The sequence below is a fragment of the Gallinula chloropus genome, assembly GCF_964237585.1.
Source record: "Gallinula chloropus genome assembly, chromosome: 8".
Lineage (NCBI taxonomy): Eukaryota > Metazoa > Chordata > Aves > Gruiformes > Rallidae > Gallinula > Gallinula chloropus.
In genome coordinates this window covers 25,403,054-25,475,142 of record NC_140093.1, presented here as the reverse complement: position 1 = coordinate 25,475,142, position 72,089 = coordinate 25,403,054, and the positions used below count along the sequence as shown (strand labels likewise).

Below are 72,089 nucleotides of genomic sequence, written 5' to 3'. Positions count from 1 at the left end.
TTCCAAACACTGCAGTTGAAAGAGGATAGCAAAGTTGATCAATATTTTTCACTCAGATATATGATTTCAATTAAAGTAAAATTAGAGATCAAGGACTAGTTTTGGCACCGTAAAGGGATTGACACAATGAGAAGGGATATTTGCCCCCCTGATTTGGACTTGGAGATTTAAAGACCAAGATGTACCTACTGACTTGTGGTGCCAATACAGAACACAAGACTTACTGAGGACCTGCTCCAAAGCCCCTAGAAGCCAAAGCCCCTTGAGGTTAATGGTGCTGCCTCACCTAAAGCAACCATCAGATCACAGGCAGCACCCGCTGCTTTCAGCTTCTCTGCAACTCAGGGACAATTTCCAGCAAAGCCCATGAGAGTGCTGGGATACAAGAGCTAGTTGAAAGGCAGCAAGCAAGTCATGCAGTCACTCTCCAAGTAGGGAACAGGTAGCAGCCCAGCACAAGCCACATGCTCCCTTGCTAACAAGCCTACTTACAGTATGAAATTTATGAGCTTTACTACGGGCTCTTAACGCTTCTACACCTCAGTTCACTCACTTGTAAAGTGAATCTAATAATACCTGCAAATTACACATGCTGTGAGGGTACAGCAAGGTAATGTATTTGCAGATCACCACCTGAAAAGGTAATAACCCTTGTGTTTGTAAGCACAACGGCATTACCACACGGCTGGGCTGGCATCTGAGCAATTCTCACACAGCTCTAGGTTCAGAGTCATTTTCCATCGCTCCTCCTTATTTTTCATACTGCAGGAACAGATGACATTATTAATACACTTCACGCAAGCAATTGCTAGAGGAAGGTGGCAATTTTCTCACTGTCATCCACAATATACCATGTTACCATCTGGGTACCGAATGGAAATAACACTCTGCCTAGTTATTAACTGTGGAAAAACTCAGGATAATGCTCAGCTCTGCCTTACAATCTTCACTAGTGAAGATACACCAAGTCTGGGAGATGCACACAATAGCCTCCTTTCCAGCTCTGGTGCTCAGTTTGCTTTAATTCAGGTTTTATTTAACCTTCATAACAGATCCTCATATCACCAGACTTGAAGTTTCTCTGGTGCACCCTGCACCCAGCCCGGCAGAAACTCTCCATCCTTATCAACAGCAGCAAATATGGGGATCAGAATGGCCACACAGCTGAGGAACCCTCATGCTCTCAGCTCTAGCAGGGGCAAGCAATTTCCCAGCAGTCACATCCAGGGTATTGCTGTTACCCTCTGAGCACGCACAAAACAAAGGTCTGCAAGGCAAACAGGTTTCTGATCCTGAGAGATGACAAGCAACAGAGAATCTCAACACTATCTGTAATAGGATTTTACCCTAAATTTAGTGTTTACTGTAAGGCATGTGTTGTGGGAGTCCTGAGATTTTGGGATACATGTTTCTTTTCAACTCCTAAACTGAATTTCAGAACACTGTGAGTAACTGAAAACAGAGTGGAAACAGGTAACTCTCATGATAATAATAATAAGAAATTACATTTTAAAAGTCCAAAGTCATCACATCCTCAATTCTCTTTCCTGTAGCTGAGACACAGTACAAAGTTATTTTACCAATATATATTTCTATACAATAAAGTGAAATTCACACTTCATATTACCTTACCTTTTTCTTCTGATGTAGCATGGGTGATGTAGGTATATTTGATTTGAAATGTTTTTTCTTCTTTCCCCCTCCCCCCCCCCCAACAGAATCATTTGTTGGCTGCACTGTCTTTAAAACTAAAATAAATTATAAGCTTTCTTTGCTCTCAGTGCCAGATGCTGGGTTCAGTTTCACTGAACACAACCCACTGCATTCTAGCTGAGATTTAAAACACACAACATTTTGGATGCCATTAAAAAAAAAATCAAAGCACTTTACATTTGATCAGAAGCATTTAGAAGGAATTCACTGACAAATCCAAACACACCTTTCTGTCTCTTCACTGAGCAGATAGTGCTCCCTCTTCCAACTGTGGGAAGGTGGCTTACAAAGGATCATTGACCTTCTCTCCAAACTGATTCTGACTCTAGGCAGCTCAGCATTAGCCCCTTGAATTACATTAGAGAAGGCTTTTAGCAAACAAGTCGTAGGTGAAGGGACATGAATGAGTATTTAGAGAGCTTTGGAAAAATTACTCTGTGCACAGCATGAAGATCTCAATTGTCTTCTTTTGCTCTTTTTAAGATTCCTCATGATTTGAAGAATTCAGCACATGCCTGTAACTGAGAAGCATAAGGAACAAAGGTGAGAAAAACCCTGAGACCCTTTGAGTGCATGTCTTGGACCCTCACCTGGCTACAGATCAGATAATTAAAGGTGTCTGGGAAAAGTTCTGAGGTGCATGCACAGTGTAAGGCTTACAAAGACCTTGAGAAATGTCTGGCTGCCCAGTTACACCTCACTGCAGTTCAAATACAGAAGCATGCTGCCACTCCCTCGTGCCGGGGAGGGTTTTGGTGGGACTCTGCTGCCGCCCTCCCAAGGAGCACTTACCTCCATCACTCATTCAAGCTCACGCCTCCCTCCAGTTCCCCTCTCTGCTTCTCAGTGCTGCTGCCTACAAGGAAGCCCAACACGGTTCCATCATTTTGCTTTGGGCTTTTTTGGAAACAGTGTTTGGAAACCAAGGAGGAGAGGGGAACGGGATGCTGCCTCATGAAATGGAGGGGGCAGGGTTTCTACCTTCAGATGGGAGTACCTACTGGGATATAACAGGGATACGGTATGAATTGTTACAAACACTGCACGTGAGGCCAGGGATGAATACAGTGTTCAAAAGAAAGGAAGGAAGAGAGGGAGGGACACCATCATGACAGTTACCACAGAAGCAATGCTACCTCTTTAGGGCCTCGCGGCAGCGTACCATGGAGAATACAGCCCAGGTGTCACAGCGATCCTCCATCTCTCCCGAGCAGAGAAAACACACACGGAACTAAACTCATTCTCCCCTCCCAGAAACTGGTGTCCAGCAGAGATGGAAGGGCCAGATGCCACTTTCTCAGGGGCACGTGTCTAGTCCAGCTGAAGTGAAAGCATTTGCAAGGCCTTAGAGGAACAAGCCCCCCTTCTCTTCGCTACTCATCTTTCCAATCCTGCACAGTAGAAAGCAGCCCGTGCTGTTTCACAGCCGTGTCAGCGCAGCATCCCAGGTCACCGTGACCTTCCACACACATGGGAAGTTTCACTTTCACACGGATACCAGATGTTGAGCCCTCTCTCCCTCTGGTGTTCAAGGTCCTTGGGATTTTGTACAACACCAGGCCCTCAGTGTGGTGTGCATTTGTGACACCCCCTTCGAGTTTGGGTTGTGAAACCCCCACATTTACTGTAGCTGTTACAGCGAATATCACACTCCATTAATTTCTGCTCTCAACCCCGCTGACCTGAATCTTCACAGGCTTGCAAATGCAGTTTAGATTTCATCACTGCCTTTTCCTACAGCAGTCCCCTCTCCAGCTGAAGTAACTAAGACAGTACTTCAGTTTGATTTATTACATCTTGGCATCTGTTGACCACGCTCACTTTTAGAGCATAAAATACTCAGATCGGCTATTTCTGTTCTGATTCCAGAAGTGTGCTTTGGAAAGCACAACACAAAGCACAAAGTAGCAATCTGAAGTGTAAATACCACCAGCTGGATGAACCTCAGGTGTGCAGGAGAGAGGATGGGCAGCATAGAAAAGAGGGAGCAACAGCAAATGCATCCTCTCTGAAGGGAGGGAACCTGCACCGCGAGGGGCAGGGGAGCACGACGCTGTGATTTCTGAAACCCGAGTCTGAACCCCCGGTCTCAAATGAGGAGTGAACCCATCTGCAGTTTGCCTTGCATTCCTGCAAGGTCTGGGTTTCCCCTTTAGTGCCTGGATACAAGAGTTTTGAGACTGAAATCTAACGAGCTGAGATCTGTCCCTGTATTTCAGGACCAGTCCCTGGGGCTACAGCTGTGGGTGCACAGAGGGTGAGTGCCCTACAGGCATAAGGCAGAGAAGGGGCTGCACACCACACAGGGATGGACCAGCCCTCTCAGAACAGGTCTGATCCCCAGCTGAGAGGGAAAGCTTCCTTTCTGTCAGTTAACACAAGCACTCACAGTACAGCCTTGTCCACACAACGGATGGAGCTCCAACGACGCAATCTTTCATTACCAGGCCCCTGGTTGGTGTAACAGCCCCCCACACCCTCCCATGCCTCCTGCGTGAACAAAATTTAAAAGACAAAAATCTCTCCAGGAGACCTGGAAAAGCCCAAGAAGTCATCCATCAGGAGGAGCCTCCCTGGCATTTCCCTCACCAGCGCAGTGAGCTCACACCCTGTGGGTTAGGTGCACCCCGTGGGTGCTCATGGCATCAAACTGCACAGGCAGAAAGTGTGCAGCCCTCCAGGAACTGCTGCCCTGTTCCCCTGGGGACCACAGCTATGCCATCCCAGGGAAAGCTGTCCCCGTGCTGCATGCTGAACTAAAACAGGAGAGAGAGCACACTTGGACAGTGCAACAAGAAGGCCAGACAGAGGAGTCAAACTTAACTTCCCAAATTAATTTTTAAAAGGCAATACCAAAGAAAAGAAACCCAGTAACACGTAGATGTCTACTTTTAGCAGGAGTGGCTTACTTGCAAATGATAAAAGAAACCAGAGAGGATGTATTTTTCAAGTGCAAGCATTTATATCTCAGCAGGGAGACATCATCCCTTGTTGAACGTGTTTTGTTAAAGCAAAGACAGCCATAGGTTTGATGGGATTATGCTGTTAGAACTTTGGGGAAAACAGTCTCCTCTCTTGGCTGCTTGTAACATGTGAATAATCAGCCCAAAGTAAACAACATGTGGTCTTGTGTGGTCTTTTTGCTCTTCACATGAGGCTGGTATTTCACTCGAATCTAGGATGCGACAGGAAGTGGGGAACTCTGCACAGATGCAGGAGATCCTGCACTTCCCTAACAAGCCCTGGAAATACAGCATGTTTGCAGAAAAAAATATTGCTGTTCCAGATGGGAAATACAAGAAAAAGCCTACAAACACCTAGACACATAGGATGAGTTAATCCTCCTTTGAGTCACATAGGCTAAAGGCTCCTGGTGTAGCCATATTCACAACATTTCCCCACTCCTTCCCGAGCATTCGAACGGTCACGCGTCAGCAGAGTACTAATCAGTTCTTGAACCGAAGCGTTACAGGGGTTCCTGAAAGCAACACCACTGCTGCCTTGTTTGTAAGTGCAGTTCAGGGTGTGTGACAGTTGCTCGCAGAGATCATCACTTAGGGAAGAGCGACAGTGCTCCAGCAGATGAGAGGGCTCAACACAGCGGGGTCTCGGCGCCCTTTGCGGCTGCACTGCCGGTGAGGGTCCCGCAGAGCAATGGCTGGTTAACACACTGCTACCCACTTCCAAATGAATATGGGGAGGTGGGAAGTTCCTGTTGGTTCTCTTACCCATCACTTGCTCACTCGACCCCAGCAGACCCTGCCCACACCCGCTGTGGCAGGAGATGGACACAAACCGCTTACTGAATGAGTTTTCCAACCACCCATTCCTTTTCCCACTTCTCTTCCAGATGATCCACCCATGACTCCATCTCTCCAACTTCCTTCCTATGGTGCCGACCTTCACCCTGCCAAGCCATCCAGTCCAGATCAACCAAAAGCCAGGAGAGGCTTGCTCCCTCCATGCAATGCTGCTGGCTCTGTCTGCCCCAGGGGCTCAGCTCAGTGCATCACACAGGCTACTCCTGTATCAAATCCCTCAACTGCACACTGAAGATGCAAAGCAGTGGCTGTTGTCTGAGAGCTGGAACTCCTGTCATCCTTCCTTATCTACAACTCAGGGTTTACATCCCCCCTGAGGGGAGGGTCCCACCACCTTCTCCATCCAAAACTCGTCTCCCTCTCCTACATTATCTCATTTTCACCACCTATCTCCTTCACAAACCAGGTTGCCAAAGCAGCTCCTTCAGAACCTTCTTAAAACCTACCCACTTGGCTGCAGCAGTTGGGGGGGAGGGAGACAGGAAAGTGGTTTTAAGGAAAGTCTACATAAAAAACAATGAAAAATACCCACGTGACCATGAGTACCACACATCTACGGTACACATCAATGACCCCTGGAGCTTTGCTCTGACGTTTCTGGTTGTAAAACCATCCTTACCATGTCATACCCAAGCACAGCACTGTGATTTTGCTGGAGCATGACTGTCTGTTTAGCAACATACCCTGCATTTTTGCAAGCCCTGAAAGAGCAATCACACCCCATACATTGTGAAGCGCACTCAGCTGGGACAGCTCTGCACAGCTCCAAGTGGTTTCCCAATATCTCCCTCTAAGAAAAAACTGCCAGAATCAGTTCCTTCCTTCTCCCAAAAGATGATCCTCCCCGGGGTTGCAGTTCAGCCCCTTGACCCCAGTCGGCGCAGCGCTGGGGCTGGTGTGAGGCGTGTTCCAGGAATGCTTCCAGCCAGCACACCCTGGGCTTCTCCCTCTCCTCCTTTTCCTAAACCTTCAGCCATGGTTTAGCCAGGACTTTCTTTTAAACAATTGCTCATTCTTGAGCAGATGTGGGTGCATCTATTCTGGAAGGTTCCCTGCCCAAGTCTTCGTTGCTGGGTATATTTTACTTGGATTAGAGCCCAAGCCTAGAAAATATTAATCCAAAATCATTTGTGTTTGTAAATAACAGATTAAAATGAAAAACTGCACACAGATTTAATTGCTGTGGGCATAGTAATCTCAGCATTAGGATTAGCTAGGAGCATAAGTGAGGAAAAAACAAAAAACAAACTCCCCAAAAAACCCCAGTTATCTGGGATTAAGGACTCTTGATGATTAAGCTTTATGATCTGCTGCTGAACAACCAACACATCTAAAATACGTCATTGTTTTTTCCTAAACCCAAGAACTAACAAGATAAAACAAATGCCCATCAATGTTTTGCTCTATTGTAAAGTCTTTTGATAACCAGAGAATAGGCAGCACAAAACCACCATGAAACTGGGTGATGAGCTGGGGCAGGCTGCAGGAGGCTGTGGGTGCAGAACAACCTTATTCCGGTCTTCTGCGTGGTGTGGGAGTGAATAAAACAACATTAATCTCCTCCAGTTATGAGAAGGATAAAAAGCAGCTGCCAAATCATTCAAGACAGGGCACAGATTGGAAACCACTGAGGAAGACACACCATTTTTTCAGTCACTGCTCCTAGCAGTGCTGCAGGGTCAGACCTTTGCTGTTGCTGACCACTGAGCTCAATACGCTCAGTACCGAATCGGGAGACCAGTCAGCAGCAGAGCAGCAGCTCTGAGGGTCAGTGCAGAAGCAGATGGCCATTGGCACTGGTGGGCCTCTGCTCTGCCTCTGCTGCAGCCTGCACTGGCATCCATGGCTCCCTCTGGGCACAGGGCCGGGCTGGTGGACCTTGCCAAATCCCAAAAGTTCCTGGTAGGAAGCTCACAGCCCCTGTGCTCTCTCACAGACTCCCACTAGGCTTGATTTCAAGGGAAAAAACTATCTGCTCTATTCCAGCTGGTCCACAAGTGCAGGATGAGGCCGTGAACTGCTCATTTCCATCAGACACAGCTGACGCAGAGTTCACTTCCCACTGAAGTCACTCGGTTTGTTTTTCTATAAGGTGAATCATATTCTGTCTGCCCTTTGGGCTTAACACCAACCCCCTCTCCTAGATAAGATTCCCACTGACTCGGCTCTGTCAGGTGCCAGCCTCATACCACCGCATCCCATCGACAGCACTGGGGTTTGGTCACCTCTTCACAGTGCCCAAAACTCCATGTTTGTGTCACTACAGGCCTGTCCCCTTTGCAGATGTGGCTGTAGCATGTCTGTGTCCCACTGTGCAGCATCTGCTGACCTCTGGCACAACTCTGCCACCACCTCACTCCATGACGTGACTCACCCGGTCCCTCTCTTCAGCACCCAGGGAACCACAACCAGCCCCAATGCTTCCTACAGTGGGAAGCTCTAGAAGGTCCTGTCTCATCATTGGAAAGCTCACTGGGGGAAGCCTAGGTCATTGCCAAAACACAGAGTTACCCTTGTAGGTTTTTCAGTGTTTTTGTTTCCCCTTCCCCCTCATGACCCGTCTCAGGATCTGGTCAGTCTCAAAAAGGCATCAAAAGATACAGACATCAATTTGGGCATCCAGTGCTCAGACACTTCAAATAAATTGCCCGGCTCCTCTCTATAATTTACCTTCAGAAAGCAGCCAATTTGCTAAATTAAAGATTTTAGAATCCTTATGAGCAAAGTGAGCCTGGGCTTTGCCCCCTATTTATTATCTCTTCCCTTCCTCAACCCTTGTCTCAGAACCAGTCACGATTCATCCAAGAGGGCTCATTATCCCACAGAGAAAACCACGTGCCAGACCAGTGCCCCAGACTGTGCTAGCACCCTTAGAAACAGCAGCTACAGCAGGAGTGAGCTGCCACATCCCCAGCACCAACCTGCTAGGACCTCCCTGTCACCCAGCGTTGCCATGGCTACAGGTGATGCTCAGAAACCAACGCTGCCAGAGATGAGATTGCCATGACACCGAGGCAGGTAGAAGGCTACGCTGGGCAGGTAACTCACTTCAAATACTGGATGCCATAATTTTAATTAGTAAGGGAATATAATGCAGCCACATACAGAAGGCAATGCAGAACTTCAGTAGCATTTCTGCTGAATTTAACTTAGGAGGAATTTTAGTACAGCTTTAAAAGCAAATGGAAAATATGCAAGGTCTCATTAGCAAAGTAATTATATACAAAATATATTGATTTCTATTGTTACAGCAGTAAAGTGGAAACAGCTTGTATGCACTAAATGTAAGGAAAAGCCCAACGAGGATCTCTTATACCTGCACTAGGTACACACCATGGCCTCTCTAAAGACTAGGTATGTAAAGGCTTCCCAGGAATTAGTTCCCATGCAGGGGAAACTGAGCCAGCAGCAAACTCCTCTGTACTGGGATTTTTAATACTGGAAATTTGTCCATGATGGGGGTGTGCAGGACTTGGCTCATGTGATCCACAAGCACCCATAAGCAGGACCCATGATACCAGCCCCACCGCCCGCCCCCTCCGTTTTACTTGGTACCCTGTCAGCACTGAGATCCTCATCTCCTGCTACTGAGAGGTTGCAAAGACACCATACACACTCCCGATTCCCCATCAGCATCAGCTAATAATCTTCTGCTGGCTGGTTTTCAAAGCCCCAGCAGGATTCAAGGCTGCTGCAAGAAAAGAGCAAGGCAAGAGAGAAAAGCTGCCTGTTCTTCAGTCAGAAGAAGTGTAGCCCAGAGCTTCCGCGTGCCTCGGATAACCAGGAAGCCACAAAAATAAACCCCCAGATCTGTTACTTTCTTCAGGATAATCAGCTGAGGATCTGAGCTGTGGTTTCTGAACAACAACTCGCTTGCAGTTCGCAAGAGCAGTGGAACTCAGAGAGCCAGGATGAGCACGGGTTCCGCGTCCCCACCTGCTCCTCTCTCCAGCGCCAGGCAAGCTTCCCCTCCACTTACCTCCACAGCCGGGTCCTTCCAGCTTCCCTGGAAGCCCACAGCAAGCCCCAGAATTTCTCAGCTGCTTTCCCATGTTGTTCAGAACAAAGACAACTCAAGTAGGGGCTCAGGCAGCGGGGAAGTTGATCATCCTGGACAAAGCTTCGGGGAGCCATGTCCCAGCGCCGGGGCTGGGGGAAGCCCTGCTGCAGAGGCCAGCCAGTGCTGCTGCCACGCACAGACAGGGGGGTTGGTGTGGACGGGGTCAGGGGCACTGAAAAATTGCAGTGAGCCTGATCTCACCCTGTTGTTTTGCTCTGTGTTCAGCACAGATACAGCTGTCTTTGACACTACTCTCCTTCGAGGTGCAATCAAAGCCCTTCCAAAGTGCTCCTGCTGCTCCTGCAACAATAAATCTGCCGTGGGGAAGTTGGTCCCATAGATTTCAGAGCCTGAGCAAAAGCTGAACACATTTACTGACCCCTATGTTTATAGGTCTGTGTATTCTACCTTTTGCATCAATGTAACATTCAATACAGAATCACAGAATTGTAGGGGTTGGAAGGGACCTCCAGAGATCATCAAGTCCAACCTCCCTGCCAAAGCACCTCCCTAGGACAGGTTGCACAAGTAGGCATCCTCTCCAGAGAAGGAGGCTCCACAAGTGTTTTCCAGTCAGTAAGGAAGGTTAATGGTGACAGAGAGACATAGCAGGAGGCCAATGATACAGTAAATGTCCCACTGCCCAGCCTCTGCTGTAGCAAGTCCTTGGACTCAGGCAGAGACGTTTGTTTCAGGTCTTACTTCAGCTTAAATTGATATTCACTTTCAAAACAGGGTTTTAAAAAAAATAATCTTACATCTATGAAAGTATGATTGCAGACAAATGAAAGAGCTAGGAGAACCCCAAGCCAATGCATTTTGTTGGGGGGGTTGGCATAGAGACAAACACATTTGAGGAGTGGTGACTTCTGATTTACACCCCTCATTCTGCCTCTGGGCAGGCTGCTTGCTCCATGATCGGGAGGGAGAGCCCGAATGGGTCACTGCCTGGGTGGGAGATGGCCTCCAGCAAGGCCCAGAGTTCCCCCCTACAGACGGAAAGCTACAAAGGATGGATTGAAAACAGCAAAAGACTTGCTACTTCTTTTTGCTGTTGTGAGGATCCTCAAAATATTTTCAAAATAAAGCAGGGCTTGGGAGGGGATTATTTGTAGTACAGGTATTGCATTCTTCCAGATCCAAGACGTGAGGGCACTGGGTCAGAACCACAAGTCTTTGCTCTCACACAAGCCTCTCAAATTGATGGGAAAAGGAACGTCACTGCTGCTGCTCACCACGTCATGCGTTGCATGCGAGTGTCACTGCAACTGAGTCACTGACAGATTACAAACATTGGCTACAATTTACTCATCCTGTAAGTTGGTTTTGTTTTTTTTCTCTAGTGGCTGAGAAGATTAAAACTGAGTCAGGTCTGGCACAGAAATCTGTTCTTCAAGCACTGGAGAATGGGATGAGACTTAGGCCCCTGAGGAGCTCCCTTACTCACCCTGAGAAAGCACATCTACAGCTCTGCGACAGACCAAGGACTGCGGTCCCATCACAGCTGGTGCAGCTTCTCACCAGAGTATCTCTCCACCTCGGCTGGAGCGAGCAGAGAGCTGCTGGCAGCCCCGTGCAGCTGGGTGGAGCGTGTATCACTTCTCCCTGGTCACCTCTCTGCCATGGACCAGCAGCTACAGATAGGGCTGCAGCAGCATAAAGCGTCCCTCCTGCGGGAGCCCCTCACCCAGCTGCTCCCTGCACAGGCCCTCGTACACAGCAACTACCAGGTCTGGCCCGGTGTCGCAGATGGGATAGATCAGAGGGATACACTTTGCTCTGAAGAGAGAGGCAATAATATGTTTATTGATATAAACAAAAGGGTGTGACGGTGTTTGGTAATAAATGCGACAGTAATTAAGATTCGATGGTAAGGTAATCTTGATTAGTTAGTGCATAGAGAACAGGGTCAGATGAATCCATCAGGGAGACCCTCCCCTTGAGTCACGAGGTTCAGAACGAATCCCCTTGCTTTCTAAACTCCTGCTCAGAGAGGAGCCCAGGTGCAGCTGGATTCAGTCTTAGTCCCAGACTTGGTCAACGGTTTATGTCTAAAGGATTCTATGTACAATCAATATTGTATATATAATATCCTTTCTATTTCTTAGCTAAGGTCACAAATGTTAGTGCACTTATTCCCAACTCACTTACCCAGGATCTGTTGTGGATCTGTCACAGCAAGGATTCTCTCAACCTCGAGGAGTCACCTTGAAAGGCGTCCCTTTCAAGGGGAGATCCTGGCGTGCAGCCCGCTGTCGTCTCAGGAGAGCTCAAAGGGCTCTTGGACTGCTCACTATTTATGGAGTAAGATGATTGGCTCATAGTCATATCTACATACCACCCGTATGTGCCAGTGGACACTGACCAGTGTCTGGTGGGCACATTAGCATAGATAACCCTTGGCTGTTGTGTTGTTATCTGTCTTCCTGAACTGTGAGACAGATGCAGAAATCACAATCAGCACCAATGGTTATCAATCAATCCATGTGAACAGGACAAACAGGAAAACATGGAGGCAACGGGGGAAGCATACCGTCACACCCAGGTCGTGTAGGTCAGATCCCACCTCTCCTTGCCCACATCAGGCTCACAGCACTGGGACACCCCACCATCTGCAGAGAGGCACACGTGCCGCAGGTGCAAACCCCCGTTCTCCCTTGGCACGCTCTCCTCGCCTTCACAGTGACTCTGCAAGAGGGTTTTTCTGGAAGCAATGAAGTCATTCCCTGGGTAGTTAGTAGCCTTTCTTGCTCAGACATCTTCTAGAGACCTGGCATCATCAAAAACTTGTCAAGATTTTTTTTTCAATGTTGCTGTACATTTAATACTTGGTGACATTCCTCCACTCCCAAGAGCATGCTTGGTGGGACCCAGGGAAGGTGGCTGGTTTGAAGGTCTTAGGCACTTGGGAGGGTTTTTTACACCTGGGAGTAAGCAGCTCATCAGCCGTGCCCACCTTTCCCACTACAGTTATGATCCACCCTCCAACATGGATTCTCCTGCCCTCTCAAGCATCGTTGATTAAAAACTAACTCCCACACCCAAACTTACACAACCCCACCACTGAGGTGAAAATCAAGACGTAGCTGTGAAGGAAGCTGGAAGAAAGTTACCCCAAAGTAACATTCCAGAATCACTGAAATTACAAGTCACATAGATGTCTATAGCCATCCTTCACACCTCCTGTTGGCCACATTTTCTTATGCTGCAGTTTCAGGGTACAATTGTGCCCCAAGATACTCCTGCAGCTCCCATTTAAGATCATGGGCCAGAAAAATTAGAGATTTTTGCTTTTATTCTAGCAATGGTTCAGTTTATTTTCCTGGGAAATTAAAAAAAAAAAAAATCAAATAAATTATCACAACCTCACAGGGGCTGAGTTATTGATTCCCCCAGTGCTACAGGAGTATCCCCTGCCGAGCAGCTGCAGTGACAAGGGGCTCTGTAATAGTTATTTCCTGATGTCTCCAGCATCCCAAGCAGACTGGGCACCCCATGCCCAGGGCAAGCAGCCTTCATGACTGCAGAGGAGCTGGGCTGCGCCACGCCACAGCTCCCACACCTCTGCAGCCAGGTCCAGATGTAATGCCTGATCCTATCAACAAAAACTCCCAGAGACAGCTTAAAGTATCAGCTCCAGAATAAAACAGGCCAGCAGATGAAGAGAGGGGGTGATGAAGAGAGTTACAGTTTCACTATACTTAAAGAAAAAGGTTCTGTCTACTTTCTTAATCCAGAAAGTCTTTTGCTTCAGGCCTCGTCTCCCTCCTAGTTCCGAAAGATTTATAAATTATGAGTAAGATACCAGATGTGGAGATGCTACAAGCACTTGAGATGTATCAATCTTTAAAGCTATTTGCTTCTCCCTGAAAACTGTGACAAAGGTCTTCGGAGCAAAATCAAAAAACCATAGTAAGAAACAAATAGGGCAAAAGGGATACTAATGGGTTTCTTAAGTGGAGCTGGGATGAAAACCAAGGCTGGACTGTTAAACAGTGGAAGCTGTGTAGAAGTTTCTGAAGCCTCTTCTAAAGGTTACCATACTTCACTGTATAAAGTCATTGTTTACACGTCAGGAGCCCCAGCAGTGCGCAGTGCAGGGGCTCCCGATGTCAGGAGGAAGAGCTCCTTTGCCTTGCTGGGCTTTGGCACAAGCCCTGACCCAGCAGCTGGCCACTCACTCCTGATGGGAAAGCATGCCAATGGCTCTGCTCTCCTCCCCAGAAAGCCAGCCTCACTGCACACAGCCTGGAGTCCATCTGTCGCCAGTGTTCCCCATGACATCGCCATGACGCCGCCGTGACATGGCTCTGCCGGACCCAGAAGGCAAAAGGAATACCACAGAAAACCTGGAGGTACAGCCAGATGCAGGGAGAAGAAGAAGAGCATGGAAGAGAAACAACCTGGCTCTGTAAAACTAAATCTTAATGGAACAAAAACTGGGAGAAGCCGGGGGGTATGGTGCAGTCTCAGCCCAAGGTGGGAGAGGCAACAAGTGGCGTTGGCACACAGTCTCTACGGGCTCTCTGAGGCTGCGCGGCCCTGAATCAGCACAGGAATCTGCAGTCACAACGGGCTAGAAATTTCTAGCACAATAAAGCTGCTCTAAGGACTACTGGAGCTTTCTTGAAAAAGTAAACAAACAAACAGAGGCAGATGGAAATAATTATAATCTGAATGCCTGAGATGGTTGGAGTGCAGTTTCCAATTATCCTGGATCGACCTGGGCCCATCCAAACATGAAAAGCTGCAAAAGGGGAAACCCCCGCTCCTGGCAGGGGCAGGTGGGTGCCTTCAGGTGCCAGGTGGCCTTTGGCCCACAGCTGTACCAGTAGCAAACCCCCCCAGGCACACTGCTGGGGTTCCTGCACGGGTGCTGATCTGACACCCACAGGACTGCAGCAGAGTATTTGGTGCCACAGGTCCAAGTGACACAACCCAGGACCCCGACACCTCGTCTCCCAGTCAGGCTGGGCCCACGGAGCAGGACAGCGCTGGCTGCACAGGGCAGAGCCACACTCAGTGCCATGTCCCCAGGGGAAGTTGTGGGAACCCCCAGTGCCTGGTGACACCTCACAGCTACTCCCTTCCTCCTGCCCACTGGTCGCCCCTGGGCTGGACAGAGACCTTTTCCACCTGCATCAAACGGGGAATTCTGACTTTAAAAGCTGATCAGCTGAGAGTAACAGTTCTTAAAAACGGCCAGGAAACCTCTTTCCATCCACAAGAACACAGACCTACGTTCCCGGTTTCTCACCCAAACCAGGCACTCGTAGGGGGCCCATCGCTGGGGATGATGACACCAGTTCCAGACACCACCCAGGTCATGGACAATTTCACATGGCATTTCCACAAAGCCACAGCTGCTGTCTGGAGGCAACTCTGAAACATGGGGACAGGGCACATGCCTGATGGCTAAGGGCTTGCTGGTAATCTGTACTGGGGGGGGGCTTTTTACTTTGTGACAACTGCCCACCCATGAGCATGACCACAGTCATTCTGCTCCAGGTCCTCATTCCCGTGAGCCAGCCAGTGCCACCAGCCCTGCAGCTCCTCATGCATGGACCTTTGAGGAGCATGATGTCCATGAGCCCTGCAAAGCTTGTCCAGGGCTCAGCATTCCCCATGGACAGCCCCCTCACTTGCTGGCCCCAAGCCACAGACAAGTCACTGCACAAGTCCCTGGGCCAGGGCACACCAGGGACTCAAGGCACACACCCAGCAAGTGGGGTCAGGCTGATTTCTCTGTTGTTCAAAGTGTCTCAGCTTCTTCTTCCCTAAGGAAAATTGACTTGATGTAAAACACATTTCTGCATGCACCTTGGCACACTCTTCCCTTCAAAGAGCTCCGTCGGGGTGGCTAATTTCCAAGACTGGATAACTCCATCTCCTGCTAACTCTCCACTTTAAAAGAAAAACAAAACAACTGCAGCTGATCCAATTATAAATAGTGAAAGGGTTATTTGGGCATATTTTCCATTGTGGAAAACCTAAGGAAGCTCTGAAAGAATGAGGGGGGCAGGGAGGTGTCTGATTTACCACCCTATTCTGGCTACTTACTACAACTTAACAATTTAACATTTTTTGCCTACCTGACATTTTCCAGTTTGTCCACATCCTCACTGGGGAAAAGCCTGTCCTGTTCCAGCAATACAAACAAGCTGCACTCTGTGGCGGCAGGCCCAGAGGCTCAGAGCACAGTGCATTTCCCTCTGTGCCACTTTTGGCCAGAGGAAGGGGGGAACAAACAAAGATCTTTATGGAGAAGCAGCAGTAGCAGCTCAGGAACAGGCCGTAGCAGCGCTGCTCCTCCCCAGGGTATGCAATTCACGGGGGTGGAGGAGCTGCCCGACTGCCCAGCTCCCGTCACAGACAGTGGCAGCACGTCCCATCCTGTGCCACAAGCCCCTCGGGCTTGGGGACAAGCATGGCTGGAGCCAAAAGAGCTTTCCAAGAGCGGGTGAAACACTGATGTCAGTACCGCTCGTCACCCTGCGTAGATGGCTGTACAATGCGCAGCGAGGCAATAAACACGAGCTTGGGGCTTTGAGTACTTGCTGAGCAGTAGCTTCCCCTCACAGCACTCCAGCACGCGGCCTCCTCACCAGCAGCATGCCATGGGGAGCTGGACGGAGGAGAGCTGGGCTGGCATCGCGCCTCAGCACCCAGGCCTGGGACAGGGAAAACTCTGCCAGCCCAGTGCAGGCTCCAGCCCCACTCCATGGCACCCAGGCTGCCTGTTCCTGCCCAGCACCTGTGTCACCGGCAGTGACACACTTACACTGCCCACACTTACACTGCCCTCTACTTGCTGCGCCCCTCCCTATGTATTCTACAGCAAAAAATCGATGAAGAGTGGAGCAGGCAAGCTGGACAGCAGCTGATGTCCCCACTGCCTCTGCCCAGCCAGGGAGGCTGGGACCAGCTTGGCAGCACAGTGGAAAAGGAGACATTGGTTCTGTGCTCTGCCAAGCTGTACAGCAGCAGCGAGAGCAAGGGAAGGCTCTAGGGGAAGAGGAAAACACATACAGGAGAGGGGAAAGCCATAAGCTGGGAAAGCCCTCGAGTCCCCAGGAGCATGGTGCAACATCACCTCTGTATGCTCAGGGGGGAGGCAGCTGGGGTTGTATCTGCACCAAGGATAACGGAGAGGGAAGCAGCATCCTTTCACTGGGAGCACAATGGTTTGGGAACTGAACTATAAGGCACCCTACTGCAATTCCTTGCCTTGTTTAATTTTAACTATGGAATATTCAGACTAATGCAAGAAGAAAGGTTTCAGGGTAACATAAAATTTGATTTCTTTCTTCTAAATGAGGTTTTTCATTTCCAAGCAAGCTGGGGGCTGCCACAGTCCAGCAGCACTGGCTATTCACAGAACTAGATGCTGAAGACAGCGAGCCTTTGCATCCACTGCAGGCACCTACCGAATGGGTCCTTTCCCTCCACCCAAATTAGCTGTGGGCCCCCCTTCTTTCCACAGGGACCTGGAAAGGCAGGGTGGGGTACCCACCTGCACACCGCCCTGAGCGCATCAGCAGTCACAGACTCACTGTCACAGGATTTTACCAGAAAAAAACTGGGGGAAAGGGCACACCAGAACACCGGGACACCCAGGGTTAAACTGTGGCATGTGGCCTTTTCCCTGCCCTTGCTCTTGGCACTGCTGTGTAACCCTGGCATCTGAAATAGAGCATCTCTGTGACCTTACCTGTGTAGAGTACTTCATCGCAGCCAGCCGCAGGTGTGCTCACAACAAATGGATCCTATCAGGAAAACGGCGTTCGCTTTTCCAGTGGCCACCTGGGTCCAGGGCAGCAGTTTGGGATGCCCATCCAGGACCCCACGCAGACAGACACGAGCCTCCTGGCTGTGGGAGAAGAGTTTATTCCAGTGCTGGGCAGGTACAGCTGAGCAGTGGTTTCCACATCAAGTAGGAACAATGCACTGCAATGCTCTGTTTAAGCCAGTATTTAACAAAATTTGGGATGCAAATCTTCCCAGCACTACTTGCTGAAGGTTACAGATGTCTGTTTGCATACCGGAGCTATGACATAGTGAAAACATTTAGGAATACTCTGCATTGGAGCTGCATACACCTCCTGTGCCTGCAGCCCCCCAGCTGGATCCCAGCAGCTGGGTGCCACTGGAGCAGCACACACCCACCAGCATCAGCTGGCCCTGAAGTCTGGCTTCAGTTACCCACAGGCAAAGGCTCTTGTTCCATGTTGAGCCATGTCCCCACTTTCACTGGTGCCTCAGGTGAGAGCAATACACACCCAAACAAGAAATGTCCCAACCCCAGCTCCCCAGCACTTTATACGTACAATTTCATGGAGAATTTTCCGCACCCTTTGCCTTTCCTCTGCTGTCACCTGCAAGTGAGCCTCTTGAGCTGGGAAGGGGGGCAGCAGCCTGCCTGCTGCTGGGGCTAGAGCTGGGCAAGACACCCACCCAGCACAGCCCCTCTCTGTGCCGGGCACAGCCATCCCCACACTGTGTGAGCGGGATGTGGCCAGGAGCAGGTAGAGCTGCTCTTGGTTTAACCTTTATTACCAAATTAAAATCACATATGCACAGAAATATTAGAAGATTTTTAGAAATACCAGTTAAGTATTAAAAATTTGTAATTTTTTTTTTAATAAATCACTTTTTCAACTATTTGAGTACTCCCTACCCCTACTGTCTCCCCATGATGTTTCTGGAGTAGACACCAATAGCAACTTATGACTTCAATATTTTTACTTGTACTTTTATTGTACCTATTATTGCGGATCCTGTGCCTCTCTAATGGCTTCCTTAACAGAATGCTTGCTGAGAACTAAGGCTCCTAAAATGGTTACACGCTTATCCTTTCTGAAATTAGTTGCTGTACTAAATTACCAGCTATAATAGTTCAAAACTAGTTTAATTTGCCTTTAATAAAGGTGTCCCCTAAAGGCAGTTTAGCAGCTGTGGATGGAAAGGGAGGTGGGAACCTACAAACTAAACCAAAACAATTAAAGCATGTCATATTATGCCAAATGGATTTGAAATAAAGTCTTCAATCTTAAGAAAACATTTCTGAAGAAAAGAAAGAAAAACTACTCTAACAGAAAATCAGGAGGAAGCTGGAGGCTTCTCATAGCTGATTAAAGGGACAAAAATAAAGATCAGCTATTCAGTGGGGAAGGTTTTAGGTTTGGCCAGTGCTACACTGCCAGGCTGTAAAGAAACACAAAAACGCAGAGGAGCATCTCCTCAGCTGAGATACCTCCAGGGTGGATGGTCACCACCAAAGCTTGTGAGCTTGTCATCAAACCCTTAAATTTAAGCACTCAAGATCTTAAATCCAATTGCAAGCATCTCACAGCTCTGAGACCTGACCCTCCAAGCCCACAAAGTTGAGGCAAATTTAACACCGAACCCAAGTCCTGGCACCATCAGAGGCTCACACTGTCCCTAAGGTACTGCCAGCGGCAGTCACCTCGAACAGGAGAATGGCAGGTCACACGCAAATGAAGTGGACAAAGCAGGATGGTAACAGTCCTGTAGTGGGACACCACAGTAACGGTTAACCACACTCACCGATGGAGTAACCTGCACTCCTGCATTCACCCTCAAACCATCACATCTAGTCCGAGTATTTGACACAGAGCTTCAAAGACACGACCTGGCTCAACTCCCAGGTGACTTCTCTACTCCTGAGCTGGCAAGCCTTGCACACAGGAGAGATTATTCCCCAGTCCAGACATCCAATCTCACTGCCAACACCATCAACGTACAGGAAACCACATCAGCAGTACCTGGACAGCACAAGGGGCCGAGTAGCCAACCAGAACATTCCTGGCAGCACAGTGGTACCCAGCACGTGGGCACCAACAGAGAAAGCCACCAGCACACTGACCACCCACAATCCAGGGACGGAGCCCTTTGCCAAAGGTCGTCAGGAACACTGGGCAGGGAGCAGGTGTGAGGCCGTACCCACCGCCAAGTCCTTTCCTGGGCAAGGCAGCACTTTGAACTGTCCGACCCCTCCACCTTCCCCAGAGAGCCACTTGAAGTTCACTGGCTGACGACCATGGGTTACTGAGGCTCAGAGACACTGGAATAACTGCACACAGGGCCCCATCTGTGAAATTAATTTTATTTTTGAAACATGATACCAAATTACAAATAAATAATTCATACAATATAACTCAGTTAGGATATACAATGTTCAGGCAGTTCAGAGTAACAATCAAGATCACATCGGAAATGGGTTTACATTAAATAACCAATTACAGTAACATACAACTGGTCATTCAATTCACTTTTCAGCCCGGGCCAAGGTGTACACCACACTGAAGGTTGTTCCCCTCACCAGTAAAGAAATGGCTGTACACCATTTGACACCGAGTCCAAAGCAGTTAACACATCACATTAAGGAAAATTAAAAATGCCACACTGCTTCACCTAAATGGAGTTTTAGTACAGAACAAAGCTCGTGAATCTTAGCAGGATACAGGTTATTGCAGAGGAGTCTTATGTCCTATAGCAACTTCTGCATAAACTTACAAGCCTCACAGGAGGGTTTCAACCCCGTACCCTGCTCCACATCCGAGCTATAAACCCCGTAGGATGTAGGTACGTGTTAGGTTCCCTGTTTCAGCTGCACGCTGGTTTGGGCTGTCACTTCAGCAGTTTTACTGCTGCACTACAGCTTCCCACTGGGGCACACGGTCCTGCTTGTGTGTGAACTGCCGTAGCGGCAGCAGTGGTGAGCCTGAAATGCCTTGTTCTGACATGTGAATTTTTCCGTTTCCTAACCTACTCCAGAAATGCCCTTCTCTGCAAAGAACACTTTGACACCTAAACTGGATTTAGACTAAATTCCTGAATTATTTTTAAATACTTGTAGGAATTAAAAGGAGATTCACAGCATCCCTGGAATTTCTCGGTCAGCCGGTTTTTGTAATGAAGGAAGTTTACAGAATAAGGTAGTTACATCTCCCAGTGATTCAGAGTCCTGGGAATTCTTGTATTTACAAAAGCTTTGTTAAAAATCCCCCCCTTTCTGAGGTGCCTCAGGTGAGGTAGATACCCCTTGCTCCTGGCCTGAACTCAGAAGGACCATTTAAGAGTTACAGCTCTTTCCATTACAAAATTCCCCACCGTGATGGAGACCGCTCCTCCCAGCCGCGCACTTCCCGCTTTGCTCTAAGCTGTCCACAGCCTTTGGGACTCATGGAATGCATTCCACACATCCCAGCAGTACTTTTGTTCTGGTTACACTGGGCACGGGAAGACACACAGAAACAGAAATAAAAGCAAGGGAGAGAGAGCAGTAAATTCCTGGCTGTAGTGCGTCTACGCAGGGTTTCCAACTCCCCTAAAGCTGCCTTTATGAAGAGCACAGGGGCAGCCACCAGGCACCGGAGTCCCAGGAGCAGGGGAGCCCTAGACCTGTGCAGGGGAGGGGGATGTGACGGGACGTGGAAGTACACAGGGTCCAGCAGCATTAAAGCCTGCCTTTTGTTATATAAGGAAGGAAAAATCAGACTCATCACAAATATTTTAAGCCCACACAAAGAGTTTAAAGTTCTTTGTGCCTTCAACACTGAGGCTAAAATTAACAGACTGTCTAATTTTCACGTTCTGTAGAAGAGAGAGATTTCCACAGCGAATCTGAAGTCTAAAGGAGGAGGAACTACATGTATCGACATCCATTTCAAATATAAAAACCTGAACTGTAAAATCAAGTGCCCAGTGAGACTGTACCCCAACCTTGTGACTGGATTAGAAGAAAAATCAAAACGACAATTCCCAAAGCATTTAAAGTTTCATTTGCGCAATTTATCAAAAAAATGGATTTAAACCTTTATACCAACTTCAGATTTCTTCCAAATTAACCAAAAGCAGATTTGTTTTCCTAAATCTGCTGCATGATGCACCAAGTGTTATACACAGTGCTGCAGCAATTAGAACTGCCACTAAAAATAAAAAATCACAAAAAATACTGGAACCACATACGCCCTGTGCTGAGAGTGAGCTGCTATAGAACCTGCTGCTGCCGGAGCACAGACATGTTTCAGTATCAGCAACATCTAATACACCATGTGACACCTCCCTACAGACTTGGAGGTTTCCACACTTGGATTCTTCAGCCATTTTTCCAGCATCACCCTTAGCTCTATTCACCAGAAGGTTGTGAATTGGGACACCTGAAGGCATTGATCTCATGGTTCTGGTTTCTTTTTGTTACTTATATTCCTGTGTGACTGGTTCCCCCCAAATGCACCCAACGGTGGTGGTTTCTCAGCAGCAGCAGCAGGTGAAATCCACCAGCAGTAGGAGGGATGGAATGTAACATACAGTACAGCACAGCACAGCCCTTCCCATCCGCTCACCAAAACCAAAGCACGGGGAACTTACCGGGTAACTTGCCTCCTACAGAGCTGCTTCTATCACCAGTGGAAAGTGTTAGCTTAAATAGCGCTTCAGAATTTTTTAAAATGAGAATGTGTATACCAAACATCTCCCAAAAGTCCCAGGTCAAACGTTAGCAACAGGAACTCCATCCCCTGAACCAAGCTCCGGCCGCTCGGCACAGCTAAATGCTCCCACAGCAGGGCACTAAGCGAGCATCACCACCTTCATTTTCAGCACTACAAGTAAATGATACACGAGAGAATCATCTCAAATTAAAGCAGTTTTAATATTTGCTCCATCACAGTTGGCTGTTTTATGCCTTTTCACATTCCCATGTAACCCTGATTAAAATATTCATTCTAGAAGTACTCTGAAAATAAAATTCACACCTGAAGCAAATCTAAATGCTCTCAGTGAAGATTAAAAGATCCCTCATAGTTCTTCAAACAATATTCACATATTCATGGTAAAACAGAACTCAAGACTCCCTCCCAAAGCGAGAACAGGGCATGACAAGTGACGAACATAAATAATTCTGGCTGACAAATACTTCAAATATCTGGTTTTAAGGAGAGGAAGGAAAAAAAAAACCTTTATGGAGAATTAAAGGGAGATTTTTAATGGCACAAAGGGCAGCTAGGCACTGTGTGAGCTGAGAACATAACTGTCATTATGACTTTAAAAATCCCCCCCGTAAATTTGGGTGGCAGGTAGGGCAGAACTGGGGTCTTGCCAGACCTGCACAAACACCAGGAAGAGCAAACCCAGAGCAATGTCCAAACCTAGGGAGAGGCGACAGCAGTCGTTACAGTCCCTCTGCTTGAAGGGCGCTGTGGAACCCCCAAAGCATTACGGGAAATGAACGCGGAGCGGTCTCATTAGCGCTACACAAAGCAACTACTGCACGGAACGGTCACGAGCTGCTTAAAAAAGGGGTTTCTGTACTTGAGAGATTATTCTCAGGTTTCACTTCTGCTGTGTTAATAGCATCGCTTGTATGAAACGAGCTCTAACACACACCTCCCAGAGCGCCTGCCTTTATGCAGAGCTGTTCCACGACCACCTCTGCCTTTTCAGACAAGTAAAAGTAACCATTAGGCACGCCTTGAAGGTGTATCACACAAGCTGGAACGTCAAACCTCTTCTCCCTCTGATGTACACAGGAAATAGCACAGCAGCAAATAACCTGGTCCTCTGTAACCATCTCGTTACAAGCACGTGCAATGTACATAATGTCACAACATCGATACCTTCTTATCTTTAAATAATTAGGTATAAAAAGGCCCCCAGTATAACCATTTCTTATACAGCCACGTTCTCTCTATATACATCCAAGTTTTAAAGATACAAATAAAACATTATACAGGATTTATAAATGTTTAAAAACTTGAGGCTTCAGAATCATGGTTTCCCAAAAAAAAGACTCGGGAAAATCCACAGACTGACCAGGTAGCAGAGAAAACTGGAAAAAAGGAGACAGACACAAATTTGCTGCCGTAACATTTTACTAAACTTGCCAGTCATCACGGTGATGTCATCAGAGATAACAGTTTAAGCTGCAAATGAGGAACGGTGGTTTTGTGTGTTGATCTCAAGTGTTGAGACAGGCAATTCAAGTATTTCCTATTTGATCCAAGCTCACTGTAGCAAAGTGGTGCAGAAAAAGAGGAATTACTTTACATTTTTTCCATACATTCGATCAATGTCCATTTGATAGTACGCCGTCAGCTCCTTGCGTTTTAGTTTGAACGCATCTGTCACTAGACCAGTCTCGGGGGTCCAAGGATCAGGGCTCAAACGAATTTTTACTGGTATTTCAAACTTCTCCAGATTAGCTGCAAAAACAAACATTTTAAATACAAAATGTAAGTGTAACCATTTTTCTGCAATAAAGCACTAAAGCAGGAACTGTGTTCTCACACAGAGAAGTACACGAGATGAGCGAAGATGTGCTCCTCAAGCCCCCAGGGTTAGCTCTGGAAACCCACACTCAGTTGCTCTTCTGTGCTTCCCACAGAAACACCAACACAAGCCCCAGTTGTTTGGGCGCCTGTGCTGCCCCCTGACTTCAGAAAAGCCTCAGGGCATGGACACAACACCCACAAGATACACACTGCTGTACCAGTGCCATGATACTCATCTAATGGAGATCAAGCCTTAAAATCCATACACCTAAATCCCATACTACTTAAGCTTGAATAAAAGCCCTGTGCAAACCAGAATGCACATGAAAAACACACATGCAGTGACCATTTAAAAAACCTTCTGTGGCCACAAAGTGACAGCTTTATGAGAAAAATATCAGTGCTCAGTAATAGTCAGAAGCAAAAACAAGGCAGAAATTATGATAAAAGAACAAAGAAAACACATCCGTGCCACAGACTGTAATTCCACACCAGAACAGCTCAACAGGCTACAACCAATCGGCATGAAAAAGATACAGCTGAGGGGGAAGTATGACAGACACTGACAAAAATCCCAACTGCCACTGCAAGACTGCCTCTTCCCATAGGAGAGCATGGCAGAACCAACCTGAACGAGCAGAGGGCAGGGTTAAAACAGACAAGACATGTCTTCACAGGGACACAGCTGAGCTGTGCAACTGCTGCAAGACAGTGGAGGTACTGACACAGAATAGCCCTGCAACCTTAAAATCTGACCAGAAGAGTTAATGGCAGAAAAGTCTTCTAGAAATGATGAACAAGAAAGACATTGCTTTCAGGTCAGGAAATTCCTCGGATGGAAGTCAGGGGAAGCCAGGAGAGACCATCACAATGGCCTTCTTTCCCCTATGCATAGATACATACCACTGCAATACCCAACACACACACACTGTGCATCTACAGATGACCAAAAAGATGATACAGCTAAGGCCAAAAAGATACTGCAGGACATCCTGGAGTGTCTGTATAGTTCCCCTATACAGAACTGAACTGAGGCTGTTAATTTTGCTCTGGTTTTATATTCTTTCCTCACCTACTGCCCACAGTGAAGAAGAAAAAACCCAAAAAGGCTCCCTGAACCAAAAGGGCTGACCCAGCTCGTGTTTTGTTGTTGGGTTTTTATGTATGAAAATTTCACTTCACATAGTTCTATGAAATACACATGCTCCACAAAACATTTTTAGGCCCCATGCTTATCTGTCTGACAGGCATTACAGCCCACAAGGTTACTAACATCCACCCAGGTACTCACCTGCCATGGCAGCCTCAGCTAGCACCTTCAGTACCTCTTTTTCCATCTCAGGACTGTTACAGATCTCTTCCCAGGTTCCTTTGAATCCTTTCTTTCGAGCTAGTTCTGCAAGCTCCTTTTGATTTGGCACAACAAATCCAATGACATAAGAATGGAAACTGAGAAGCATAATGTACTTTAGTATGAATTTCGTAAAGTTAACAAGTCTTCAAAAATAACATTTCAAGTTGGGGGGGATGCACTTCATACAGAGATATTGCTCTTAACAGTTGGCTTTTGTTCACCTGATAATCTTTCTGAAATAGCACACAAATTACCCTTGCCTGCTTAAAAGTAATTAGAAAGAGAAGTGACTTACCTTACAGCAACTGGATTGCTTCAAGGTGTGCTGTCCATATGCATATTCCACTGTGCCTCACGCTCAAAGCTTTGGGAAGCAGTACCCATACGATGTCAGAGCGCCCTGCCTCTCCTCATGTTTTGCATCCCGGTATGAAGACTGGTGTGCGGCTTCCCTACCTCAGTTTCCTCTCAACTGCAGAATCCAGTTACTGTAGAGGAGTAGAGGACTGCAGTGAAGAGGGGTTGGAGAGCAGGTTGTGGAATGAGCATATGCACAACACATCTCAAAGATCGCCTGCTTCTGTAAGGGAAGTGACTTCTCTTTCTCTTTCAAGTGACTGTCCATACGCTCACCCGACTGTTGGAAATCACTGTCTGCTCCTGGTACGCCTAGAACATATAAAGCTGTGATCTCAAAGTCTCTGGAAAACACTGGAGCACAATTCACCCTGATAAAAGGTATTCAAGATTTCTGAGATGGTGCAAAGTTTAGGGAAAAAGCAAACAGAACCTCACAGAGCAACTCTGCACATTCTAGCAAAGCGGATCACAGAGTCAGCGAGCTGGAAAGGATCTCAGAAGATCAAGTAATTCACCAAGTACACCTAACAGATGATTGTCTGACCCGTTCTTAAACATCAGACCAACACTAATGCCAAAGCTTCACTACTCTTGGCACTGGTAAGCAGCTCCTGATGGCTATTTCCACCACTTCCTTCTCTGTAGCTTACATCCATTGTATTTTCATACAGCCAACAGTCAGATGTTCCTCTCCCTTCCACAGAAGCCATTTGTTCTTTCACAGACTTCTTTTTTTTCTGCCTTCTCACCTGTCTTAAGTTCCTTAAAGTATTTAAGTAATACCCTTTCCTTATACATCACAGAACTCTGTCCAGACATTCCTCAACTCCTTTCAATAGGACCACCTTTTCTGAAGAGTAGCACATGGAACTCAGACCCTTTAATGCCCAGCAGAGCAAAAAGATCATTGTGCATCCTGTAGGCTACACACTTGATTACACCCTATTATTGTATTTACCTTCCTGTAACAGCGTGGCACTTGTTGACTGCTACCACCTCCTACAGAACCGCTACCAGCTGGTGATTCTTTATGCTGCATTTCTGCAGCTTATTTAGGTGTAAGTTACATTTCTGCTCCTTAAACTGACCAGTTTCTCAAGCAACATCTCCACCCAGCCAAGACTGCTCTGAACTCTAATCCTGTCCTCCTTGGTCCTGTCCCACCTTGACCTACAGATTTTAGATCTTTTCAACTCAGTTTCACCAGACAGATCATTAATGTAAAAAATAGAGAACCTTAACCCCAGTATGGAGATTACATTAGCTTATCCTTTTAGGTCTCCAAGATAACTTTAAAATATTAACTCCAAATACCCTTTTGGCTACTGTACACTGCAATTTTCTCCTCTGTTAGTGGTATGCGTCATAACATCCATCTGACAGCAGTTGCAAAGACTGCATGGCCATCCTTTATGAACACAGGCTCCCCGGCACCATCTGACAGCAAGCGTTGCCTGTGGGCTGACTCAAAACCACTCCCGTTTTTCCTCTTACTAAGAATGTACTTACAGAAATGACTTCAGATCAGCCTCAGCATCACTTACTGCTTGCATCTTCTGCCTTGGCCCCTCTGGCTTCCCCTCCATCCGCACCTGTTCTATACTCTGTACTGAATCCTTGTAACATCGGCCTAGGTCTGTTGTGTAATGTGATGTATTATGTATGAAGGGAGAGACAACACAGGAGGACCAGGGCACTTTCATCCCTGGGCTTGTAGTCTTTTGACATGCTTAAGGTCATATCCAGCAATACCATGAGTGTCTCCAGGGATGAACAGCAAACAGAAGTACTCAGGTGGCTGGGTAAGCCTCACACTTTCAGTTCATCTAAAATTCCTCCTGAGTAGCCACGTATTTCCTCTGGACAAACGGGTTCTTCCAACTATGCTTTTTCCTGAAACAAGTACCTTGGAGCTTACAGCTCCTGGAACACATAGCTTGCCAGTCTGTACCACTAGTTAAATCTTCACTTGTTGCAGGTAAAATGCTAAAGCAGTTCTTCTTGTGAAGTATCCTAAAAAACATCCAACTACGTCTTCTCTCTGGAGCAGCTACCTCCCTCTCCACTACTCCTCCTCCTGCAGATCTTCTGAATTTGCTAGATTCTTCAGTCCTGGGCGTCATAACAACAGCAGGAAGGAAGACAATTTCAGAGCCCGGTCCCCAGGAACTCCCCAGTCATCTCCTTTACACTGCGTGGTTTTCCAAAACATCTCTCCTACATCCTTATTCCCTTGCTGTGCTTGAGATCCTACCCAAGTATGGTCATCAGACAAACAGTAAGCGACATCTGCAGTGCACTACACCTGGGTATCACCATCTCTATTCTCTAAAGCCTGGCCCGTATCAGCTCTCTTTGAGTTCCCTGCTGAGAACTCCCTTGGGGTTTCTGCCACATTTGCTCATTCCTCAGGTAATGAAACTACTCATTTTCCTGACGCGATACTTGAGATTTACTGAATGCATCTTGGATGGGTGAAGCACTGATAAAGCAGCAGGAGTCTCCTCTGAAGGAGCACTAATAACAAATAAAACGTTTGCTGAAAGGAAATGTTATGTCACTGACTATTTTGTCTGAAGTGGTCAATAGCTATAGTTTTTAAAGCAGTGATACTGTGCAAACGCTTTCAGTTCCCTGCAACCATGCTCAGAGGAGCTTTGCACCACAAGATCTAAGGTCAAATCACAGGTTTAGCCCACTTGCAAAAGTCTGTCCCCTCCTTGTCCTTTTGCATGTGGGAGATAGAACAGCTACAAATGAAGGACTCCTCTTGCACACAACACCTCCCAAGGAAAGGCTAAGGACACAGACAGGGTGCAAGAGAGGCCACAGGCAGTGCTAACGCTGTCTCTGAGCTCACACTGAAATGTGCATATGGACAACCATTCTGAGAACACGTACTACAAGGCTACCTGTGACACATTATACATGTGAAATTAATAAGTAGTACAGCAGCAGCAAAACAATCTGGAATATACCTAGACTCTGCTTGTCAATCACCTTTAAAATTCCTATAGGTTTTCCTGTTTTTAATCAATAGACAAGATATAGTCTATGAGAGCCAAGTGCCCATCTGACCAGCGTATTTTGGTCTCCAACGTTACATTTGCATGGCAAGATTAACACAGACTCAACAGTACGATTCCAATAGCAAACTGCAATCCTGGACCAGCAGAAACCACTGACTGCAGGAGCCTCTTTCTCCACAGACCAGAGAGGGGCTCAGAACAGGCAAGCAGCCTCCAGCAGCCAAAGCAAGCAAACACCAGGCTCACCAGACGCGCCAAACCCACAAATACAGCCCATTGCACATCAGCCTATTGATCCAAACATACCAAAACCAAAGGTATAGGATGTCTGCCATTAGTTAAAACCAACAAAAAAATACCACAGAGAACCAGGTGAACAAACCAAAAGTTAACTTTCTATTTATTACCACTGAGCAATTCTCTGGTGTGCTTGTCCTGGCCTCCTTCAAAGTTACCAAGCGGAGGGGTTTTTGGCCATACTAGAGATCAGAGTATTTCTGATTTTTCAGAAGCTCCAAAATGACTTTCCAAACATCAAAATGACAACAGGAAACAAAGACCATCTGAAGTATACTTATACATGTAAGTCTGTATTATGCACAGATAGAAAATTCCAGAAATAGAAACTTAAGACATTGAGCCTTTATATGCCTAATTCAAGTAGTATGTTAGAAAACAAATATGAAGGACATTTATCATAGTTTATTAACTGTGTTTGCATGGTAGTTACAGAGTGTTTTCTCTCAAGCTTCAAGGTTTCTACTGGTGTACTTCAGGGGTTAAAGTATTTTTAATGCACAAACCAGCTTCTGGGTAGGTGGTTGCCACCCCCTCCCCTTCCTCTGAAGTACAACACTAGTCCCTCTGAAGAGCAGACCACAAGTAAACACAGTGAGAACAATATGCCCTACAGCTTCTACAGGTAACAATCTCAAGAGTGTTTGAGTGATATCCATTATGAATGCAGTCAGAGCCCAGCAGCTTTTCTCACTGGGGAAAAGGGAATGAAAGGGACTCATACTTGGCATTTTTAAACAAAATATGAAACAAGTGGGAAAGAAAACTAAGCCCACACATTTCAAACGCTTTAGTTTTGATAAATTTATTCCTTTGTATTATAATTTGTCAATTGGTTAAAAAAAAATCCACAGTTTGAGTGGCAAAACATTCTGCTTACAGCTTCAGCAGGACAGACAAAGAACACAGCAATAACAAAACATCAGCTGCCTCTTACCTGCTTGCATATGCACAAATATTATCTACCAGTGGAAGATTCTTCAGAGCTGCTTCTACTTTGCCAAGAGAAACATACTCCCCTGCCTGGAGCTTTACAAGGTCTTTTTTACGATCTATTGAGGAAAAATGAATTAAACATTAATTACAGAACAGGAGAACTTCAGACACAGATGTGATGCTTTTCTGAACTGTATGTATCAGTGCCAAGAGGAAAGCAGATGCATGTTCGGTGATCATATCAGAAACCATTAATCCCAGGCTCCCAGGCTTTGCACTTCACCAATCTGCCCCTCACTTAAACATCAGCCACATTTTGACTCTGCATTTTCTGCCTTTAGAACAGCACCTCCTGTATGACCACACTGGTGAGAACAGGAGCCAGGCAGGGTTATGCAAAAGCCAGTGTCTGGCTGGGACTACACATTTTGTGCTGTCTGGTCCAGATGATTAAAGCAGGAGATGCAGCATTTGGTGACATTTTGTTATTTATTCCCAGGCTAAACCCAAGCTTAAAAAGCAACTGTCCATCTGTTATATGCAACACAACAATAGGAACCAAAAATTAAGCCCAAATTACTTGAGCTTCTTGTATGTGGCCCGAAGGGGACAGAGATGACTCCAGGGCCTCACCCAGCCAGCTGAGGTGGCAGACAGCAGCACCTCTCCTCTGCTACTCCAAGCTGCTTTGTGCAGGCCAACTAGGTAGTTTTGCAGCTGACCTGTCTGACCACTGCAAGGCAGCTACTATACCACCTGATTTTTTTCTCATAGTAAACTAAATCAGCTTAGATTTCAGGATTAAAGAGCACTCTGAATCACTCTTCAGACAGAGACCTGGTAGTTTACAGGGCATCAACTGTTGTCCCAACAGGCACTGAAGAACTGTAGTCGTATCACAAGCTTGTAACACCTTCACCTTAGCACACTAGATCCCTTATTAGAAATGAATATTCTTCTTATGAAGAATGGAGAATTTAAAAGGTGTTTATTTAACTCCTGAGCACGTATTACTGAGAGTGCCTTTTACTGAATCAAACTCGACACTTAGAAAATGATAAAATTTCAGGCAGCTTTTTGAGCTTGTTTAGCCTACATTTAGCTCTCTGGCTGCTACTCAGTCTCACATAGAGTGGAGTCAGGGTTGTGACTGTTTTAAAAGGAAGCAGCAATTTCAGAAATCAGCTTTTGAAACACACTACCAAGTTTATGTTATGATATTAGAATTTTCTTGGAATAGCTTATAGGGCTTTAGATTGCATTCTAAAATAGGAGGATTTTTTGATAACTACAGTATTTCACAGCCCTGAAAAATGCATATCTATGTTCACCTCAATTTCACAACTCACCGATAATTTTTAGGCATCCATCTTGATGAAACTCCCCAATGTCTCCAGTATGGAGCCACCTCTGCCCATTCTCATCAACACTGAAATCTTTCTTAGTTCGTACTTCATTTTTGTAGTAACCCACGGTCACATTTTGCCCTCCAATGAGAATCTCACCTCTAGGATAGGGTTTATCGGTGTTGTAATATCCACCTACAAGTACATATTTTATTAACAAGCATTAAAATATATTTCAAAGCAAGGATTCCTATTTTTCCATCTTTAATTACAGAAGTAAGGAGTATCACATATTTTCAAGTATTATATTAAAAGCACCTATATACTTTCACATAGGTAAAAGTAGCATTTAAAATTTAAAATGCCAAGAAACAGTACTATAATTTACTACTACTCAAGGTCCAACACAAAAACAGCTGTATAAGTTTACAGACACACTATAATCCAATCACACACAGAAATTCTCACCTTCTTCCCAGTTCAATAACTTGATTTCACAACAGACCAAAGGTGCTCCCACTCTCCCCGTAGTGTAGTCCCAAACTAGAATTTCAAAAAAGCATTTTTCAGAAAAAACCCCAACAAAACAGATTAGATTAACCTTTGCTGACATGCATTTCATTTAGTGAAGATTAACTGCTACTTATTTCTGAACTTTAATTTATAGAACAGAACTTCCAAGAAAACCAATTAATTTATTGAGGTAATGCAGATTAAAATCATCATTCTGCAAGGAGAACAGATGACTGTTTACAGATACCTCCAGTCATATCAACAGTTTTGACAGGGGATCACACTCCAGAAGTGCCACAGGCTTTAAGAATTGTTTGCTGGACTCTCAAATAAATAGTAATATTTCAAAACAGTTTAGGGAATCTGTATTTTGATCCATTTTCAAGGTCTCAGCCCCAAGAATTTCTGCATCTGGGCACCCTCCCAAAAGAGCATCACTGGAGATAACATCATTTGTGCTGCCTTTTTTTCCCCAAGCTACTGAAGAAGCCATTTTCAAAAACCTCTTGGAATAAAACCCACATGACAGCAGTGCGTGGATCACCAAGGAATATAACACACATTCTACAGGCCAGCATAATCGAGAAGTGAACCTCATTCTTGTCATACAATTCTCAGGCAGATTACACTACTGTCAAAAAACCCCATTAAACAATTGCAGCTCTGAGTGTTTCTGCCACCACTGAATACGAACAAAGTTTTAGGACTAAGATGACAACTGAGACCATGAAGTTCTGTTGCATGACATTAGAATCCAGTGCAGGCTTTTACATTCCAGATTTTGTTTTCCTAACATCTCAATATACTCACCAAAACGATAAATCATTTATCCAGCTCAACTGCTGAGTGCCATAATGCCCAGATCCCATTCACACTACTACAGGTTCCTCTATCACAAATGAGAGCATTCATTTCACACACAGGCTGCCAGCTTTAGCACAACGTGTCCAAATTAGCACTCCCACTGTTTTATACATTTAGGATTACAAGTAATTCCCAGGATTCCCCTACTACTTTTGGAGGCACACGCTAAGGGAGTAGATGGAAGGCAATACACACAGAGCACGGATCAGAGCACTCGGCGGGATGCACTGGGACCAACCTTCTGTGATTGTTCCAGCCCCAGCTGATTCGGTCAGCCCATACCCCTGCCCCACAGGGCAGCAGAAACAAATGTTCATGAACCGCTGAGTTGCTGCAGAGAGGGGAGCTCCTCCACAAAGCAGGACGCGAATTTTTCCACCCAGCAGCATTCGGACTTTCCGGAAAATAAGGCTAAAATGCAAAGAGAGGAGAGCATGGTTTTGTTGTTTAATACCAAAACAGCAGAGTACCTGATTTTCTATCTGAACAGGAAGTTTCCACCACCTTCCAAATAATTTTTATGGCAGTCAAGGAAAACCTTGAAGGAGCATGTTTACGTTTTCAAAAAGCACAGACAGATTTTTAAGGTTGGTTGTTTCCACAGCCTAATCTGAACACAAATTACATGTTTTGAGAACTTAGATTTTGTAAGACAGTAAAGTTCAGTGTTTTTCTCCTCAAAAATAATTTAAACAAACTGTTTAAATTTTGCAATTATATTATCCTTTAGCCTCACTAATGTTAGGAGTTGGACTTGACAAGCTTTATGGGCTCCCTGCGAAAATGCAAAGCCTGCAGTTATCTATAGGAACAGGCTTCCCATCTTACACAAGAACTGCATAAATCTGTTGTTAAAGTTGTTATGAAAATAATACAGTGAATATAAATCTCCAGTCAGTTTCAAGTTAAATAACACTCAAATTGTATTGGAAAATATTTAAAACAATCACACAAAGTACTGATTCATTGCTTAAATTTATGCTTGGACTTGTTCATGTTTAAAGTATCAACATGAACATAAATAAAAGCACAAAAGAAATCAGATACTGCTCATGTTGTAAGACTGTAGTAAGTGGGTTTTGGGGCCATTAAAAATAAAAATTCAAGTTACCTATCACAGAGTGGTGTAGTGTAACCTTTGGAAATCTGTTCCATTTTGTAGTTGTAGGCCAGTATAAACAGATTCCGCTGGAAACTTGTCATTTCATTCACTTTATTCATGACATTTTTGTAGATCCGATCCATAATTTCCTGGTTAAAAGAGATTATCTTTCATCCTGATGTCAGTATAACAGAAAGGAAACATGATACAGAAATTCTAGCCCATTTCAGATGACAACCTAGTCCTCAGTTGTCGCTAAGAGACAGTGAGATGTTCACAGGAACAAGGAAAGCCATCACTGGAACAAGAGCATTAGTTAACCCCCAGCTGCCTGTTGCCAACTACCTTTATTCCATTCATTCCCTATGACAAACACCAGATGACTAAGTACACTGGCAATGCAATCCCCATAGCTATGCTTTGAAAAACGCTGACACTCATAAAATGAATGCTTATCCCCAACATAAAGATAAGCACCAAAAATACTGTTTTAAGTTACCTTAACATCCTAGGGTGTACCTTTTTCATTTCAATAAATACATTACTTCTGTTGTTAAAAACAGAATAATTTAATAAGTGATTTATCCTTCAGCTACTTACCGGGACAGCTGCCATTAGGGTTGGCTTCAGCGTAGTAACATCCCCTTTGCTTCCTTTCTTTATTTTAGAGGACTAAAACAAAGAACATGTTTACTAGTGAGCACGTTCAAGATTTTTAACACAAGAAACAAAATGACATAGCACGTCTTTTAAACAATCATTTTCACTTAAGTTATACTTTAACAACTAAAACTAGCCCAGAGTACCAGTCATAACCACTAACAGCCTGTTTCATGAACTGCAGAAAAGATTCATTGTGGTATTTTCTCAAGAAACATTACAAAGACCTGATGTGAGTGATTACCTTAATTTCTTTTTAAATTATTATTATTTTTTACACCTCTAAGGGTTTACATCAACAACATACCTGGTCAGCTAATGTCTGGGGTGAAGAGTAACCAATGCGGCACCCATGAGACAGACACACAAGTTCAGCGCTCAGCTCCAGAACATGGGCAAGAGGCAAATAGCCAATATAGATGTCTTTTTCCCTGTAAAGAATTTTTAAAATAGAGGTTTGCTTTGTACCATTAGAGTCCTCGGATGAGCCATAAAGCTAAAATTTACACAGAGCTTACTGCAGAACTAGGAAAGTAGAAAAACACCTTTGAGTTTGGGAACATGTTTCATGTAGCGTGAGTTTCGCTTCAAAAGCTGCGTGCTACAAGCTGTAGGCTTAAGGCACGAACAAAGTGCAACGTTTACTCATCCCAAGATAATTACCCATGTGTTAAGGGTTGCAAAGGCTAATCTTGTCCACAGAGTTAAAACTGCACCAAACAAAGAAACCACAGAATTTAACACTAACCAAAGGAAGTACTGCTTAGGGAAGCTTTCGACCACTCTAGTGCAAGGCGGCCTCACAGGCTTTTGTGTCCCGGTCTTGCCCACATACAGAAGACGAGAGAACAAACAGCACATGAAGTAGTCATGTCATTTAATGCAGTACTGGAAGATGCTCAGACATCAGTACATAGTATGATGTGTCACAGACAAAGCAATATAGAACAGTTAGTATTTTACACAGTAATTAATCTAAAATCACATGCAAGTATAGAACTAACTTATTTGCTCCTAAGTAACTATTGGTACGTACCCCAAGTTTGGAATCCTCTCAGCCATTCCAGTTATCCCAGCAATTATGTTGCAATGGGAGATCATAACACCTTTGGGAACTCCTGTGGATCCACTCGTGTACATGATCACCGCAATGTCCGAGGGCACAGGCCTGCACTGCTGTTTGCTTCCTGTAATTTGTGTTCAAAAAGAGAACATGTAACTTGTGGAAAGCCTGTCAGGCTGGGAGAGCAGACACACTAATATATTTCAGCATCCATCCCCATGTACCACTACTAGTAGCATGACTACTGCCATCACATGCTGCTTTTAACACATGGTTAAAGACATAGTGGTCAAGTGTGCGGGGTCAGTGTACATGCTGAATGAGAAGAGTGAAGGCATTTTTAATCATTTCCCAACTCTGAATCCTTTCCATCCTGCGTGATGAACAACTGAGGAAAACCACATAAGCAGCAGCTCATATACTTAATAAAACATTAATTGAACGTGCTTGACCAAAACAATTCATTCTAGTATTCCACAACTTATTAATGGTTAACGTGACAAAGACAACATTCCTTCACTATAGTGCACCGTATGTGGTATCTAACAGACTAAAGAAGGATGACAGCTTTTTACATAGCAGACAGAATAACCAATCTCAAGGAGCTCATGAATAATAGCCATATTTACTTTTCTGTTGGCATTGTCTTAAACAGTTTTAGTGGTACATAAAAGTGGTGCATCATAAAAGGAAAAACATCTTTTAAAGAATGTTAAGTTTGCTCCCAACATCATTTGCTCTTCCTCTCAATATCAGCAGCAGATGGATTAACCACTCACCCTACTGCTAAAAGAAAATTAAATCCAGCATTCTTCAGTGGGTTAAAACAAGAACAAAAGAAAGCAACCAGTGAATGTAATGAAATCTTGAGACACTAGGTTTAGCAGCTCTTCAGAGCCAAGAATGAAAAATTGCTATAATAGAATTTCAGAAGGTGTTTTAACTGAGTTCTAATTCCAAAAATGTTACAGATTGGAAGTCGACTTCAGGAAATTTACACAGTAGATTGAAACTTGCAGTAATGCCATAAAAGCGACCAAGTTCTGTCACATTAAAAAAAGCTATCTTACATTTGATTTGTGAACTTAACAAAACTTGATGGCAGCAAATTGCTGATGTCTTGTGCTGTAACACAACTTTGTGTGTGCTCTGAATAATCTGGCTTTTATATGTTTGATCATAAGAACACTTTCTAAATTCTGGCCTGATGCTTATCCTAAAAATTCTTCTTCAACATGTGACATGTTGTTTTCAACACAGTAAAACGCTTTTAGTAAGAACTGTCTTCTCCACCAGACACACAACCAAAACACAAAGCCATCCCACACCCCAAAACCCAACCACAACCAAATCAAAAAACTCCACAGATTTTATTTAAAGAGGAAGCAGATGATAGAAGGTTAAAACACTGCATGACTTCTTGTGATCTGCTGCTTCCCCAAGTTTACTCAACAGGGTCAAACCAGGACAACACCTGAGAGGATCCGAACAGACAGGAGAGGAACCGTACCGGCATCTGCCTTGGCGCCCATCGCTTGCACAGATGCCATGGTGTGGACAATGACACCCTTGGGGAACTCTGACCACGTCGTTGGTTTGCCATCTACTGTAATAATGTGTCGCAGCAGTGGAACCTGAGAAACAATTTCCTGTGGAAATGAATGTATGGTCAGAAATCAAACATGAGGTTTGTGCCAACAAGAAGAGAAAAAAATAAATTTATCTACTGGATACATCAAAGAAAAAAAAAGCATTTGAAGCACTGACACAGAGTATCTGAGGATTTAAAGTATCAAAGGATAAACTTGTCTAGCTCCAAAAGCTGCAAAGCTTTAAACTGTCCACATTTAGATTTGCCAAACTGATTGAACTTTCCACTTATAAGTCCAAAAATTTTTCCAACCATTTACTGATTTGGGTCTTATTTCAAGACATGATTTGTGGAGGTAATTGACTTTCCATTCTCATAAACACTGAGAGAAATTTGCAACACCAAGCTCACAATAATTCTTATGTTGCTGTTCCTTAATACTAAGCTATTTAAAACAAGCATCCGCTAACAAAAATACAGAAAAATATTAGTTAAGCATTAGTTCAGCATTTGAAGCAAAATGTGAGCTCCAAACATTGTTCTGCAATGTTCTAGTGGAAAAAGAAATGATTATCATTGCTAAAAGAAATTAATTCTCTTACTGCAAGCTGAAATAAGTGTGCATTGTATATATACTGTCACTATAATAGTGTTAAAAAGAGCTTGGAAATTGTCATTCAAAACTCACCAACAGCACACCATTTTTAATTAAAACAATTTTCTTATGTGAGAAGTCTAATTCCCCCCAAAACACGATGCTGACGCTTATGCAAGTTGCTCCCCTTGTGTGTTTAATCTGGGTCAATAAATCAAAAAAGTTTTTGGACTGTTGTAATGCTTAATAAGCTTTCCTGCACACTGGAGAACAGCTCTTAACTCTTGAGGCACCCATCTTTATATTTATAAAGCGCCATTCTCTTCTGGGAAAGCATCCAACAATAAATCAGAAGGATGATCACATTCAGCTATTCATATACAGTTTATACACTTTTCTGTGCTTCCCATATGCTCTGACTGTTAAATTTACAGGCACTAAACCCACTCAGAAACCAGAGCAGTTTCTTGTAAAGGTGTTGTTCCAGGCAGCACCACAGCTCTTCAGCAGTGCAACTTGGTCATCCTGCTCTCCAAAATCACTGAGGAGTCTAAACCCCACTGAAGGCTGACTATCCTTTTGTCTGCACATGAGGACAGATACATAAATCTTATCCTAGAAAGAAGCACCTGCGCTGTGGAAAGGCAATAAATCATTGTTCCACACAGTGGAGCCAGGCCTTTTAACAATCAACAGAGACACTGGAGGGGAAGAGACAGCAAACAGTTTTCTGACCTTCAATTTTGTCTGCATCAGTTCTTTACTAGTAATGATGGTGGTCACCTCCGTTTCGTTTAACCCGTGCACTATCGCTGCGCCTCCCAGAGTAGCGTACAGAGTAACAACTGAAACAGAAAATGGGGGGAGAATGGTGAATGTGTGTTACACTGGCAAGCACAGCTGACAATAAAAGGGCTAAGATTAACCTAGAAATGCCTGTCAACTAATATAAAGGGGATAGAGTTCTCTGCTTTAAAAATCCCTGTTAGGTGGATGTAAACACAGTGTAGCCTTCAGCTTCTCCCAGAAGGAATAAACAATCCCCATCCTCTACGTGACCGGTTACTGTTTTCCAAGGTCTAAGCTGCCAAACCCACATTACCCTAAGCAATTCTCTTCTAGATCTACTCTCACACCTTCATGGCTTTTACCATTTTAAAAAGTAGGCACCTGCTCTCAGTTTAATACACTGTGTAACCACCCCCTTTGTACACAGGGAAGAAACAGCTTTCATTGATGTGACTGCTCTTTCCACAGTTCACACGCTCTGTTGCTAGCCTTTTACAACTGTCTGCTAGCAAGGAATGACTGTAGCATTGTAATACATGTCATCAGCAGATTAACTCTCGCCCAGTAATAAATCTGTGACTATCATATTCTCCCATCTCCTTAAAACAACATAATAAAGGCCTAATCACCACAATCACGATGAACTGACATCATGAGAATACAGAATAGGAAGGAAAGAACAATGTTTAGGAAACCAACTGTTAGAAACACCATTTCCTGTATTTAAGGAGAGTTTATGAGTTACAGTGTTAAACAACAAGTATTTCATATTAATCATTTTGAACTCCATTTCAATGGCATTTTATGGGAACTGGATGAGAAGAGACAGGAAAGGACTGGGGAAGAAAAAGGCAGCTCGAAGAGCAAGAGAGGTATTGCTCTGAAAAAATTCATAGCTTCCTATTTTCCAAGCAGCATACTAAGCAGGGGCATCTCAAAACACTCATGAAGTCCATGAACACAATCATTAATAACTACACCATCAGTGCCAGAAGTTTTGTCACATTAGGTATCTGAATTTCTTTCTGTATTTTGGTTTGGATTTAGCTGAACATCCAAACGCAGTTATCAAAACAAGAGAAGCCCCAGCACATGTTAGGGCTGAAACTATACTATGTTCACTGCAGCAAAAATAAAAAATAAAAATCAAATGAAATCAAAGCCTGCTGTATTCTAAGTTTTGAAATCCAGGGAATTACTAACCCAGCCAGGCATACTACACAAGAACTCTGACAGCAGTTTTCTTACACAGAGAAGTAAATAGTTGACCTCTACTCATTTTTTCCCTGTTAAAACAGTCCATCATAGATCAGAACTGTTGCAGGGCAAACGCACATGCACTGTGTTTTCTTTAATTTGGTGGGAGCAAAGTCCAGAAGAGTGCCTCTGCTAGTTCCCACGAGCTCTCCCTACTTACGGCAGTGACCCCTGTTACATAAACAGCGAGCAGAAACGCAGCTTCCCCGAGCCAACGAGCAGAGCCGCGACGACACACCGCCCGGAAAGCAGAACCTCCCAAAGAACCATTTATCTGGTCGATTATTCATCTACAATGAAGTACACAAAGGACAACCCAGAGCTACATGACAGAGCCAATGAGAAATACATCATCTATATGATGGTGCACTGATGTCACAGGAAAAAAAACGGGAAATTACTCCAATTCATGAAATCACCACATTGGCACCTTAAGCTTTTCCAGGCACAACTTGAAGTTTAGGTGGTTTGGGGCTTTTTGGGGTTTTTTTGGGGGGAAAGGGGTATCTCTCCCTTTTTTGTCTCTTGAAGACATACCAAGGAGGTACTGCCTTTTGTGTTCATCTTTATGCATGCAATGGTACATGTGAATCTCTGGTATCTGCACTCCTGCTAGGAACACTGCTCAGAGTCTGACAAAAAGAAAAATCTCAACACCACTAAATTTGACAGCTAATATACAAGAGCAAAGCTTTGCCCTAAAGAAACAAAGAGAACTTTTGCCATTTATTTCAATGTACTTCTGCTTAAGCTTCAGGAAGGAATGATTGAAAAATGAAATATAACCTTTCCTATTTATTTCATTATTTGGTTATACACTTGGGTATTTCATCTGCCTACACTGCTGAAAACCTTTTCAGACAGTTGTGGAGGAGATATTAACACAAAACCAGACTTTCTTCCAAGGTACTTTTTTTTTTTTCCCCCTCCTGCTTTTGAACTAACAAACCCAGCCTACCTCCTGCAAACACAGAAGTTAGCTAGTTTCAATCAATGCCAAATTTACAGTCAAGCAAGTATTTATAGCCATAAAAACTACTTGTTTGTGCAAGTGACACAGAACAAAAATTACTTTCTCCATTTAATTCCATAGTACTAAAGGCATTTTCTCCAACACTAGACATGAAGCAGATGAACCTGCTCCCTTGGCACCAGTCCTGGGCACAGACCACCAGATTTAATACATTTCACATCCAGAATGAGTGTCACAACACTACCACAGCCGTTAACTGCTGTGAAACTCGTCAACTGAAAAATGCTAATAGAAGCCATTTAGCAATGTCTTACCACAGTTGTTCAACATCATCTGCATTTTTTTAATTCATTCAGCAAACTGACTACGTGAATACCACATGATTATATCATCATCATATCAGCCAACACACAAGTCAGCCAAGTTCACATCCAAGATGACATACAGCCTAGATGCTCCATACCACGTCAGTCAGCATGCAGACACATCTCAGTGTGGAAACTTAAAACATTAACCCAACAACACAAAAAACCCCTCCATGCATACCATTCTACAGATGACAGCTCTCTCAGTTATTTATCATCCTCAGATTACGAAATATTCTTAGGATTTCTTAGTGCATTTCATTTCCAAAGAAAAAGTAATTGATGCAAGCCTTTGCATGTTATTCCCAGGATAGTCACTAGGAATCTAACGGATCCCAAAGGTGGATAAAGGGCAGAACTGACACAGTGTATCATGAGAAATGCAGTTTAAAGGCAACACAGGCATCTCATCCCAGAACAGCCTGGGCAGATCTCTGCTCTGGCAGGCAAGTTGTTAGCAGTCCCTCATGAAGAAAGGACCAAAAATGCCCTGAGTTTGGTCTGGGAGACACGTGGGAAGATCACCTGTACAAACAGATCATAGAGCAGAATGCTTGGGGCCATGGCCAGTCCGATTATAAGTATCTCCCAGAATGGAGATCTCTCAACCACTCTAGGCTCCTGTTTTGGTATTCAACCACCAATGGTGGTGAAGAGATTTGCCCTAAAAATCGAATCAAATTTTCCTGTGCATCAAGTTGTGCCCGTTGCACCATTTTATCAAAGTACATCATTGCACAGTCTGGCTTCATCCTCTCTGTACACTCTCATTAGATAGTTTCAGAGACAGCAACAAGATCTCAACTTGCTCAATGCCAAACGGACCCCACTCTTTCAGTCTCTTCTCCTGTGTCACATTGTCCAACACTTTCAGCATCTTGGCAGCCCTCCACTACCCTCACCAAGGTCCTTTTTTTTTCTACTGGAAAGCCCAACACTAGACACAGTACTCTAGCTGTTGTCTCACAAGCATCCAAACAGAGGAGAGAGACCACTTCTCTGACACACCTGCTACACTAGGATGAGGCTGGCCTTCAATGCAAGAAGGCATTGTGTACTCACTGCCCACCAGGACCCCAAGGCACTTTTCTGCTCTCCAGCCAGTTGTCCCCAGCCTGTACTGATGTGTGCAGTAATTTGCAGTGGCCTTTGCTGAACTCTGAGTTCCCAAAAGCCCACTATTCCAGCCAACAGGCCCCTCTGAGCATCAGCCCTGCCTTCCAGTGTGCTGGCTGCTCCCACCAGCTTGCTACGGGCTGTGACCTGCTGTGTTTACACTCTGTCCCATCATCCAGATCTTCAATAAAGATATTAAACAGTATAAGACTCAGTATCAATCCCCAAGGGCCAGCAGCTAACTGTCCCACTCATCAGAATCAGACAATGGACCCATGAATTTTCCCATCTGTCTTACCAGCTACTTATCCAGCCTCTATCTAAATAGTCTGGATGTATAGATACTATGGGAAGCCACGTCAAAGGCCTTGCCAAAGACACAGTATACAACAGCCACTCCATCTTTATCACAAAGCCAGTCATTCAACAAGGCAAGCAGCCCAATTTTCAATGAGCAGGACTAGGGCAGTAGGTCTTGTAACCGACTCCATCCCTAAAGCTGAGGGGAGTAACACAGCCTAAGCGTAGACACAAAATAACCCCACAGACCTGCACATACTCATGAAGGTATGGCTTCTCAAACTGAAACAGACCCCTGCTTGGAGCAGAGAGGGACCATTTAAGATGCAATTTTCTTGTTAGGCTCACCTCCAAAGTCTGAAGGAAGTCAAGTACACATCTTGAGCACTAGCAAATCAGGAATTTCTGCACATATGGCTTTTACAGCATGTCTCTTAGTGAAAGGCAGTAAAATGTGTCATGGGGGAAAAGAGGCCAAAGCCTGCAAGAAACAGCAGCATGGAACAGACTGCCCTGTAAGAAAATGAGAAATGTCCCCTGAAAACACCACAGAACCCAGCCAGGCTGGGCTCACGGTTAGGTGAATGACTTAAGGAGTGATGATGAAACAGCTATGTGAAAACAACCCCTACACCAAGCTGAGATCAGTACTCAGTATGTTTCTCAGCCAGAAAAGCAGGCCTAGAGCTCCTACTGACACCCTTGTGCCTAGGCTCAGACCAGGTGAGGGTACATGGCAGGCTTTCCACGGGGCAGAAGCGTACCTTGGACATGGCTGTGGCCCTCTCCACATGGCTCAAGCGAAAGGGAAGCAGACTGGGCTTTGCATCTCGCTGCCCTGTGCTGTGCAATGGTGCTGTGCAAGGGCTCCTCCAGTCCGTCTGTCCTATCCTATCCTGCCGCTCCTCGACCCAGCCTGCTGTACACACCCTGCCAAGAAAGCACCTCCTCCTCCCCACGCAGGCTCAGCTCTGCCCCAACAGTCAGTGGTTCCACAATAACATAGTAGAAGACCAAAGGGTAAGTAAGTAGAAGTTACAGCATGGAACCAAGACTGTCAGCAGACAGAAGTACCCAAAACACACTTATGGTTACTCCATGAGAAAATGAGGAGTGCTGTCCAGGTCAGAGAACTTGGCCCCAGTCCACTGCTAGGGTTAAGGATCCAGTTAGTGTATGATTAAGCCAGATACTACGAATGAGAGTGCGACTGACTAAAATAGGTCACCAAAACTAAACAGTCTTAAGGTTTTCGAAGTAATCACTAGGACTCAAGCTTGTCCTTAAGTGCAGTCTGAAATCAACGTTCAGATTAAATTAGGATGTATTAAGTTACATGCAACGCACTGTAAGAAAGTCAAGAGGTCGAGAGAAGAAAGAAAACTATTAAATTATTTAAAAAAACCCCAGAAACAGGCTCATCCTAAGGTTTGAGTTAAGAAATGACTTGTATGGGAAAAGAGTTACTACACAACTTTTTAGTTTGAAAGAGCTGCCCAAAACTAGTTCAGGACTTACTCATTCCTTCTTACCTTAGAGAAAGTAATACAATAAGCCATAACCAAAGTCAAAATTGAAGAGTTGACAAAACACACAGTTAAAAAAAACCAAAACACCACAACACAAAGTTACAGGCACAGATAAAGGTTTGACGTCAGCTCCTGAAACCGAGTCAATGAATTCATAAGTGATTTTTGTTTGTTTTTAGAAACTTGGGAATTTGTACTGATTTGAGATTAAAAGAAAATAAACCTCTGAAATCCACTGAGCAAGACATACTTACTGAAACATACTCCAGCTGTAAACAGATACACATTTCTCCACTGATTCAGGCAAATCACTACCAAGTGCAGTCTCTACCTTACGCAGTGTTTCTTATCTGTAGTTTTAAACACTCAGTATAAACTTTACATAGAGTTTTCTCAGTGTGTTAAGTAAGAAATGGGTTTGGTTTCAGACTGTGCTGTAAGATCAAAGGACATAAACACTTGAGGGGAGAGGCATGCTTACGCTGGTAGTTGCACATGAAGCAGGCCTGTGCCGCGATCATCCACTCGGCTCTGGTCTCGCAGAAGATAGCGATGTTAGTCTTTGGTTGCTGACCCAACACTGCCAGGCCGTTTCCAAAATTAACAGCTTTAACGTACACATCTTCATATGAAAGCCAGGTGTACTTGCCAAGGATGACCTAATGAGAGTAATAAACAGAATTTAGAAAACCAAAATCCTTAACACGTCCTGCTACATCTTTATCCATGTGAAGCAGCCACAGCTGTTTGAAGTAAAAGTTGCCCACATTCTCAAAGCAGTTCATCCCAGATAATGAAGAATATTCTTGCCAAAAGCTACAGGGACTGTGGAAGTTCCAACAGAATCGCTGCACTATCTCCACGTGCATTATCACCTCAGTTTCTCCCTTCACATTAGGAAAGCACATGATTCCCACTGTATTTCATGGCTTCAGAAGCCCTCAGAAAAGCCACAGTTATCTGACCCATGCACCTTCAGATTTTTTGTACAGGTTTGTTTTATTTTAAAGGGTGACAAGCACCAGTTAGTACAGCACATACTCTTATGTTTGCTTTCTGGGATATCTGGGCTGTGATTCTCCTATGCAAATATGATACAGAGGTGTTTGTTTTTATATTAAAAAAAAAAAACGAAACAGGAAAACTGGAATCCAGCCATCAGTACATAAATGGGTCCTCAGCCAGAAATTGTGAAATCCCTGTAGCTTTGTCTGTCCTGAAACAAACGTCAGGGGAAAGGGGAGTAACCTTTCTGTCCTTTTTTACTGCTAAACAGAAGTGGGACAGTAGACCAGACTGGAAATTACTGGCAAATCTCAGTACCAAAAAGCCATGTGGAAAAAGTGAGGCAATCTCACTTTTCTGCTATACGGGAAAGCTGGTGCATCTAAAACTGGACTTGAATTTAGAGCTCACAATCCAGCACAGATTTCTGTGTGTGCACTTGCACCTTGCAGTACTGTTTTCTCACAGAGTGATAGGCTTTTTTCTTTGATGACATCCTATAAATTTTCATATACAGATACAGTACAGAGGCAATATTCTGCACTGAAAATCCACACTAAAATTATTATACCTGCCTGTCAAGTTAAACAAGTTCCTTGACAATTTTGAAAACTAATTTTTACTGGTCAAGTACATCGAAAGTTCCTTTTGGCTACACAGCCTTAGAAATAAATACAAGCAAGCAATTAAAAAAGAAAACAAAAACACACTACAAAAGCAAATTTCTTCCTCCACTCCTGTTATCCAAGTTTCAATTATCAACTTCAACTAAATTTCAACCTTGTGGGCTGTAAAATCTAATAACTTCCTGGCATATAACTAATGAGTCTGTATTTCCACTTCCTTAATAAAATTAATTTCAAAACCTCCAACTTTAATAAAAAAATAGAATCTAATAGATTTATTATAACATTTTTCTAAGCATAAGTTCCCTACTGGGTACTGAGTTGTACCCACTACAGCTTTACGGCACCGCACTCATTAACCTACGTGTTTTGCAGGACTAAGCTTTTTAACTGGGAACAGGTAAAGCCATAGCTGCTTGGAAATGACACAAATGTCTTAATGGGTAAACATGATTCAGCAAATTCAAAAAAAATCATAGAATTGTAGGGGTTGGAAGAGACGTCGAGAGATCATCGGGTCCAACCCCCCTGCCAAAGCAGCTCCTCAGGACATATCACTCAGATAGGTGTCCAGGTGGGTCTTGAATATCTCCAGAGATGGAGACTCCACCACCTCCCTGGGCAGCCTGTCCCAGGGCTCCCTTACCCTCACTGGGGAAAAAGTTCTTCCACATGTTGGTGCAGAACTTCCTGTGCTCCAACTTGCAGCCATTGCCCCTTGTCCTGTCCCCACAGACCACTGAAAAGGGGCTGGCTGATTCCCCCTGCATCCCCTGCTTCAGATAATTATAAACATTAATTAGATCCCCCCTTAGTCTTCTCTTCTCAAGGCTGCACAGTCCCAGCTTACTCAGCCTTTCCTCATAGGGGAGATGCTCCAGGCCCTTAATCACCTTCGTAGCCCTCCTCTGGACTCTCTCCAGGAGATCCCTGTCCTTTTTATACCAAGGAACCCAGAACTGGACACAACACTCCAGGTAGGGCCTGACCAGGGCAGAGTAGAGGGGGAGGATCACCTTCTTTGACCTGCTGGCCACACTCCTCCGGATGCACACCAGGATCCCATTGGCTCTCTAAGCCACCGAGACACACTGCTGGCTCATGGCCAACATTTGCCAACAGTAGCAATACTCAGCAATTTCACTGAAAAATAAGCAGTTTGCACACAAATAGCTGCTCAGGTTTCCTGGTTTTATTTACAGAAGCTCAGCTTTGTTGGCAAATACAGAGCCAAAATCGTTACTGTCCCAGCTGTAACTGGCAAGAGAATTACAGTAGAATTGCTACCTGCCCATGCCCACAGCACTGTGGGGCAGAGGGCTCACACTGCCACTGCTGCTTATGGCTACAGCCCCCAAGGAGGAGGACCTGGGAGCTCCTCTCAGCCTCCACACACCTGGGAGTTTCTATCGGTTTCCACATTTCTGGTACGGAAAACTTTTGCTGCTTCCAAAGAAAATATGTACCTATTGCTGTCCATCCAGATTTCTCTAATTTGGAATTTTAATTCAAGTTTGGGACATTGCTCCTCCAAACACAGTCTTTTTGGCAGGCTTGGACATGCTCACAAGCTCATTAGTTGAAAATAATGTACAGAAATTAATTGGGCGACACCCTTTCCAGCAGTAGAGTGCTACTAACAGCCGTAAAGCATGGCCTCAGGGGTGCTGCTCTCAAATAATTCGACCTAAAATTGCAAGCAGGTTCTTGTTACTGTTTCTGGTGAGTTTGCCAACAGACAGGTTTTGGCAATTCCCATCCTTCGGTGCGTAATTCACAATGGTTGAAATGAGTAATATAGGTGGTAGGGGGACAGTTGGACTAGATGATCTTGGAGGCCTTAATGATTCTATGAAATAAAGGGTCAAGAATGGATCTGAGTAACACTTGTGAGTCTGGTTTTCTCCCTTTTTTCTTTTAATTTATGCTTATGGCTTTAAGTTTGATATCAAGTGGTGAAAGGCAGCTTACTGGTGCTTTCTTAAGGGGGTTAGAAAACCCACAGAAGGAAGCGTAGCACTGTGGTAATTCTATTTAGGGATACAGAAATACAGTTGAAAAACACTGATGCCTGCAAACGAAGGAGGAAAACCTTTTCTGATGCAGCTACTTTGAGTTTTACTTTTCCTACTGCCTTCCGTATACCTGAATTGCCATCTTCCCCTCTTCCCCATAGCCAGCCCCATCTCTGTTCCTGACGACACGCCGCCTCTGTCCGCATGTCCCGCTTGTGTCAACAGACACAGCTCAGGTTACAGTTTCTCTCCCGCTTCCCTGTGTTTGAGCACACCTTCAAATCCACCCCGGCTCCCCGCTACGGGGTTCCGAAGCAGGGTGCCTACCTGCGGGCAGCCGGTATGCACCACTGCCTCTGCCTCCGCAGCCTGCAGAGCTTATTTCTGCTAGCCAGGTACTCACAGGCGGGAAGAAACAGCCCAGGAGCGGGGCCGGGATGGCCGGCCGGCTGGCAGCGAGCGCCCCGCCCGCCCGCTCCCGGGCTCGCAGCCGGCGTTGCGCGGGAAGGTGCTGCCCTCTGCCGCGGGCCCGGCGCACCGACCGCAGCGCCACGTCACCGCTGCACTCCGGTTACGTCCTGGCCGCGGCGGGGCACGGCGCTGAGGTCGGTGCTGTGTCGGTATCCGGGACCCCAGCGAGGTATAAAGGCTCGTGCTGCACGGCGAGCGCTCCCCCAGCCTGGATTTTGGGACAAGCCACCCGCTTCGGGTGCCGACAAGGGCTGTGGCGCGGCGCGTCAGCCTAACGGCTGCCCACGGGTAGGCGCCCTACGTGGGAATCCTGCCGGGAAAGGCACCGAGGTGAAGGCCGGGATGGGCTTCAGGTGTACGTGAACACAAGGAAGGGTGCCGAGAGAAACCATAACCTGCGCCGTGTCTGTCAGCAGCAGCGTACGGTGTAAGAACAGGACCCAGACACAAGGTGCACAGAAGTGCCGCGGGCACACGTACAGCCAATAACCCACCTGCCCTCCGTTGCTCTTTGGGAACACCCTGAAAGCAGCTTAGGAGGCTTGAAGGGACCTGTCCACAGCTGTGAAACCAGCGATCAAAACAGCACGCAGCAAGTATGTCAACAATAACACAGCGCTGTGTGTTTGAAACGCCTGGGTTTGGCCCTTGTGACACAAAAACACAGGCTGCAGCTGTCCGGACACTTCTGAGCAACCCCACCTGAACGTATTTAGGCAGGACCCTCTGGTTTTCAACATCACAAGCTGCTCTCTCACTGCCCAAGGACTCAGCACGGCCAGAGCCTTCCCACAGCTCCACAGCGTCAGCTACAGCGCTTCCTGTGTGCGCACCGTGTCACAAGGGCTCTGGGTGCATCACCTCCCCCTACCAGAATCCTGTGTGGTTTTCCCCCCCAATGTGTCTTACTATGTTTCCACTAATTCTGCTCTTTGCTACAAATCTTTTAAAAAGCAAAACAAACCCTGAAAAAGCCCAAACAACCAAAGAACACACAGGAAGCAAAATCCACATACAAGCATACGTAAGAACATGACAGCAGAGCCTCTAAGATGATATAAAATAATCAACCATCAGAATAAATCTTGCCTTTTAAGCACCATAAAATTTAAGCTCTGCTTAAATTATTTTTTTCCCCCTATTACTTAATCTTTTAAGTATTTTCAACGTTATTTTGTCCTGACTTAAGCACGTATTTTATAAAATTAATACTAGGTATACTCTCCGATCCACTTAAAGGACACTACAGAAAGGAACAGGAAAACAAACTACATGTGAGGTGATATAAAATCCTACCAAGTAAACAGAAACAAGTATTTGTATTTGTTGACATCCATGAACTTTCTGCTCCTTTGGCAGCTACACAGGAATAAAACTTTTGAATACGATGAAAACTCAAGATGTTACAGGTTGTCTGAAACACCACTGCTCTCAAATTGATGCAGTACCTGATCTTAAAGATGTCAAATACCTAGCTTTAAATAATTTTAGCCAGAAATATGAGCACAATTAGTTCTTGTAAGAATCCGAAACTTGTATTTACTTTTTGAGATATATTTACCCTATTAATTAGTGAATCATTAATTAACCTAAACTAGCCCATTGCAATCTGAAGAGAGAAGCATCTTCTAAAAGGTAAGCACAGGGACTCCTGATTTACATTCAGATCTGCCCCTGACTTGCAGATGACCTCAGAAAACTGCATCAACCGCTCCTACCACTGTGCTCAATTTCTGAAGGGGGAAAAAATAATTAACAAGTTCTGCAATTCCTGAAAGGTACAGAAATTCTATCCATCTATATGTATCTAGCAATTAAAATTGTCACAGACTTTTTCCAGAAGTTGCACCAAATAAACCTCAACAAGCTGCCTGTATTAAAAGGAACCAGGCAATAAAAAGATGCAGGTTATGAAAGACATTCAATATCAACAAGGTACATTGTGAAATCTTCTGATTTTTGCCCACTTGCTAAAACACGTTATGAGGTATTAAGAAACACTGTATTCCTTAATGGGGGAAAAAATAAAATAAAGCAGATTTATGTGATAATGCCAAAACTGGGAACAAAATAATTTGAGGGCAAGTATGGCAACGGACCATAATGAACTGTTGTGTCAAGCTTAGACAAAATTACCTAACTTAAGTAATTTCCAAGTCTAAATACTTAGAAACAAGTAATTTAACTAGGTCAACCCCAACACTCTTCAGCATTCCAACATTCACAACACTCTGCTTGCATAACAGAAAAGGCTAAAACGCCTAAGTTCTTAAGCCTCACACTACTGATTATGTTTGAGAAACAGAGCACAGATCATGGGCAGCCAAGGTTCTCATCTATGCTCAGAAGCCACTTTGTACAACGTGAACTTTACATTTCTTTTTAGGGCAAGAGGGCAGCAAGACACGCATTGAGAACGATTTGGTGTATGCATTTCTCCCAGCATTTCCTTCACACTGAAAAACTAACTCCATAGCTGCAAGTTACACTAACAAGTAAAGCCTCTATGAAGTTTTTAACAGAACTGAACTTGCTATGTATTGTGATACTATCCAAATTCTGCTTTAATCATTGTATTCCTAGATCAGAAATAAAGCTAGCAGCATTTAATGATTACTTTATTTAATGAAGAAATAAGTTTTTCTTCTGCAGGAAAGATAATCTTAACTAAAAACTGTCTTTAGAGAGCATAGTTGACTTCTAATGCAGAAGTGCAGACCTTTAACACATATCCACACGTATGCCTGTATCCTGTTAATGGTATCTTGGGCTTGCTTCTTCAGGCAAAACTGCATTTTCAAAGGCCTCTGAACAAATGCAAAGCAGCAACTGACAACACAGGCCTGAACTTGGAAAGCTACAAAAAGTCAGTCCCTTGAAACAACAGTGTCCTATTGAAATGACATCTGGCCCCACACCGACAGAGTAATAGTTCACCTTAAAGGAAACTGAAAGACACACACACACACAAACAAGTCTTCTAAATCAAGTCTGTGCAATCCTTTCCCAAACAAGAATTTCATTTATGCCCTGAATTCACAGAGCAAAAGAGTAAATCCTTCATTTACAGGTAAGTTTACTGGAAGGCACATGTGAGCATAGGCATCTAGTAATTTTTCTATATTTATCTGATTGTAGTTGAGATTAACTCAAAGGGAGACCTTTTCATTTTTAATTCACCTAAAAGGAAAACTTTAAAGTCTGTTACATAATCAGCTAAATATAAAAACACCAAATACCTAAAGCATATTTGTGTTTTCTCTTTGGCTGAAACCCTAAAATATGGTACCTACTCAAGAATGCAGAAGGCAACTTTGTTTTCTTTTAAATGCCAAGTAATTAAAGATTTGGAATTAGATCATTTAACTCTTTTTGTGACTACTTACTCTAAGCAGAAAAGCTTTTTTTTCTCCCCCAATTTCCTTTACTAGACTAATAGTGTTGCACAGGAAAAATAAACACACTTTGAAAAAAATTCTGGAAGGCAAACTGCAGGAAGACTTACCTTTTTAAAAACTTTTCCTGATGGCTGGATTTCATCTTCCTCTTTTAGGATTTCACGTGTCCCCAAGAGTTTCTTGTCCTTAAATTTAGTTTTAGCATATTTGAAAACTTTGTCGAGTGTATCACACCCAGGATAGAGAACTGAAGCTAAGCAGTGCAGGCTGTTAACAGATCTGTATGCACCCCCGGGCTTGTTATTCACAGGTTTAGCTTTAACCTGCTTGGCTTTTGCTATAGCCTGCCTTGATCCTGAAAATATGTACCATGGAATGTATGTTACAAAGGAGTAGACCAAGATTATCAAGTTTATAAACTGTAGAAGAACAGGGTTGATGTTATGCTTCAACTTCATCTTGGCTGCTTGTGAAGTTTACAAGGGAAGGTTCGGAAACATGGATGGGTTAGACGGGGAATCCGAAAAGATCTGGAAAGACAGAAGAAAACGTTAGTGGGAACCTCTACAGTTGCTGACAAGGAGGTTATTTTCCAACACCTTATAATCCACATCAAAGTTTTATGCAGAAATTAGGCTAGAAGTCTTAACCCCTTACAGAAACAAAACAAGACACCGATAGATGAGAAAAGCTCTTCCCTGCCCATTGAACAGCCTGTAGGATTTACTGGTCCTGTTATTTCTCTGGACACTGCACAACGCACACACAGAACCTAAGGAGTCCAGGACCTGGGTTTTTAATTAAGTGACATGTGAATGGCATGTATTTATCTGAAAATGTTACATGATTATACAATTGGAAGGATTCTCTCCAACCACATTAGAACACCTCCCTGTGCATCTTCACTGGCAAAGCAGCCTTGTCGGCCTTTGACTGTAAATCACCAACCTCCACACAAGCCCTAAGAACACAAGTAATGCCACCGCTCTGTATGTGGGAACCCTGATCACCAAGTACAGTGAAACACCTTCCAAACACTACACAGACTGGGGACTGGGACGCCTACACAGAAGGAAACTGTAACCTTCCTTCATGAAGCCCCCTTTTCTCTCCCCCCAAGCTTTGCTGGTTCTTTTATTCCTAGAGACTTTCCATCAGTCCTGTGATTCAAGCCTCAGGACCCAGTATGCAATGGGCACACTTGTTATATAAACAAACATGACAGCAAGTTAACTAGTATTTAGTAAATACTGGAAAATGGCTTGGAAATATCGCCAAAATCCTAGCAACATCACTACGAAGTGATGTAACAGTTTCCAGGGTCCTTAATAGGATATTCACTTTGACTTTCTAAATTTAAAGCATCATTTATCTTTTTATCAGGAACACAATGGTGCAACTTTCTAATGTACTCCACTGCGGAGGCAAGAAATCACACTAAGAGACTGGGAAGCCAACAAAATAATTAAAATCATTACTTGTCATCATGGCTGAAGATTAATTTCTGCAATGGTGAATGAGTTACCACACAAAAATCCATACTTTGTGCATAAAAGCAAGATCATTGCATGTGTTCGGTCAGAAGGGGCCTTTAGGGCCATCCAGTCCAACCCCCCTGCAGTGAACAGGGGCATCTTCACTAGGTCAGGTCGCTCAGAGCCCCATCAAGCCTCACCCTGAATATCTCCAAACTGTAAATACACTGCACCCATTAACTTTTCAAAGGGACCAATACCACTGCATTGAAAGCAATACCACAAATCAAGCAACTAATAATGATGTGCACCTACGACCAAAAACTTTGATAACTATTTCTAAATGAAGTAGTTTTTCATTCCTAAAATACAGTGCCAATGCCATTATTCCCTGCTGATGTTGTACATTCATTGACTGTACATTCTCTCCTGGAGAGAGTCCAGAGAAGGGCTACGAAGATGATTAAGGGCCTGGAGCATCTCCCTGATGAGGAAAGGCTGAGTAAGTTGGGACTGTTCAGCCTTGAGAAGAGAAGACTAAGGGGGGACCTAATTAAAGTTTATAATTATCTGAAGCAGGGGATGCAGGGGGAATCAGCCAGCCCCTTTTCAGTGGTCTGTGGGGACAGGACAAGGGGCAATGGCTGCAAGTTGGAGCACAGGAAGTTCTGCACCAACATGTGGAAGAACTTTTTCCCAGTGAGGGTGAGGGAGCCTTGGGACAGGCTGCCCAGGGAGGTGGTGGAGTCTCCTTCTCTGGAGAGATTCAAGACCCATCTGGACGCCTATCTGAGTGGTATGTCCTAGGGAGCTGCTTTGGCAGGGGGTTGGACCCAATGATCTCTCGAGGTCCCTTCCAACCCCTACAATTCCATGATTCTATGACTATTTGAAAACCCTAATGAAAATAAATTCTAGCTGAAAAAGTAATGTTTAAATCATCTAAGATCCTCCAGTATAATGGAAAGAAACCTTATTTCAGGAATCTTAGATTTGTGGGTCCTTGTGAGACAGATCAACCCAATATCCTGCATTTGCAGGATGAGATTAATCCCATCTTTCTCTAAGCCATACCATTTCTTAAAACGCCGAGCAAAACTATTTCACCAGCAGCTCCTTCCCAAAGGAGCTGCTGCAGTCATTGTGAACACCGCATTGCTACAGGCAGCTTGAGGGAACCAAGCAACGTCCAGGTCCATCCCGAAAAGTGCCCAGTGACAAGCATTCAAACACAGCACAGGGGGTCCCCACTTTAGGGACCAAGCAGAGGGGGAAGGGATTTAAACCCTAAAATAAAACCTGGAAGTGTGCATGTTTTAATTTTCAGATTAAAGGCAAAAAAGTGATGGCAAATAAACAAAAAAAAAGCCTAAGTAGGCTAAAGGGCAGATTGAGTAACTGTTTGAAAAGCCTTGTGTTCTTAGGCTGTCACTGAAGGGTTCCTAACGGCATCAACCCTGTGCCAGCCAGTCAGTTACTGCACTCCAAAAATTCACGCTGTTGTTGATAGCAGTGTAGAACATGATGTTTTAAAGCAGAACCCAGCGTTCACACAGAAGTTCACCCTTCTTTCAAGAAGTTATACGTTGTACCGTAATTTTGACCGGCCCAATTCAGGGAGGCACTGCTTTTTTTCCTGCTTACAAAGCTGGAGAACAACTCTGGGTGCCTACAAAGTAGGAACAGAATTTAGCCACTGTTACACACAAAAATGAAGGCAGCTGTTTTAATACCTTTTGGAAAAATAATTCTCCAAAGACATTCCCTGTCTGACAACAACTGAGTCTGTCCAAAATTTTCTCCCTGGGATTCATAACTTTCCTTGGTTAGAGGGGTACAAAGCAGCAGCTTCCCATTTGATTTTGCATCATCCCAACAGCTATACTCCTACCTCGGAAGGAGAGGGGAACCTTTGCCACGCCAAGGTCTCATGTCAAGCTCTCCCTTCTGGCTTACCTGAAGACTTGCACATAACCCCCAAACCCAGAAACGTTTACTCTGAAGGGCAAATCATAAATTGCATTATGCCCACTGTGTCGTACGGGCTGCATCACAAGAAAGGGTCTCAACAGGACAGACTAAGGGTACTTTGGAACAGCACCCAGGCTCAGAAAAGTAAGTGTCCAGCTCTGGAACTAACCCAAATAAATTCCTCTCTACATCAAGGAAATTCCTAACAATTTCAGTTTCTCCTTCAGTAAAGCAGAGCTGTTACAAGCCATCTATAAAAAGCTGTAATCGTAATTACAGTTATAATTACCGTTGTAATTGGGAGTGGGAAAAGCACAGTCCCTTTTCAAACAAGCAAGAAAAATACATGCCAGCATTCTTCTTAGAAGGGCAGGTTCCACTGTCTTTGTGGGGCAGTAGTTCAAAAGAGCTGATCCCTGACTCAAGGGAAGTTTCCTGGTGGCAATGTAAAGGCTCCACCTCTTTCCTTGTGTGACTCAAGAGCACAAGATGCATTTTAACTCATGACTGAATTTGTGTGCTATGTTGCTAAAGAGAAAGCATCAGAGGAGAAGCACTGTTTCTGTTTAAAATGCCTCAATCCAGCAGATTCATCATTGATCATCATCTGCTGGGAAAGGCAAAGTCATCTGACTAGGTCACTAAGCATCCAATGAAAAAATGCCACAACATTTTGATGACAACGTAGAAGTAAAACTTAATCCTAACTTGAGACTCTTCCTCTTATTGCAAGCAAAGACACTGCAGCTGAACATGACAGTCCCGTTTTGGAGGGGTTTTGGGTTTCCATGTTTTTTTCTTTTTTAAATAAAAGTTCATTTAACCTCTCAAAAAAACCAAACCACCCCAGTTTAAGTTACATTATAAAACGAAAAGGTTGGTTTCATTAAAATAGTGTTTGCACACACATTTTTCTCTAAATATTAAAGGTTCAAAATAGCAATTGTTATAGTGATTTAAAAACCCAAAAATAAAATATTAATAGTAATCAACTTGCAGAAATAATCTGAAAATTAGTAATTTTAGCTAAATTTTCAAGGTTATTCAAATTTGAAAGGCTTGGAAGGGATGTACTGTGTGCTGTTTAGTACTCTGCCTTTCAAAAGTACCAAACAAAAACCCCTCTGACAGACTTTGGGAAACACTGTAACGGGACTTGAAAATTTAATTGAAACACAATTTGTGGTCACCTCATTCATTTTGGAAGTACATGACTGCTTTTGACCATAAAAAAGGGTAAAGTAAACCCAACAGTTTGAGGCAGAATACAAGAAGACAACAGGTTCCTAATTAGTTTAATAAAGTATTAGACTAAGACACAGCGAGGAAAGTCCAGTGCCTCTGCAATACCAGCACTTTGTTCTCAAGTAACTCCTGTTTAATCACTGGCAAATAAAAATACATGACATGTAAAAGCATCTGTAACCTAGTGGCGCAGTGTGCGGATGAGCTGTGAACACTCAGGTTCTTACAGAACAGCATCCATTCTGTTTTCACCTAAACCTGTTGGGTTTTCTGAGGAATCTGTCTTCAAGCCCTGACTGGTGATGCAGGAAAGATTGGCAGATTAAACCCTGGAGGAAAGAGCTGCTAGTTTATGCAAGAACACAACTTAAAAACTGTGTAAGCAAATGCTTCTGCACGCATATAATCACTGATTGGTTTGTATGTAATTGTTTCAAGAAACAGCTGAAGACAAAACCATACGTAAAGTGTGATACACTTTTTCAACAGCCATGAGAAGATGCAGTCAGCACAACTCATTCACCAGCTTGGAGAAGGAAACCGGCAGTTTTCAGCACTGACCCTGCTTAATACATAAGCAGTGATTTGGCCTGATACACTGCTTACACTAATACTGTAACTAAACCCTTTAGTTTTAGAAGAAAACTTTTGTTAATAAAAAAATCCTTAAAGGAATGTGTTTACTAATTGACCCACTTATTATAATTGCACTAAAATAAAAGCATGAGTTAACAAGAAAAAGAAACCTTATGCAAGTTCTCATTGTGGCAGGTACAGGTACAACAGCTGACACAAGGTGTTCCTGTCCCAGTTTACTCAAAAGGAGTTGTCACAGGCAACTGTGTGAAATTTAAAAGTGGAAAACCCCTTAGATATGGCCACGATAAAACACATACCCTGTTCTTTCACTTGTCTTTCATATTCAGTAAAGGAAACAATTTGCTCATCTAACACTGCAATGTGTCACCTCAGAGCCTAGGGCACTATATCCAAGGTAAATAAAGCCTATGGTAAGACACAGCAAAGGATCCATGGTCCGTACTCAAATACGATGGGAACAGCATTAGGTAAATCCAGGAGCTCCCTGGCTCCCCCCAGGTCCCAGCTTTTTTCAGTGTAATGCTGGTTCTACTATTTGGCATGGAAAAAATACACCTCTCTGCATACCTGTCCACACTGAGAATACGTTTCAACCCAGGTAATAAATATTCCCAAGCAACTTTTAAAGACTACATAAATCTGCAATCGATACATAACCTGGCTTTGCTTTACAGCCCATCAAGGTTTTATTTATTGCTCTTTGCAGAAGAGTCACTTAAAACCCTGTGCCAGCAACTCCCATTTAGAACACAGGGCAAGTGTAAACACTGTGTATCTATTACCTGTCTGCAAACACCATTATTTACAGAGCTATTGGGCTCTTCGGCAGATGATCTCTCCCAGGCAGCAGTCCCCACAGGCTGACTGTTTGCTGCCTGCGGGGAGTACCCACGGCTCGCACTGCCCCGCTCCTTGGCTTCGCATTTGCACAGGTACTACTGGAATAAAACTCAAACCCCAAGATTTCAAGACAGACACGCACACACAGAAGGATTTCAGTGAAGAATTTATAGTCACAGGAACACACATTAGACTTCTCTTATCAGTGGGTCTTGCAAAAAGAAATTGATTCTTCAATATTCAGAGAAAGGATAAAAAGGTTACTTACAGGGCTAGGCTTGAGAGAACAAAACAGCTGAGTATCTTCATGTGATGCCTGATATTTCCATTATAAAAACAATTTGAGTACTCAAGACAATGTATCAAAGCATGTAATAGAGTTTTAACTGTATTTGAAATTATCCTCTGCTAGTTTACATCTGGACCTAGAAAGCCACAAAGCAGGTTTTTTACCACACCTGGAATTTGCCATTACAGCTGCCAGTAAAAACATGTCTTTGTAAAATAAAAGCTCACTTGCTACATGTTGGCAGAGAGAGATCTAAAAAACAAAATTACTTACGGATTTATAAAACCCAAATACTTATAAAATTATCTATATAAAAACAGAAAAGAAAGTCAAGCATACAGAAGCAACAACCCATGCTTCACAAGGAAACTCCCTTGACTACAAAGTGAGGTAGAGCCTGAGGTGATGAGTGATGCTGAGGAAAAAATCCTAAATGCACAGGCACCTAAGCAGAATTTGTTTCACAATATGGATTTGCAACAGCTACATTTGAACCAGATGCTCCTCGCAGCTACAGTGTATTTTCACACGTTTCTTGAAACGGAGAAGCTGGAAATCACAACAAGCCTTACAGAGTGGTGAAAACAGTGCTTTTGTCCCCAGAGAAGAGCTGGTGCTCGGCACATTTTCCCAAACCTGAAGGAACTGCAGAGCAGGTGCAAGGTTCCACAGCAGCAAGCCTCTGCTCCCAACCACCCCCAGAAAGCTGCCGGCCTGGGACTGCTGTCAGGACCACGGTCACTCTCTGGGGCCAAGCTCCCTCCAAGTCATCCTGGTGGTACCCACTCCACCGAGCCCACTGGTTTCCATGCAAGTGCAAATGCTGTCCTTGTCCCCTGATTGTTTACTTGCCAGCCTTTCCACCCCTCCATGCCACCTTTCCCCAGGCTGGTGCCTTGGTCTCAGCATCACCTCCAGTGCAAGGGAGACCTTCCACATGCCTCTCAGTCATCCACAAAGCTCTTCACCAGGCAGAGCCGAAACCCTGTTCCAAAACAGACTGCCTTCATTGAGCCGAGTTGGGAACAGATCGGCACCTCTGCCCAAAAGGACCAACTGAGCTGTGGTACCTTCCTCAACACCTCTACCTGACCATGCTGGGCTTGTGGGTATTGAAAAGCCTTTGCCCCAGAAAGGTACAGGGGAACAGGATTACATGGTTTTAAGTCAGGCCTACTCAGCTAGAGGTTTTCATGACACTTTTTTCAAGCAGGCAGACCCAGAAGGAACATAATTCCCACATCTTCTCCAGTCCTGAGCAGGAGGTACCTGTCTCTCCCCAAGCACTGCCCTCCTCATCACTACACGTTGTGAACCGCTACTAGATTGCACAGAAGGAGGCACAGTAGAAGACCAAAATGACTACCCATTACAGCTGTTCTCTCAAAAGGACACAGATTTTCTGGATGTGGGGAGAGTGACTACTCTGCAAGCACACAGAGGCTAGTTTTGAACTACCTTGCTCAGATCACACTGAGCTTCCAGCCACGGTGGAACGAATACCGAGGCTCTTTCAACACTTTCCATCGCTGTGCTGGGAATCACAGGCTGGGCAAGCCGCTGCTGGAGCCACCTCAGCACTCCCACTCACACAGCTCACCCCAGGAGCCTTCAGCACACACAAATCCATCTCCCAGCTCCAGCCCTGACCGAGACTCAGGCACTTCTGCCCACAAGTGTGCCACCGAAAGCATGTGGGGGCACACACAGACCATCAAGACACGCACACCATGACCTGGAAAGAAAACAGTTTCCAAGGTTAAGCCTTTACAGATCCCTGGGGCAGCCAAGGTCGCTCATGAAGTGCATGGCCTGAGGGCATGGTTTCTGTTTGGCTCAAGCAGATTTAACCCTGGGTTGCTAATAAAAACAGACTGTTCATCTCCAAAATGTAATCCAGGTCCGTCCTCCCCTCCACTGCACACACACACGGTGCCTGTGTGGCTAGAGGCAAGGCAGATTAGCTTGCTGATCCAGCTTAAACCCTCTCCTTCCCAGGGAAAAAAGGTGGATTTTCCTTTGTATCAACTTTAGCACTTACTTGAGCCGAGGGTGAGTCACTGCAGGCACCTAAATCAACAGAAAATTAGCAGAAGAATAACTTCTTTTGTGGTGTTCTCTCAAACCCGGTAACTATGGATAGACAGGCATTATTAATGCCAGGGTAGAGAGGGCACACAGAGATGGAAGAGGGAAGGGAGGGAGTCTGGCAATCCAGCTATAAATCAAAACTCCACCTGGCTCTAGGAGAGCCAAGAAGAAAAGAGAGGGATACAGGAAAACGCCTCGTGACTTGGTCATCACCAGTACGCTGCGGGATCAGAGCAGAGCTGTGGTCTGGAGGATTAACCTTCTGCTCTCACTACTAATGATCTCACCACTTACTTTTTCTGGAGCTCACCCTTGGTAGATTCAAGCACTGCAGCCTAAATACCTTTAAACTCCGGGTGCAGGCTATTAGACATTCTTACAAATAACAAAGGGGTTTCATTTATGTCCTTTGCATCTCAATGCTGCATTTGTAAAATGATACTTGCAGCTCCTTAGGAGGGAGCAGAAGGCATGGTATTAGGATAAAAGCATACTTCTTAGATACAGAATTACACAAAACAAGTAGTCTTTTACCCTGAGAGACTCTCTACTACATTAACTAAGTCTTGAGACAAAGGAAATAGATTTATTAATTACCTAGAGAAGCTTGCAAAGCACTACCACTTTCTTTTCCTCACCTATACCAAAGGGAGAGGGGGGATCACACCTGGTCGTGGGAAACAAGAGGGGGACAAAAGCGGCAGCAGGGAACTCTATTAGATACAAGCAGCTGACATTTCTTGAGGGTAAAGACCCACTTGGTCTTAGATGGATCCTTGTATATCCAGCTATTTCTAAAAAGGCCATGGTAAGTGGGTGTTAAAAACTTCCATCTGCCATCACCCTCATGTAGGTACCTCCACTGTGCACTGCGGCCCACTCGTGTGAAAGACCACGGCTCCTGGAAGGAGACCATGAGGCTCATGTTTAGGAATCTGTCCTCTGCTTTCTAACAGAGGCAGTAATATTCATGAGGACCAGATTCTGCATCTTAGAAATGTTCTACTCAAAACATTTTGAAACAGCTTCTCCTTTAGTAAGTTTACAAATTAACTTATAGGAGGCAGCTTAAACATTTAAAGGGTTGAGGAATACATCTTCTAGTAATAAAAGTAATAAAACACAGCTCTAAGGTAACAACTGCTGTCCACAAACCTGAAAGCACTTCCCAAGAAGTTAACAACACTGTTACTGCCAATACAGGGAAAAAGAAAACCCTGTGTTAATATAATTATTCAAATTCATTCAACGAAGTACTGGCTGTGCCAGAAACACAATGCCGTCCTGCTACATCTTTGTCTCCCTTTCTTCCCACTATATAATACTGCTTCGTGGCAAACAAGTCATTTCAGGCAGTTTGATTTATCAGATACTGTCAATACAGTACTTCCATTCCTTCTCATAAGCAGTTATTAAAGCATTTAAGAGATTTATTTAATGCCAAGCTAAATTAAATATTTTCTCGCTCGTGCCAGAGTGTCCTGGTTTAGCCCCAGCTGGCAGCTAAGCACCACACAGCCACTTGCTCACTCCTCCCCTGCCTCCAGTGGGATGGGGAGGAAAATCACAAGAAAAGACAGTTTACTGGGACCACAAAGAAAAAGGAAAACAACAACAATACTAATAACTATATGCAAAGCAGGTGATGCACAGAGCAGTTTGCTCACCCTTGGGACCTAATGCTCAACCCGTCTGGAGCAACGATCCCTCCTCCCCTTATACACTGGCATGATGTCATATAAGGTATGGAATATCCATTTGGCTAGTCTGGGTCACCAGTCCCAGCTGATTTCCCTCCCAGCTTCCTGTCAAAGTTAACTCTCTCCCAGCCAAAACCCAGGACACAGAGAAACAATTACATTAGTGGATGAAGTACCTCGCTACTGGAGAAGACCTCAGAGTGACCCCGACATCTGGAAATTTACTGTCAAAGAGAGACATGAATCACAAACTTCCCAAGCACACTGTTAGATCTTTAAGCCACAGATACATATGAAACACAGAAGAGCACCTAAAGCACTACACAGAGAGCATGCAAAAGCCACACACAAAAATCAACCAGATGCTTCGTCATTACCCCCAGCCTCTGGCTACCGGAGCAGCAGAGTAACAGCCCAGTTGCTGCTGCCAGTGTATCACTCTCCAAGTCCCTACGCTCGTTTTCCAAGAGTTCAAGCCAATACTCCTGAGGACTTCCACTGGGAGGCAGACTCGGCTTTCCATCTGAGTGGAAGGGAGCCACCAGAGTGGTTTGATGTGCCATCTCCTGCTACAAAAAACAGCCCTAGATCAGCTTTCTAATTTCTGGGAAATCTGAAGCGCTGAAGGAGTGAACACATCTGCCTTGACTGTTTCTTTAAAAATCAAAGCAGAAATAGACGTTCTGTTGCTGTATATTCCATCTGGTTTGTGTGCTGTATTCTGGTCACATATTTGTCAGAGCAGAACAGTAATGTCTAACATAATGATACCAAATACTTTTAGCAGTAGAGGTGCTTCTGTCTTTTTCTTGAGCAGAAGCTATAGATACATAAAGATGTTATTTACTAGTGCGACAGCAGAAATTACCACCTATTATCCTATATTCAGTTTTTAAAATCATACCAGACAGACAGGTCCACAATATGTTTAAACCCATATATTGCCTTTGCCTTCTTTCTGTAACATTTATTCTTTATTTGACAGGCTTTTGTTAGGGACAACCTTAAGCCAGAACCTCTTTCAAGAGCAAGCAGGATATGAATACGATCAAGCAACAAAGCAAATGTGAGAGAACAAAATGATGATATAGGCTTCAGAAGAAAAAGTAAAAGGATTTATTCCAAGTCTTTAGAGAAGTTCCTCGCAAGAAAAACATCCGCCAGCTGAACAATACTTTCAAGAGGAATTTCACAATACATTTCGAAGGAATAAGGACATCCACAGCATGATCAAAGCTGTCCAAATGATCAAGTGGGATGCTCCACCACTTAATTTGAAAGGTTGTGCTGCTGACACTTTCAATACGCTTTCTCTTTTGAAGAATAAATACATTTTCAGGTTCCAATTTCTTGGGGTTTGGTGTGTTTGGTTTTTGTAAGCAACATTGTATCATTGTCTACAGAAATTTACTACCAGAAAAAAAAATTAATCAAAAAGTTCCCACAGGAACATCTTCTTTCCCCCTCCATACACTTCCCACTGTGGTGACAGCACCTCCAGAACAGGAGCAACCCCTCTCTGGCCAGAGATGGAAGCCACAAGTCCCTTGGAGGGCACCAGTACTTCTCCAAGGAAAGGCTTCTGCTCCCAAGCCCACATGCACCCCTCAGACTGCGTTTCGTAACGTTCCCTCTCCATGTGATGACAAGATCCCCCAGAGCAGGAAAGCAACAGGAGCAGAATTGGGACAAATCACAGACCCAGGAAGCGCTGCCTCAAGCCCACACTCGCAGACCTGTCAGGTGTTTCACAGCTCAGGATGTGAACCTCTCTGCAAGGACTAAGCAAGACACACTGAAAGCAGCATCTCTGTGTTTATACACTCGCTAGAGCGAAGATAACTCCTGGGGCTTTTCCTGAGCACCAATATAAAGGGAGAAATTAAATTCACTTGCTCACAGTTCTGTGAATATGCAATTTCCAAGTACACTTTTAGTAACTGTGCCACAGGTTATAAATCTATTCTCAGAAACAGCATGCAGTTCAACTACCTGTACCTGTACTTGAACTCCCACCTCCCAAACACACAGGCTTACAGATGATGACCCTCGACTCCTAAGCTGCTTCAACAGAAATACTGGAGCATACACACCCCAACTGTACTGCAATGCACATGAGCTGCCTTTATCCCAGGATTTTTCAGAACCTAACGCTAAAAAAAAGTACTTGGCTTATTCAAAAGGGCCCAAACCAACCCGTGATTTATAAGACATCAGGAATGCTGCACACACAATCAGTAAAAACAGGTCTTAAATGTTTCCTGTGGATATAAGCATGGCACTATAAACAAGCTGCCAAGAGGAATGCCACCTGGAAGCCACTGAGGAACTGCTTGCCTTCGTCACGGACGTGCAGTCCTGTCCTCTGTGAGGCCAAAGCTGCTGGCCAAATGGGCTCCTGAAGGAAGAGGAGCCACAGGAGCAGGCTTAAGCCTCATTCCCTCACCTATCTGTGGGCAGATATAGGTCTTTGCACTCAAAAAATACGGTGCTGACCCATGGGGTGTCAAGCAAAAGCTTAAGTTACAGAAAGGTCAGAAGGCTGTTCTACTACCAAACACTTTGTAAGGTTTTTACTTCTCTTGGCCACTCAGAAATACTAGAGATGCTGGGGAACACAAAAAGACACAGCAAAGGAAACAAATTCAGTTTTCTGAAGATCACCTTTGTATCTAGGGTTTGTATCTATGCTGCTTTGGGAAATTACTCCTTCATTCAAAATCTGGCACTGGGAGTTAGTTAACACCTTATAAGGGTGCCTATCCTGCTCATTTGAGCTATCATCAGATTTTCTCCCTTTAGAAGTAACAGAGTATCAGGACAAGCTCTGTCCTGCACCACACTGAACTGAGTATCATTTTCTTTATTATTCTCTCTTTCTGTACGCAAAGCACCCCAGAACCACTTACGAACACACCCAACAATTATGAAACAAATGCAAAACAAGGACTCATTAGATCAGAAGCCATTTTATTCTATGTGAAGAAGCATTAAAGAAGTGCGGCCCTCAGCTCCAAGTCCCTGTGTGTCATCCTTAAAAATAAAACTTAAAAGAAGGCAGGCATTGAAAAATCACAGGACAACATCCAGTGCACAGAGACACAGACTGGAGGGGATGCAGGTGAGGAGGAAACTAAGTCCACCCAGGAGAGGATTCAGGTTAGTAGTTCAGAATCAGTACACAAACACTATGTTGGTAGGTGGAGATCCTGGCAGAAGGGAATCCTGGTTTTCTCTTCGAGGGAATCAAATGCAACCTTATTATTGACCAAATTATTGAAGCAGAGTCTTCACCACTGTTTTTAAAACACAAACATTTACCTTTTTAAAAAAAAAAAAAAAAAAAAAGGTGCCACAGTACCAACAATATTTGCAGCAATTCTGTGACTGCCCTCAGGCAAAATTATTTTGCCTGTGCTGTATTAATCTAATCTGGCCATCTGTATAATTTAACAAATTGTAAGTCCAGAATAAGCTATTAAATATTTCTAGAAGAAAAACAGAAAATAAAGCGTTTCATCTGTTTCACGAGCCACTAACATTTCAAAACCCAAAAGAATAAACACAAAAGATTAAGCTAATGATGTAATTAAAGTTATATACAATTTTTTAAAATAGCCAGGCTAGCAGATCTCCTGGTTCTTTCACACCCCAGACCCAGTCACAGCTGCCTATGTGAACGTGCAAGTGCTAACACAAGATGTGGGGAGAATTTTCATTTGTAACAAAACTTATTTTATTTGTAAATGACAGATTTTTGAAAGCAAAAGTGGTCATAAGTTTCTTCACGTATATTTTAGTTTGTGTCCCTGACCAAAACCCCTCTCAACAGCTTTCACTACCCACCACCAACCAGCCCTGGCTCTGTGGCTAGGACATGCCCACGAGCTCACACCCTCTACGCCTGACTGGAAAGCAGATACGTGTCTCATTCCTGAAAGTACTCCAAGTTCTCCAGTTAAGCAATTTGGACAGATTGTAACAGAACAAGGCAACTACCTCCCTAAGCATCTTCTCCTACAGGTGGGGATGTTAAAATCTACAGTAGTCAGCACTGCAGAACTAGGAAATATTTTCCTAGACATCTGAAAGCTGTCCATAAGGAAAATTATTTCCCTACAGTAACAGAGTGCAGCAATACTTCATCAGAACAATTAAAAGGCAGCTATAAGTGACTGACAAGCCCTGGCAACAGAACTGCCAAGCTGCAAACACATCAAACCTACGTTTGGCTGCACAGCTCCATACCTGGCCATTGCTGGCACTGTCGTCTCCCTCCAACACCTGCCACCTTACCCCTCTGCTGCTCAGCACCCACCCACCTTACAAAATCTGCAGACAAAAAAAAGGAGTTGCATCTCTTTAACACAGCCATTTCCATCCTCCTGCTTCTCCTGTTCCCTTCTGCCTTTCTCTGTACCCACCCAGGTAAATCGCAGACTACAGACACCCGCTCACCAAACACAAACTACACAAACTTCTAACTTTGTAAAGCTAACCACAGATGCTCCACTTCCCACATCCTTCATAGCTTCTCACAGAACGAGCCCAAAAGCTTTGATTTTAACTATGATTTGGTGAAATAAGCACAGACCACAGGTCACTGTTTTGGAGACTACATTTTGCTGCTGCCTTAAAACTTTAGTTGGCAGAAACTGCCGCACATAAGAGTGTGTGATGCTGCGCTAACTGCTCTGAAGTCTTCTGGTCAGGAAGCAAAGAACCCTCACAAAACCTTCCTGTGGGTGATTGAGGAGTCTCACAAGCCTCAGTGTTCAGAGTAAAATGAAACATCTTCCATACCCTGTCCTGAACAGCAGCAAGGCAAAGGCAGAAAAGTCTTTACTCTATAGACACAGAAAAAAAACAGTCGTATATAGTTTTCAGCTCACAGTATCCTTACGAGTTTATTACAGGAGGAGAGGGTGTTGTACACGGACAGTAACGTAACATGGCAACTAGATGGGGAACTGGATCTGGCAGTGCAGCATCACCGCTTCCTGCTGCTTCACCTTCAACAAGTCACTTCTCATCTTTATTACCCATTTTCCCCTCTCAGGGCTCATACCCCTTTCATCTAGTAGATATAGTTCAGGGTAAAGATGATGAAGTACCTAAAAAAACCCCTCAGAGCTTTAGGCTGCCAACTTTGAAGCAGCATGGGAAAAGGTCTGCAGTTTGTTGTCGCTGCTACCCACTACCGACAGTGAGAACCCGCAAGTCAGCCACTTCCAGTAATCCTGTCTTCCCTGCTTTTCAGGAACGGCATTAAACCGAGGAGCCAGCCTGTCCCATTTCAGATATCGTAATTAGCCAGCACATCTCCATAATTAACAAGACTCATGAACACTGAAGGAAATACGACTTCCCAATGCACACATGGAGACAAACTGCTGCCACGTCCTCCTCCTGGGGATTACCGACACCGTCAGCACCCTGCTTTTCCGGGAGACCCTGGCTCACTTAGGGAACATGTAATTCCTTCCCATAGACCTGTAAAGGCTGTCCCAAGTTTTGAAACAGGCATTTGAATTTCAAAAAACTTCCTTTAGAAGGTAATGCAGAACAGGATTTGAGCTTCCTTCACAGCTGCACTTTTTTCCCTCCCTAGTCCTGGACTTTATAATTCAGGAGGTACTGTTAGGATATGGCCTTGTCTGGGTAGTATCCTTCAAAATCCTCAAAAGCATCTCCAAGCAGAGTACAGAAACCTTTGAGAGTCCTTCAGACATTACTACACGCAAACCCTGATGTAGATCAGGATCTTGGGATGAAGAGCTGTTCTTCCAACTCAAACTGCATAATTAAACAAATAAAGCCCTGCCATTTGAGAGCTGCTTAAGATTGACTCGAGTGCTTACTATATTCCTCCAAGTATGATGAGTAAACCTGCACTGCCAGACCACATGCAGTCCTAAATAAGCTGGCTCAGAAACTTCCACTGCGACTGCTCCGTGGGCACAAACTAGAGCCACAGGATATTCAGCTGGGAAAGGACCTCAGGGGGCCTCTGGTTCAACCTCCAGCTCACAGCAGAATCACCCATGGGATCACACCTGCTTTCTCAGGGCTTTACAAAGTTGGATTTTGAAAACCTCCGAGGAAAGAGGTTGCACAACCTCTCCAGACAGCAAGTCCTGCTGCGCAACCAACCTCAAAGTGAAAAATGCCTCAGACACAGACTTCTCTGCCTTCAATCCATGTCTGCTGTCTCTTCTCCTCCCACCACGGATGACTATGAAGACCCTGGCTTCACTTGAAAACCACCCCATGGGCACTGGCAGGGCCCCCCAAGCCTTATGTTCTCCACACTGAACAAACACAGTTCCTCCACCTCTCCTCACAAGGCAGAGGCTCACACCTCAAGACAACCTCAGCAGCTGAACCCACGCCAGTTTACCAACACATCCCCTGTCCCGGGGGCACCACAGTGTGACGCTGTGTTCCGGACGTGGTCAAACGGGCGCTGAGCGGAAGGGGATAATCACTCCACTTGACCTACTGGCTGTGCTCCCGTTAATACGGGGCACACAGCTGCCTCGTGCCTGCCATGCTGCCCACCGTGACCCCCAGGCCTGCTCAGAGAGCTGCTCCTCAGCCAGGCTGGGCCCAGGCTGCGCTGCTCCACGGAGTGACTGCTGCCAGCAAACCAAGCCAGGAAGCCCTCACCCTTAAATAGCTGGTTTAAACGGCAAATTTGCTTAGTAATCAGCAGCAGAAGAAATGGATGGAAATTGAAGCCAAGTCTTCTTAGTGTTAATACACCTTACTTAGTACTCCTAAGTCGCATCTTAGGGCCATATTCAGATGGCCTAAATTCCACATAAATCCTTCTGCCTCCTATTTCTTATTAGCAGGCTTTCAGGCAGCTACCCATCCAGCGTCTTACGTAAAATCTCCGAACTGCTCTCCAAAACCAGCCAGATTTCTCCACTGACTGAGAAAAGGGGCTTCAGTGGAATTCAGGCCACCCAAACTTAGTGTTTAAGATCTGGTGACGCTGCAGCATCAGACTGCGTTATTCCTCTGGTTTTGTCACCGTGGCAGTAAGCAGCAGCTTGTTTGACAGGACAGAGTTTAGTTTTTTCTTCTACTGGAAAATATATTTTTAAAGAAAATGTTGACTTCTAGATGATTTAGGATTTAATCTTTCTGCTGTCTTCTAGGTATTTATCCAATAGCTGGATCTCCTTGAACAAGGATGCTTTATCTACCACTCTCTTGCATTTTGTCCTGAGCCACATGTGTTGTCTTCTTCCAGGTATCTTGATAATTCACTGGTAAAAGTTCAGTCCTTAATATGACTGCGGCTCAAACTATTCAGTGGTCTACAAAAAGGAGAAATAAAAGCCCTATGCCAGTACTAAATATGGGCTTAGGGATCAATGGCTTAAATGCTCACCAGTTCAGCAAGAGCACACTGTGCTTTCAGCCAGGGATGAAGACACTTCCTCTAGTTCCTCAAAGGCTATTGCTTTTCCAACAAATATCACTCTGAATTTTTCAGACTTCAGGCTGAACCAGATCTCTTGACTTGAGAGCTTCTTTCTCCTAGACATTACAGTGTCATAAATGGAAAAGTTAACGCCTGTCAGCATTCTCAGGCCAACGTGCTCTACTCACTGGGGTTATGTAATAAGGATCCTCCAAGCAAGGCAGTAGGAGCAGACAAGGCAGGAACTACCCAGCAACACTTCCAAAAAGAGGAACCAGATTCAACAGACTGCAGTCTTGACACCTCACTCCAGGACACTACCAGTGCTTTTGTCAAAGCCCAGAGCACTCCACATGCACAGGTGTGGACAGCCTACCCTCACCAGCACCACAAGCCCGTTCTCTCAAACTACATCACAGTACACCGTGTCACACAGCTGTGAGATACAGAGAAACCACTGAGGCTGAGGTTTATTATTTTCACGACTAACCTGAGTGTAACAGGACACTTGGAGAGGGCACGACTTTCAGAACCAAACGACAGCTCACCAAGGAGCAGGCTATTTGGTAGGTGGGCTTCTCTGCAAGGGATGTTGCTGCCATTAGTAAGCAGCTTGTTTTCCTACCAGCCAAGGGGGACAGGATCCATCCCACAGCCTGAGCCAGTCATGTTTCAGAGGTCTTGACCGCAGACACCAGCAGATCTATCAGATTCACTCAGGTTTGTCAGACAGCCATATAAAACACGAAACTTGGACCTAATCCCTGTCTCTAAGGGCTAACAATAACAAACATGCTAACAACTACAAAAGACAATCAAGTCCTTCAGTCTCAATGTTTAGCTTCGACCATTCCTGAAGCACAAATTCACAGGACAAGGGGGAATTACCATGTTTAACAACATCTTTCCCTTAATGTTTCAAAGCACACAGGACAGGCAAGTGCAGTGATGTGCTTGCTCTCTCAGCTGGACCGGTGACCAGGAGCATAAAGACTCATGAGTGCATCCAGACGATTATCTTCCTCTTAGCACACAATCAAGACCCAATAACACATCTAACACTTCTGACTTCTACTTTTTACCTCCAGAAAAGTAGGAAAAAAGAAGAAAAAACCCACATGCCACAGTGAATTTGGGCACAATGAGAAGTTACACCTATTCCAGGGGAAAAAAACAAACTACTTACACAGCAGAAGGTAACCAGACAAAAATGCCATGACACCAAAGCTTTTTGGTTCATTTTGTGCTTTTTTTCCTTACACAAAGCTTAGAGTATAATAATATACGTCAACTCAAATACTCCTTAAGAACCGTGTAACACTCTGAGATGTTCTGAGTGAAAACATGTGCACTTAACAGGGGGTTTAAAGTGTTCAAAGCCATTAACCACTGAGTTTCCTCTGTCACAAACTCTCTGTTGATAACAGCACTTTCAAATGAGAGCGCGAGGCCATCTGAACACGGGCATTTCATGTTGGCTGTCAGCAAACTTCATAGGCCAAAGAAAGACCACCTCCAATCTGGTGCTTTGAACCTTCTGCCCTCAGAAGTTAGGTGCTGCTGGCTATATACAGCTACACAAGCACACGCTGTTTGAGGGGAGTCATCCCTTCCAGCAACAACAAACGCACCCCGAACCGAGCCAGCAGCGCCGGCGAGCGCCTGACGAGCCTTCCCACCCGCGCCTCGAGTCCGACGGCTCTCAGGGCTCCTGTCTGCGGGCAGATTGCGCGGGGCCCCGCAGGCCGGAGGAGCCACGAAGGGAGCGGGTACCCCGGCCCCGGGCCTCAAACGCCCCTGAAAACGTGAGCGGGGCCGGTGAGATGCGGCTGGCGGTGCCCAGCCGGAGCTCCGGCCGCGCGGGGCTCGCACACCGAGCCCCAGGACCAGGCGAGCGGCGCTCTCGGTACGGCCCCCGCGGCTGGGGGTAGGCACGGCGCGTTCCCCGCCACGCCGCCCCGGGCTTACCTGGCGGGGGGGGGGCGGGCAGCCCGCTCCCTCCCCCCGGCACGGCCAGCCCGGTGACTCACGGCGGAGCTTTCTCCACCTCCTCGGTACGTGCGAGCCCAAACACAAAGAACAGCCTAACAACCGCCCGCCCCAGCCGGCCAGCAGCCCCCCCCCCCCGCGCGGCCAGCAGCCACCTCGCAGGTGCCGGGAGGCCGACTGGCCGCCGCAGGGAGACGCGGCCCCTCACCGCACGGCGGGCCGCGGGCGGCCCTCGCCGCTCCCCCTCCCCTCTTCAGCGTCAGCACCGCCGCTGCTCGGCGGGCCGCTGCGCCCGCGCTCGCCGCCGCGGAGGCGGCGGAAGGCCGCGCCGCCCCCACCCGGGCCGCGGCCCCCCCGGGAGGCCCGTTCCTGCAGCCCGGCCCCACGACAGAGCCGGGCTCGCTCCCGGTGGCGCGGGGCCACGCGGCCACCCTCCCCCCCCCGCAGCCCCGCACTCACCGGCCGCCGGCACAGATGACGCCCGCGCTCGGCGCCCGCACGCTGCGGGCCGCTCCCGCCGCCGCGGCCCGAGTGCGCGCCCCCGGCCGCGCCGCGCCAGTGGCTGGGCTCAGCGACGGCTCGGCAGCCCGCCGCCGCCGGGCGCGCTCATCCCGCATGCGGCACAGCGCCTCCTGGTTGGCTGGAGCGGGGTGGCGTGCGGGGCCGGACCCCCGAGGAATGGCGGGGCGGGGCGGGCCCGACCGGGGTTACTACAGGTCACCCGCGGCGATGGGCGGGGCGGTGGGCGGGGCGGGGGCCGCTCCCGTGCCGGGCCGCGTCATCCGCGGGACCGGGCCGCGCATCGGCCGCGTTGCGCCTGCGCGGCTCCCGCTGCGGGTACAGCCGGGGGTCGGTACGGGGGCTGCGGGGCCACGGCGGTGGGAGGCACCGGGCTCCCCCTCCCTCAGCCTGGCTGCCGGTCGTCCCCGCCCATTACCTCTGCTCCGCCGTTAATTCTGCCGCTCGGCCAGGAGGTCCCGCAGTGGCGGGTACCGGCCCGGCCCACCGCGCC

The 72,089-nt window shown here is 45.2% G+C and overlaps 1 protein-coding gene across 1 annotated transcript; it reads right to left on the bottom strand.

Moving 5' to 3' along the window:
- Positions 1 to 23,480: 23,480 nt before the first annotated feature.
- ACSL3 (acyl-CoA synthetase long chain family member 3) lies at positions 23,481 to 71,609 on the bottom strand. The gene is made up of 15 exons (XM_084267082.1): positions 71,537 to 71,609; positions 51,550 to 51,972; positions 44,409 to 44,586; positions 38,334 to 38,443; positions 36,923 to 37,061; positions 35,386 to 35,536; positions 34,657 to 34,780; positions 34,290 to 34,361; positions 33,699 to 33,838; positions 32,826 to 32,998; positions 31,679 to 31,753; positions 31,214 to 31,405; positions 29,866 to 29,980; positions 25,180 to 25,337; positions 23,481 to 23,819 (listed from the first exon to the last, which is right to left on the bottom strand). The coding sequence occupies exons 2-15, from the start codon at positions 51,898 to 51,900 to the stop codon at positions 23,656 to 23,658; spliced, it is 2,142 nt and encodes a 713-aa protein (XP_084123208.1). The 5' UTR covers positions 51,901 to 51,972; positions 71,537 to 71,609; the 3' UTR covers positions 23,481 to 23,655.
- Positions 71,610 to 72,089: the final 480 nt, after the last annotated feature.

Coding starts and splice junctions, on each gene's coding strand:
- ACSL3 (XM_084267082.1), bottom strand. CDS start 51,900: ATGAAGTTGAAGCATAACATCAACCCTGTTCTTCTACAGTTTATAAAC. Junction 31,754..32,825: donor GGCTGGAACAATCACAGAAG/GTTGGTCCCAGT, acceptor TTGAAATTCTAG/TTTGGGACTACACTACGGGG. Junction 29,981..31,213: donor TGGATGCCTAAAAATTATCG/GTGAGTTGTGAA, acceptor TTTCCTCAATAG/ATCGTAAAAAAGACCTTGTA.